The sequence below is a fragment of the Neophocaena asiaeorientalis genome, unplaced genomic scaffold, assembly GCF_003031525.2.
Source record: "Neophocaena asiaeorientalis asiaeorientalis breed wild unplaced genomic scaffold, Neophocaena_asiaeorientalis_V1.1 scaffold67, whole genome shotgun sequence".
Classification (NCBI taxonomy): domain Eukaryota; kingdom Metazoa; phylum Chordata; class Mammalia; order Artiodactyla; family Phocoenidae; genus Neophocaena; species Neophocaena asiaeorientalis.
The window spans coordinates 12,038,540-12,110,628 of NW_020173731.1; the positions used below are offsets into that span (position 1 = coordinate 12,038,540).

Sequence of the window (72,089 nt, forward strand, 5' to 3'; positions counted from 1 at the left end):
CTAGGCATATGATTTTAGGCTCAGCAAATGTGTATGTATTTGAATGAATGGGTAAATAATGTATATGAAATCACTCTTGACAGTCTTAAGAATGATTATTTTTAATAGTTCATTCCACACATACTCATCGATCACCTGCTATTCTTTGCAAGACCTCTCCTAGGTGCCTTAGGCAATGCACATGAGTCCCTGCCCTCAAGGAGTTTGCAGGGGAATGGGAGAAGCCCTAGTGTAACTTTATTCCCTACAAACTTCAATAGCATATATATATATTAGCATAAAGATGTGCTATGAAACAGGCCCCGGTGACATGTGGAAGTACAGTGAGCAACAGCTCTGCGGTGGTGGGGGAGGAGCGGCTTCGGGAAGGCTTTCTGAAGGAGGAGGTGGCTTGAGCGCTGCCTGTCAAGGAGCCTCGGCAAAGCCTGTGGCAGGACCCAACCCTCCCCCAGCCCTGGCCCATTCAGTCTCACAGCCTGGCCCTGCCTCCCGGAGGGTGGCCAGCCCACCTCAGCTCCCTGAGGCAGCCACCCCAGGACCAAAGGGAGCCCTTGCCTGAGACCTCTGAAAGCGCCCCCTCTGGCCAGGGCCTCAAGGCCAGCAGAGGCAGAAGTTGGTGGAATAAGGCTTTGGAGATACCAAACCCTGGCCCTGCCACTCACCACTGTGTGGCCTGACATGTTGACTTTATCCAAGGCTCAGTTTCCTCATGCATAAAATGAGGGCAACAATTGTAACTGGTGAGATGGTGACACAAATGAAACAATACATATAAAGAACCTGAAACATTAAAAAAAAAAACTCTAGGGCTTCTCTGGTGGCACAGTGGTTGAGAGTCTGCCTGCTGATGCAGGGGACACGGGTTCGTGCCCCGGTCCGGGAAGATCCCACATGCCGCAGAGCAGCTGGGCCCATGAGCCATGGCCGCTGAGCCTGCGTGTCCGGAGCCTGTGCTCCGCAACGGGAGAGGCCGCAGCAGTGAGAGGCCCGCATACCGCAAACAAACGAACAAAAAAACCTCTATAGGGCTTCCATGGTGGCGCAGTGGTTGAGAGTCCGCCTGCCGATGCACGGTACGTGGGTTCATGCCCCGGTCCAGGAAGATCCCACACGCCGCAGAGCGGCTGGGCCCGTGAGCCATGGCCGCTGAGCTTGCGCGTCCGGAGACTGTGTTCCGCAACGGGAGAGGCCGCAACGGTGAGAGGCCCACGTAACGCAAAAAAAAAAAAAACCTCTATAAATGTAAGCTCTTTTTACCTCTAGGATCCATCAAACTGCAGTACATCTCAGGCAGGGTGGGTCTCTGAGCCTGATGGGTGTGTCACTCAGACATCTTACAGGTCCTGCCCCTCCCTCTGGTCTTCAGGTTTTTCCTGGAATCCCAGGAAAATGATGCAGGTTAGTAAAGCCCAGACATCCTAAATTTTACAGGTACATTTAAAAATCTCTCCCATCAGCTGGTCAAGAATTAGCCTGTAATTAGACTGTAGGTGTCTGAAAAGAGAGAATGGTCCCATCTGAGCCTCTGACCCTGTGAAGCACAAGAGGGCAGGCGGAATTACCCCAGATGAGGAAACCAGGTCTGGAGAAGAGAAATGACTTGGCCAAGGTCACACAGGGAGCTAGCAGCAGAGTCCAAACCAAATCTACTCCTGCTTCTACCACGTAGAGTTACTATCTAACAGGCTTGATGCCAGGGCTGAAGGCCCCAGCAAACACAAGTCACACCTAGAGCCACGCAACCTAACTCAGGGATTGGTTAGGTTTTGGGGAGATACTTCTGGGAGCTAATCAGAAATGTCTAAAACCCTCAGCAAATAGATCTAGTTCTTAGCTCTGCAACTTAAAGCCCTGAGACCTTGAGCATGTCCCTTTCCCTCTCTTGGTCCCCCGCTTCCTCCTTGTGGAATAAGGCAATTTTCCTTGAAGTCCCCAAGATGCCTTGTCCCCTGACTCTCAGGGGCTCCCAGCATTCAGAGGAGGGGGTGTAAGGCCAAGTCTCCAGCCTTGATCTCATTGTCTTTCAAAGGACACAAGCCTTAGGAATATCCGGCCATTCATCCTACTCCCTGCCCCACCCCCTTCCCCTGCCTCCTGCTTCCCAGATGGATCTGTCCCTAGTCCTCTGGTTGTCAGTGCTGCAGCTGGCTGGCGGGGAGGGAAGGAAGAGGCCCCGGATTCATAACAGCCTTGCCTGTATCCACCAAGTAGATAGATACCCCCACCCACCCCATTCACTCTGCAACTGTATCATCTCCAGTCACCCCTCTCCTCCCTGCACCCCATGCCCCAACCACAGGAGCCTAACAGATTCCCAAGTCAACAGCTCCTTGCAGCTGGACCCTTTGCTGGGGGGGTGGGAGCCCTCTGAGCTGCATATCTCAGGGAGAAGACGACTTGGACCTCTGTTCCATTTGTCCCTGTGCACAAGGTTGGTAGGAACAGTCACAAGTCACCTTGCCTGACACATTAAGGATGACGCAGAAGCCCAGGAACGTTCAATGGCTTGCTCAAGTTCAGGGTAGGAGCAGGAGGGGGAAGTCGCTCACTCAGTGTCTGGGAGGCACTTGGCCGGGACACCAGGCCTCCCCTGTACCCACCCCACTCCCGCCATAGCCTCCCCCAGTATGGTGGTTGGGTAGATATGGGGAGGGAACTCTGTCTTCTAACTCAGTTTGTTGTGCCGATTCAGGGAGAACTCCAATTTCAAACCTGCCAGTGAGGCGTGGCAAAGGGGGAAAAGATAAATCAAAGACCACACACCCTAAAGAAAGGAGGCTTCAGACCCACTGATACACTCCCCCGGCCCCCTGCCAGCTCCCAGAGCCTGACACAACAGCCCCTCCTACTGAATCTTTAATTAAAAGAACCAGGCTTACATGAGGATGGGTGTCAAGCTACATAATTAATCTGCACCAGAGACTGCCCCTCCTGGAGGGCTGAAACAGATCAAAGCTCCATCTGTGGAGCACACACTCTCCAGGGGAGCCAGAAGTGAAAAACAGATTTGGAAAACCAAAAACATAGATGAGGAAAAAGAGGAGAGTTGGGAGTGAGGGAATGTTTGAGGAATGCTGGACAAGAAGGGCACAGGGCTCCAGGCCACGCTTGTTCCCTTGTATCTCTCTTCACCCCCGGCCTCAGTGACAAGACAGTTGGTGTCCTCAGCTCCAAGTCACTGCAGCGAGCCCCCTGTCTCTGTCCACCTGACCCAAATGAAGATCCCTCTTATGACTTTCATCTCTGTTCCCAGTAACTTACAACCCTCCCTGACCACCCACCTTCTCTTTCAGGCTTCCAAGCCTTTGCAACTGCTGCTTCATCTACCTGGAGTGTCCTTGGGTTGGGTTTTTGTCACTGGCGATCAAGAGCCTAACATAAGAGAATGCTCACCTGGGGGTGTGGAGCAGAATGGATAGTTGTTAAGTGTGTGGACTTTGGAGGGAAATTGCCAAATTCAAATCCCTATGCCACCATTTGCTAGCTGTGTGACCCTGGGCAAGTCATTTAACTTCTCTGTGCCTCAGTTTACTCATCTGTCAAATTGGGTTGTAACAGTAGCCAACTCACAGAGTTGTCATTAATGAGTTAATATCTGTAAATATCTGATTAGAAGGATACACCATGTAAGCACAGGCCGTTATTACTGCTATGACCACACCCCACTGGATTGACAGGCAAGGGCTCCTTTACAAAGTAGGTATGCGAGTTACTCATTCAGCCAGATGGGCCATGCCTGGTTCTGTAACCATGGAGCATCCCCTTGTGTGTTGTCCTCCAAGGCCACATCTAAGAGTGGGAGGACTGAACCACCAATGGGGGAGGAGTTAAGTGGGAGAGGACTGTGGCCAGAGAGAGAGGGGAAGGTTGGGGAACAAGGGAGTATGCACATGGGACATCTAGGAAGTCCTTGTCTTCCATGTAGTACCAGGAAAGGGACACCCGCAGGCTCTGCAGAGGACAGGGCTGAGCTCTGGTCTCAGCGATCCTTGCAGGGGGACTTCTAGCCCCCTGAATGCGGCCTCCTATCCCCACAGCAGCTGGTTTCCTCCTAAAAAGTCTTAAGTCAAATATACCTCGGCACCAGAAGATTAATTTATCTTCAGAGCTCCCCTTTGGTCTATTGGAGGTATTCACATTCCTCCGACTCTCATAACTTTACTCTGTCTCACAAGAACTCAGACTCCTGGCCTTATTTTGCAAATAGAGCATTTGTCCCCCATCCTTTACCTTACAAATTACTTACAAATTTGCTCCTCCAACTGAGCAAAAACATTTTAATCTGCCCTGTATAGGAAGGGAGGGAGGCAAGTGGGGAATGGGGTAGGAAGAGGGATAATTAAATACATTCTGCTACATGAAAGAAGGAACAGCATAAAGCTTTTTAAAATTAATTAATTAATTAATTTAGGCTGCATTGGGTCTTCGTTGCTGTGCGTGGGCTTTCTCTGGTTGCGGCCAGCGGGGGCTACTCTTCGTTGCGGTGCGCGGGCTTCTCATTGCAGTGGCTTTACTTGCTGTGGAGCACAGGCTCTAGGCACTCAGGCTTCAGTTGTTGTGGCACACGGGCTCTAAAGCGCAGGCTAAGTAGTTGTGGCGCGTGGGCTTAGTTGCTCCGCAGCATGTGGGATCTTCCCGGACCACAGCTCGAACCCGTGTCTCCTGCTTTGGCAGGCGGATTCTTAACCACTGCACCACCAGGGAAGTCCCATAAAGAATTTTTAATGTGCTGCTTTTCCCAGTGAATTAACACAAACAATACCTCTCTCCTATCTGGTACTCAGTAAATAAGACAGAATGACTGTCTTTCCTTGCTCTGATAAGTCATAAAGTCCATGCAGCCAAGTCAGCAGTAAACCTAGTTTATATGCAGTTTTTGTTTTGGGACCCCAGGCCAAGGTGAAGAAAATATTTGTTGAAAAGAAGTGAGAATGTTCATTCACTGTCTGTGTTTGGTAGGGGGAGGGTCTACCTGGCTTGGTGTTGGGAACTGAAGGGTGGTCTCCCTCTCCTCCAAATGCAGTTCTCTGGTTTCCAGACAAACCAGGGTTAGGCTACCCATCCTTATGTGGGACCCCACAGGCAGCTCCGGTGAATGACCGTGATGTGGGACCTCATTCCAGCTGAGCACAAAAGTGTGCAGGAAAGAAGGGGAGATTCGGGCAGGACAGGTTCTGGCCTCAGTTGGGCCCTGCTTTACTCATTACAGATATTTCAGGCTCTCCCTAGTGCTGTGACCGGTCTGTCTGTCCTTGGTTCCACAGGGGAATCGCACGCAGATCCTGGTTACTACTTGTACGTTGAGCATGCTGGGAGATTCTAGGGACAATAATTTCTGAGTAAATTACCTAAGTGCAGAGGGTCTAACATGGGAGCTAGGAGAGCACAGAGCAGGGACAGGAAGTGGGAATAAGTGATTTGTGCATTAATCACAAAGCAATCAGTGGATGACAAGGGGCCCTGGAGCCACTGGGTCTGTCCAGCTGGACTCGACAGAGGGAAAGGTCACACTTGCTCCATCCATCACCAAGACACCCACATACCTGGCTTCCATGTGCCCAGGCCTCCTGTTTCTGGCTCAGCAGAGATGCTGCTCTGACCTGGCTCATTGTCCTTGATCCTCTGGGCCATCCCAGCATCCACATGCCCTGCCACACCTGGCACAGGCCACGGGGTCCCCTTGGCCAGCACAGTGCAGAGGAGGGCATGGCTTTGGCCAGTTAACCTTTGTAAGGCCAACTGGTCCGAGGCAGGGGAACGCAATCAGACTCACAGGTTGCATCAGACCGCAACTTTCTGGACCACCCGGTTCCAGAAACTGACCTGGAGACTTTCCGGACCACCCAGTTCCAGGAACTGATCTGGTGACTTTCCACCCGGCCCAGGCTTCCCGCCTTTCGAGGGGTGGGACTAACGGTCCCAAGACTGATGCGACCGGCACCAGATATTGCCACGATACCCGAAAAGACCACCAAATAAGGAATACTTTGTGCCCTCCCGGATTCACCACACTCCTTTCCCTTCTTCCCCTATAAATTCTGCCCAAACCCTCGCCCGGGCGCGACTTCTCTGGCCCCTTTCTCTCGGACCAGTGAACCTCGCCCGGGAGCGTTCCCAAATAAAGCTTGTTTAAGCGCTCCTCCGTTTTTGGTGCCGTTCCTTACAACCTTTAGGAAGCCGTTTTGGGGGCTGGCCCTCCTCAGCTCCCGAAGTCTGCATCCTCCTCTTCCTACACGTTGTATCTTCCTGGTTGTCACGGGGCAGGGAGAGAGGGCACATTTCCCACTGCTCTCCCACCAACTCACTCTGCTGATCCTCCCCAGCTTCCTCCTTCTCCTGTCAGGTCCATCCCTACCCCTCAGACCCAGACAGCACAGAGGACCCTGCTGGAGGGAGCTCCTTGCCTACCTTCCCCGGCTCCTCTCTGGCTGGAGAGGAAACCAGGTCTGGAGAAGGGAAATGACTTGGCCAAGGTCACACAGGGAGCTAGCAGCAGAGTCCAAACCAAATCTACTCCTGCTTCTACCACGTAGAGTTACTATCTAACAGGCTTGATGCCAGGGCTGAAGGCCCCAGCAAATACAAGTCACACCTAGAGCCACCCTACCTAACTCAGGGATTGGTTAGGTTTTGGGGAGATACTTCTGGGAGCTAACCAGAAATGTCTAAAACCCTCAGCAAATAGATCTAGCTCTTAGCTCTGCAACTTAAAGCCCTGAGACCTTGAGCATGTCCCTTTCCCTCTCTTGGTCCCCCCCCCCTTCCTCCTTGTGGAATGAGGCAATTTTCCATGAAGTCCCCAAGATGCCTGTCCCCTGACTCTCAGGGGCTCCCAGAATTCAGCAATGCACATGAGTGCATTGCCCTAACGTCTTGGGTCCCAGGTTCAGATCAATTTGTTTCTGACATTGTTTTCATGGCAAGTGTGTTAAGCCTTAAAGGGCATTTCCATTTGAACGGGAGCACTGTCTTTGCCCAGATGTGACACTTGGCAGTGGATCTCAGCAGTGGTGACGGTCTGGGGGAGGAAAGAGTCTTGACTATAAGGGCTGATTCATGGCTCAAATCCACAGCTCTGGATTCAGACCCCGGATTTCAATCTGGCACAACAACTTCCTAGCTGTACAACCTTGGGCCAGTCATCTAACCTCTTCTAGTTCCTCATCAGTAACAGGTATAAACATACCCACCTCACAGATCAAGGAGAGGATTTAATAAGTGTATATTTTAAGAACCCGGTACAAGTTTGAAACTGTTCCCCTTTGCATGGTAAGGCTGGTGTTTCTGGCATTGAAGAGGGGGTGAGGGGAGGTGAATCAAATCGTCCTCTGAAGCTGAATGCCAGGAGGGCAGGTTATTTTAAAGGTACTTGGCCCCAAATATCTATAGCACAGCACCCCTCTGCATTTTCACCATTATAGTCATTTTTCAGGGTAAGCATCATTGTTCCCCTAGGGTCCTCTTTTGAAATGTGAAAATCCTTGGGAAGTCAAAGTCACTAATACTGTACCGTGAGAAGTTTAATCAGATGATTTTGTTTATTTCGTTGGAGAAAACACAGGGTGCCCTGCAGCTCAGAGTCCAGAAGAAGCAAGGATTGTCCCAGCTGTGGAAGGCACACTATGTGCCTGGACCTGAGCCAGGCACTCGCTTACCCATGACCTCATTCCACTCTCACGACAACTATCAGAGGTAGTTATTGTAAAACGGTAATTTTTTTAAAAGGTAACATCAAGATCTTTGTACAAATATAAAATTAACACACGTCAATGATATCATTTAACTCATCAATTAATGAGGGATCTAGCAAGATGTTACAATTGCTCAAAAGAGAATCCAAAGCGCAGATGTACATAAGCCATCAGGAATGCTTGCAATTAATTTACTCAACAGACACAACATTGGTCAATATCCACAGGGCAACAATCCACTGCATGTCCACTGGATACAATTTGTATTTTTATTGGCAAAATCATTTGCACTATGATCAGTTTTCTACAATTTACAGAGTGGTAAAAGAGCTCAAAGACAATGAAAGGCAAAGATAATCCAAAGAGAAACTAGACAGGACACCCAATAACCTTTTTTGCCCATTTCAAAGTCTTTCACAACTTTTCCTAACATGATGACTATCCTCCTTTCATGACAAAGCAGAAACGACAGAGACGGGCACAGAAAGTGGGAAGGGAAAAGCCATCTAGTGCCAGCCCCATCGGAGTGCTGAGGAAGTCCATGACAAAGATGTCACATCTGGGATGAAATTAGGAAAATAAGAATGAGATAACTTTCTCATAAAGCTATAAGATTTTATTCAAAGGACCGTCCTTTATTAGAGATTATCTCCTTCACACATTTGTGGCATTAAAATGTACTTTCCTTTATGAAAGGATGGCAGTAATATATGGTAGCAGTAGTTGTTCTTTTTTTTTTTTTTTAATTTATTTATTTGGCTGCGCTGGGTCTTAGTTACGGCACACCGGATCTTCGTTGCGGCATGCAGGATCTTTTAGTTGCGGCATGCAGGCTCTTAGTTGTAGCATGCATGTGGGATCTAGTTCCCTGACCAAGGATCGAACCCTGGTCCCCTGCATTGGGAGTGCGGAGTCTTAACCACTGGACCACCAGGGAAGTCCCGAGTAGTTGTCCTTTTTTTAATGTACGTGTTTGATGAAATAAAGGCTGGCAACCCTACGTAAGTCCCCATCTTTAAAAAAAGTCAATTTTTATTGCTGTGCTTTATTTTTAATTCCATTCATCTGTGATAGCCAAAATTCTGGAAATGCTGATCCTGTTCACAATTCTGAAATTTTGTGCTGTAGGTAAATTCCTTAAAGGATGATTCCTGAGCGATACTACCGAGGTCCCCTAACCTATCAGAGTTCTCCTTGTAGTGGAGGATGGGAAGCTGATTTGGACAGGGCATCCAGATATGAGGCTGAATAGAGAAGGAAGAAGAAAATGATGACCCATGGTCTGACTCCCAGGGATGCCAGAGGGGGGTTAAGACGGAGGAGAGCTAGGAAGTCACCCTCCCCGGCACTGGCCTCAGAATTTATTCTGTGCGTTGTGCTGCAGGCCTGTCAACAGCCCTTACCTACACCATCCTCCCTGCCCGTAGCAGAGAAATTTCTGAGGCTCAATAAAACCTGGCCTATGCTGGATGTGGTCCAGGAAGGATAGGCAACAGGGCTTGGGACCACCTCCCTTCTGAGAGCCCACCCTAAGGCCTAGGGTATGGGGATGTAAGCAAAGTAAGGAAGCAGAGGCATTACAGACTTCTGAAGCCAACGACTGACTAGACCTGGAGGACTGGAACAGAGATTTCCTGGCATGTTAGATATTGACATTTGCAGCCTGGTTTTCAACTCCTCCATATCAGGAGTTTCCTTGGCAAAGCCCTGCTGCCTCCCCCACATTTGCCTGCCCCACTGCTACAAGTCAGAAACAGCAGAGGGACTGCTTTTTAAAGGCACGGTGCTGCCCTCCAGAGAGCAAGACGCCCCGGTGGCCCCTCCCCAAAGATCAGGGAGGGCAGGCGCCGGAGTTTGGGGTTTCATTCCCATCACCGTCCAGAGGGGAAGGTGGGTTGAGTCCGAAAGAGGATCCACAGGCACAAGCATTCTGTGTCAAGTGCCTGCTTTCTGCTGGACTCACAGCAGAGAAAGAGAGCAGAGGGAAGGAGATAGTTCCCGAAGGTTTTCTTAAAAAGTGTGTTTAAACTTAAGACTATAGTGCAGCTGAACAGCTGGATTGGAAAATTGGTTGTTTAGCTCTGCAGTCGGTGTCAGGGCCCACTGGCTGAGAGAGAATAAAAGCTGTTTGAGTTTGTGAACTGCCAGTGTTGTGAACCAAGGCAAAGGGCCTCTAGGGAGCGGGGACTCAGTGACCTCTTTTCCCCATTTCCACACATCAGGGGGAATGACAGCACTGAGCTAAGGAACCATTGCCAGGGGCCTGGGCTGGTAGCACGACAGGCAGTGGCCCTGCTCTAGAGTTTTCCTGTTCCCAGCTCTGCCTTTAAGGAATCACAGCCCCAGAATTCCAGAATCTTAGATCCAGAGGGGACCAGAGATTGCACAGAATGCCCGCTTCAGCTCCCTGGACAGATGGTCCCCTAGCACAGATGCCCAGTGCCCCAGGGAATGCTCACAACTCTTCTGCCCCGATGTTTGCCAGCTCAGATGGGTAGTACATTTCCTTCTTGTGTGTGCTGAAACCCACATCCCTTCCACCAACCAGCATGGTGGGTATATCCCTTAAATGGGAATGGCCCCTCAGATGACCTGACCCACAGGTCACAGACTACCCAAACTCACCTGCAGGCATTTTTTTCTTGGCCTAACTAGTGCTTAAAACTCTTTTGTTAAATCCAGTATTTACTCCAGCCCCAGCACTCCCTGTTGTCCCCTGGCCCAGCCACTTTCCTTGTCTGTGAGACCCGGCTGGTCTCCAGAGTTACACTATGGGTTTTTGCAGTGACCATATACGAAGAGCCTCCTTGGTCTAGTGTTCATTCCCTTCCTTTATAAATTAGCCTCTTCCCTTCCAGAGCTACACTCACCCCAGGGATTTCCTTCCTCTTGTTCTGCTCTTATCTCCATCTTGTGACCTTTATTAATATAAAACCAACCAAACCAGCAGAGCAATTTTACTGTTCCTTTTCCTGTGCGCGTGCATTTAAGTCAGTGGCTCCAATCAGCAGCAGTATCACCTCTACCTTACCTTCTGGGATCTGGGGAAACCGGGGGTGTTATCATAATGACTGGGGCAATTAATGCTTGGGGGCCAGAGACGCTAAGCATCCTGCAGTGCAAGGGACAGTCCCATTAAAAAAAAAAAAAGCCACTAACCCTCACGGAGAAGCACTGATTTAAATGGAACGGGCTTAATTTTTTCCCTGTATCTTTTATTTAACTTCTTTCTCTATACTTCTTTAAAATGGGGATAACATTTCATTCACAGAACACTACATTTCCTTCATAGGGTTGTTGTGAAGATCACACAAGATAAAACAAAACAGATGCCTGACACATCTGAGAACATAATAAATGTTAGTGATGATGGCCGATTTAAAAAACTGAATGGTGAGACAAGAACAGGTGTGTCTACCCATGGATCTGGAGTCTAGTCCTACTAGAATAGCTAGTCTGCCATTAAACAACCATGTAGTTCTGACCATGGCATTTCTCGTCTCCAAACAATGAGAGGTTGTACTAGATTTCTGGAGACCTGTTCTTCCCAAATATTCTGTGGTTCTGTGTTACTAATAAGATGCATGACATACCCTTTTGATTTTCTTTCAGGCTTTCCTAGTCTGGGCCAGCACTAGGAACAGGAACAATGTTGAGAGCTGACCTGAGGCTATATTTCCTCCTACATCAGATTAAAGGACAAAGAAGACAGGTAAAGAAGAAACAGTGTGTACAGGACAGATGCACACAGGATATCATTTCTTCCCTGAAGTCTGTGATATTTTGCGGGAGGCTGTGTTGGCTGGTGGCTTCAATTTTTTCCAGTTGTCTCCCTTCCTCAAATGGAGAAAGAGCTTTCTCCCCAGAAAACATCGTTTTGTGCTGATCACTAGACTCTCACCACAAAGGGATTCAGGGAAGCAGCTTCTGAGGCTCAGCAGTGAGGCAGAGGCTCAGAAATAGATCCCCCCACCCTCCCTTCCCGCCTGCTAGAAGGCTGACCGTGATTGGAGGCAAGAGGACATCAAAGGGAAAAAACAGCGGTTCAGTTCATTTGAATAAACCAGGAAGAAAGGAACTGCAATAGCTTATTATTGAGAGAATAATTCATACCTAGGTTACATATAGTAAGAGGAGATGGAGCATGGATGGTAGAAATTAACAAAATAAAAATCAGAAATATAATCTTCTTTGTGCCTGGTGTGGAGTTAGAGTACCATTTACTCCAAATTTCTTACTTCAGATTTCCCTCCTGGATATTTGAGGAATCTTACAAATGATTCCTCTAAGCACCAGGAAGAAGAATATTCAAATAAGACTTGAACCTAGGAAGTTATCCTCAGGCAGATTCAAGTATGCTGTTTTAGTGGCAAAGGGACCTTCCTCTTAGATTTTACAGATTGCTGGGGCCCTCTGGTGGAAGATAAAGGTTACATCTGCTGGTTAAAGGCCACACTCACGTTTGAGGAAGCTGCAGCCCCCAATTCTGAGGTAAGCAAGAGAAAGAGGAAATATCAGGTGCTAAGTATCTCACAGGCATTACTTCATTTGTTAATTAACGCTCTGTTTTCTAGATCAGAGAGCTGAGGCTCAAAGACCCTAAGTGAACTGCCTGAGGTCACCTGCTAAATAGCTAACTGGCAATCCTAATTCAATGCCAAGGATTCCAGAAATCCCGATGGTCACAAATGTTTTAAATACAGACAACACACACAAACACACACACACACACACACACACACACAAGAAAAAGAACACAGATGCAGTTATCCCCAGAATGTGTCCCATATTTAGGTAACAGCTTTATCCAGTTTTAAGCAGTGTACTTTGCTGGAGTTTGAATTAAGGTTTTTCAACACAGTGCACCAGAAGTTTCATGTTTCTTTAAATTTTTTTGAATACATGGCTTATTTCCCACTTTTTCTTTTAAAGGTTAATGATGAAGGGGAAAGAGCCGCAGAGGGAGAGGAAGCAAGATGGGGCTACCTAGACCAAATGTGTTAATTAGCCAAGCAATGCTTCATATCACTTCCCCTCTTTGGGTGTTGAAGAAAATGATCTTTAAGGACACGTTAACCTAAAAGATTTTTTTTGCACACCTTGCCCTAAACCTGAAATGACTGCTTACTCCTCTCTCCCTTCTTTTCTCCACCCCTGAAAGTTTTCTCTGTGTGTGTATGTGTGTGGCAGAAACATCTGAGTATCTAACTGAAATCTAGGAGTCTAGTAGGACAAAGCAAAAATCCATTCTTATACTCATGACCTTGCCCCCAGCAATTGCCCACTGTTCCTCTCCCTCCCAAAACTTTCTATTATAGACTACAGCAGCGATTCTCAGAATGTGCTTCCTAGACCAGCAAAACCAGCATCACTTGGGAACCTGACAGAAGTGCAGGGGCTTGGGCCCACCCACACATACTGGTCGGAACCTCTGGAACGAGACCTAGCAATCTGCTGGCCAAGCCCTCCAGGTGATTATGATGCTTGCTAAGGATTGAGAGCTACTGCTCGAGAACAGGGTTCTTAACCCAGGGTCCACAGAGAGTGTTAGGGGGTCTAAAAGTTCCTTGGGTTTGCATATAAAATTTTACATATGTATTTACCCTTCCTGTGGAGACAGGATCCACAGCAGCCACCTCCTGACCCCAAACAAGCTATGGACTACTTACGACCCTACAACTCTGTTTCATGGTAAACATCCTCCTGCTTGCGCCCACAAACTCTTCTCTTTCCTCTACTTCTTTACCTTAAAAGATACCTGGCTTTCCCCCAAAGAATCTTAGTGGTCATTTTCCCACACCTCATCTACCTTCAGTACAGGAGATGGGCCTCCCCTGTACTGCACCCCGACCATCATCCCTCTGCACATAAGTCTCTGCTCTTTTAAGACTTAAACGTATTCTTCTCTCCTCTCCTCCTTTATTATGTCATCTGCTGACCTTCCAGATACCTTCCCTCGTTCATTATAGACTTTGGGTTCCTACAATCCTGCCATCATCCTGGGTGATATCAACATCATATGAATGAATGATTCATCCGACACCCTAGCCTCACAGGACTGTCACTGACACATCAACATCAAAGAATTTCACCCCCATAACACTTCAACCACTCACTCTGTACCACGCCTGGGACTTGCCCTTACCTGGGGTTGCACCAGACGGCTAAGGCTGAGTTACAGAGTGGTAACAAATCCCCAAATCTTGGTGGTTTCCAATAAAACGTTTGTTTCTCTGCCCACTGCAGGACAGCTGCAGCTCTACTCCCTGTTCTCGCCGATCTTGGAGCCAGGCTGAAGAAGCAGCCCCCATTCTGGGGTGCACTAGCCTTGTGCTGAGAGAAAGGAGCAGACTGGCCCCCTCAATGGTCCCCAAACCTCTCCTCAGAAGTAGCCTGCTTCATTTCCAATCACATTTCGTTGACAAGCCTGCTGCGAGAGAGGCAGGAAGCACAGTCCTCTCCAAGGCCTGGTGGAGAGAAGAGGCAGGCGTCTTTGAAGTCTCACTAGGACATCAATCTCTCTCAGAATGTGGCAACCTGTCTCTTCTGCTCTCGGCCCACTCCTACCATGCCGTTCTTCCAATTTCATTAATGCTTGCCATTTCCTATCAGCCCCCTCCTGGAGATAGTGAGAGTAGATACCCTGAACACTCAGTCAGTGCTGACCTGACATCCGTTATCCCGTGAGGTATCCGGGGCTTAGAGAAGTTACATAACCTGTCTTCACTTTCTTCTCATGATTGTCTTCTAGATTAGAACCATCACTTCAACCATTAGGGAAACCGAAGGACCAGGCAGAATTGCAAGCCCAGGTGGGGCACATGAATGTGTAGTAACAGCAGACCGCAAGTTGTGTGATTTTCCTCCTCAAGCACTCAGCAGCTGGACCTACTGGTTCTCAACCAGGGGCGATTCCCTCCTTAAGTGACATTTACCAATGTCTGGAGACATTTTTGATGATCATAATTGGCTGGGCAGGGAGTGCTACTGGCTGCTGGCATCTAGTGAGTAGAGGCCAAGGATGCTGTTCAACATCCTACAGTGCACAGGACACCCCTCCCCACAACAAAGAATTTTCCAAACCAAAATGTCAATAGTGCTGAGGTTGAGAGACCCAGGTCTAGAGATGGGGTAGTCTCAGGCACTTGTCTTGCAAAAGTTTCCTACTCTGTTCTCTCTCCTGTTCTCCAGAGTATCGGTTTCAGACCTTCTCCATTCTCTTCAAACTCTTATCCCAACTACATCCTCTATCATACTCGACTCTCTCCTTCCATGCTTTCAGCTACAGTCTTCTCAGATGCCACTGTTTCCTCACCTAAAGGCCCTTGCATGTCTCCTCTTATCTGTGGTATTCCTCCCCACCTCTTCAAACTCCTATCCTGCCTTTAGATCTGTTTCTCATTTCTTCAAGGAGGTTGCTCCTAAGCCCTTGATTAAATGAGGCCCCTCTTCTATATTTCTCATAGCAGCATGTATTTTTCCAACATAATTCTTCACATAATAGTATGTGCTTAACTAGTTAGTTTCCCTAAGCCATGAGAGCAGGGCCCACATTCATCATCTTCACCACTGTATTCCCAGTACCTAGAAAGTATAAGATACGTAATAGATACTTAATATTTACAGCCCAGGGCTTTCCTGAGCTCCTTTTCCATTTGAATCTCCTCAATGCGCAAAATCAACACATCCAACTCCTGACTTTTTTCCTACCTCATCACTACCACCAAAAACCTACACTTTTACCCATATTCTTTATCTCAATGAATGGCACCACCATCCACCAACTGTCCAAACCATCCTTGACACCTCCCTTTCCCTCACATCCACATTCATTCATGAAGTCTGTCACTTCCACCTTGATTTCTCTCAAATCCATGCACTTCTTTTGGGTTTTTGTCTCAGACACAATGGTTTTAACTGCTGACTCTTCACTTCTTAGTTGCCTTGGACATATTAATTTTGCTAAGCCTTAAATACCTCCTGGGATAATAGATGCCAAGTCAGCACATACTAAGTGTTCAGTAAATGTTACCTATTATTCTTTCCAGTTCCACTGCCATTGGCTTCGGAGTATCATCATTTCCAGCCCAGACTGCTGCCACAGCCTAATGGTTCTCCCTGTCTCTGATCTAGCCAGCACTCCAGTCTCTTATCAACAATGCAGCCAGAATGATCTTTCAGAAATGTAAATGAGATCATGTCACACTCCTGCTCAAAATCCTTTGATGGCTATCCACTGCCTTCAGGATAAGGTTCAAACTTGTTAGCTTGGCTTATCACATCTTCATTACCCAGCCCCTCCAACACTCCAGTCCCATCTCTTGTCACTTCTCCAGTCACATCGTTTGCTCCAGTTATGCGGAACAACTTTATGTTCCCAAACAAGCCATTCTCTTACCTGCAGTACTTTCACTACTGCTTCCTCAGCCCATGTGGAAACTGTCTTCTGTCCCTAACTTGACTGGTAGACTGTTAGGCAACTTGAGGGAGCTTCCCTATTCACTGTGGTATTCTCAGTACCAAGCAGGCTCTGGCTCCTATTAACCCTTAATAACTTTATTGAACGAGTTTAACTCTTATCCTTTATTTTGAAAAGAAAGCAAAAGGAAAACATTAATCAAATGAATTTAGGGTTGGAGATATACATAGCAAGATTATCCCTGTATCCCCACACCTGTAATGACCTGAAATCTTTCTAATAGCACTAATGCTTTTTATACTTTTAGAGGTTGGATTTGAGCAAATTCTAGCAAACAATCACTGGCTAGGCATTCGTCTGCTAATAACAGATTAGCTCAGTTACTAGTTTCAGCTTGCCTTCTTCTAGCCTCAAGACTACATTCAATAAGGATAAACCTGCAGTACCAGGAATTAAGGTGAGTAGGATACAAACCCCAGGAAACAAAACGTGGTATGCAGTTGTTATTATTAAAAAGTAACTTTTGGGACTTCCCTGGTGGCGCAGTGGTTCAGAATCCGCCTGCCAATGCAGGGGACATGGGTTCAATCCCCGGTCCAGGAAGATCCCACATGCTGCAGAGCACCTAAGCCAATGTGCCACAACTACTGAGCCTGCGCTCTAGAGCCGTCAGCCGCAACTACTGAGCCCACATGCCTAAAGCCTGTGCTCGGCAACTATAGAAGACACCGCAATGAGAAGCCTGCGCACTGCAACGAACAGTAGCTGCTGCTCGCCACAACTAGAGGAAGCCCGTGTGCAGCAACAAAGACCCAATGCAGCCAAAAAATAAGTTAAAAAAAAAATAACTTTAAGAAGTCACAAAACATGGGAATGGTTGTGTGGACACAGAAGCTGGCCTCATCCTTGCCTCTAATGCTCCTCTTGCTTTTTTTGTTTTCATTTTTAAAACGCCATCCCTACTATTCCCACTCTCTCTTCCACCCCACCCCCAGGCCTCCTCATACAGGTGTATACTACCTAACTCTAGGGGGATATCATTTGTATGGCAGCGTATGAAAGGTGCTCCCAAAAGTTGTGCAGTGAGCACCAATCTGTGCCTACTATGTGACAGCCGTAAGCTCAGGACAACTGACCAGATGCTTTACCCACCTTAATGGCCTCAGCTACCAGGGAATGATCTTTTGAAAAGCATGTGTGTACTCTGTGACAAGCCCTCAGTACCTTTCACACTAGCCCCAATTCAAAAACACAACAAAATAGAACCCTGCACTTGGCACCTCTTCATAAACTCAATAGAGGCAAATCCATTGTCATCATTTGAAATCTCTTCAGTAGCAAAGAGGGTGGTGGACAGGTTGATATATTCATGGGTTCAGAAGAGTTTGGCAGTCTTGGGCCAAGAAGAGGGCTTGCCTTAAATCATTCTAGACATGCAGTTGCTACTGTATCTGCTCTAATTCTCAAGGCCTCTAGTGGGGGTAACTCCACAACTCACTGCCTTAGCTCAATGCTAAAAATACGCTGCAAAATTTTGAGGTTTCCTTCAAGATTGGGAGCCTAAAAATGAAATACAGCAATTACTCTAATAGTTAACTGTGTGTATGTTGATTGGAGGTGGGGGGGGATTAAAAGTTGTTGTTTTTGAGTACAATAACTTCTATTTATTCTCTTCATTCCTGTCAGACCAAAGACTACATAAATACAGAAGACAAGATTTTGCTATATACAAAACCAATTACATATTTCCCCAATAATGACACCATGAAATGGCAAAATGAAAAATATTTAATACACAAAAAAAGCACAACAGAATCAACAGATATTAAAAGCATTACATAGTGCAAACACCGAAAAGATACAGAGCTATTAACTTAGTGGTGCTTACAAAGATTAGGCAAGAACTCATGAAAATATCTCCTTTTCTCATTTGGTGGGCTGGTCACTATTCAGTTATTTTAAATTGCCTTTTTCTTCCCATTTTATGAAACCACATTTGCTACTCCTATTAATTATGACTACCTGATCAGATATGTTATTTGGAAAATTGCATGCTTTCTGTATACCGACTGCATTTTATGCCATCTACTCAAGTGCATGTAAGACAGAATTTTTTATACCAAGACCATAGCAAGGCAGTTGTAGCTACTAGCCAAATCTACACACACACTTCTCTCAGAACCTAGAGGCAGAACTCTTCTAGACAAGAGCTCATGTCAAGCAAAGGATATCTGAGCTAGAGGCATGGGTAAAAGGAAGCAATATAGGCTCTGCTAGGCAGGCACAAAGGGGAGTTTGTGCTCAGCTTCCAGGACATGAGGTATTCTGAATATATACCCCAGAGCTTGGTCTACCAAAAGCGTAACAACTTCTAATATCTTATTCAAGGCAATTAGAGGTTCTATTGCGCTCCCACACTTAATCCCCACAACAAACTATGAGGTAGAAAGAGTAGTATGTGGACTCATTTTACAGATGAGAAAAATTGAGGCTTAAGAAGGTCAAGACTGGGACTCACCATGGTGAAATAATCTTACTCCTTATCTCTATCCAAGAGGCACTTAAGAGCTCCTAGCTATAGACTAGGAGAGAATTCTATTCAAGAGGCTGCTTTGCCAAGTGCTGAGGAAACCAGAAACATTTCATTCCTCCTTTAAAACATGTTCTATAACTTTCTAAAGGGGGAAAGAAAAAATCAAAGGAGACATTTTGAATTCTTTATGAAAAAGGAAGTGGAAAAAATGAGGCAAACTGTAGGGAACAAAATGTATACATTGCTATATTTAAAATGGATAACCAACATGGACCTACTGTACAGCACAGGGAACTCTGCTCAATGTTCTGTGGCAGCCTGGATGGGAGGGGACTTTGAGGGAGAATGGGTACATGTATATGTATGACTGAGTCACTTTGCTGTGCACCTGAAACTATTACAACTTTGTTAATTGGCTATACTCCAATATAAAATAAAAAGTTTAAAAATAAATAAATAAAACAGATAACCAACAAAGACCTATTGTATAGCACAGGGAACTCTGCTCAATATTATATAACAACCTAAATGGGAGAAGACTTTGAAAAAGAACAGATACATGTATAACTGAATCACTTTGCTGTACACCTGAAACACATTGTTAATCACTTATACTCCAAAATAAAATAGAGTTAAAAATTAATAATCTTCCTGTAGGACGAGGACAGGCTGACCTCAATTTCTAAATGCTGAGACAACAGGGGAACTAAATCCCCTGTTGCCCCATCATACACACAAATCCTCAACTACCGTTGTTTTGTACTAGATGGTAGTTCTGATGTCATATCTTTCCTTCCTATTGCTAGAATCTACCACCTAACTCTGCAAGAGAAACAATCCCCAGGACTGGCTGGAAAAGAGGAACCTTATCTAAAGACACTGTAGTTACAACCACCCAAGGGGTAATACAGAAGGCCTTTGGTATAAAAGCAATATTCAGAAGTAGATAATAACTTTGAACTCCAAGAAAAAAGAGCAACAGGATGGAAGGAAGGAAGGGGAAATGTCTGACATCAAAGTACTTACTGTTTAAAAAAAAAAAAGCCTTAGGATAAGAAATTAGATGCTCTAATAAACTGTTGTAATAATGTCAATTTGCCAAATTACAGCAACTATTCGAGAAAGGAGTTGCTCTGACAGCACTATTTGGCCCTTTTTAGGATCCTTGACCCATCCTGCCCCAAGAAATGAGGAGTTCTATTTGCTGTGCCATGTTCCCAGAAGACATTTAATAAAGATCCTGAATGAAGGAAAACAATGTGAAGAAGCAGCATCTTGGATTTCAGATAAGCTACCAAGATATACTAACTACCTCTTTCTGCAGATACACTTCTTTCTCTAACATTTCAGTCATTCAAAAGGCTCTTGAAAGAAGTACAGTAAACCCAAGTGTAGGTTTATTATAATATGCTCTTTAACAATGCCACATTCACCAACAGTAGAATTATTTGGGATTGCACGTTCATTGCATTAAAAGATCTCAAAATGCTAACAGGACATTCTCCCATAGGAGAGAAGAGATCTGTGGCTCTTAAAGAAAGAATATAGCAATGGCAAACAAGGAAAGCTCTGTCAACGAAAAGGATATCTCAAGGCCATCTGGAAAACTGTCTTCAGATTAGGTCTGGGGAGCTACCTGAACCACTACCTCAGATAATCCTCATTTCCAGTTTAGCTTTAGGGTCCTCTATATTCCTCCTCAGCTAATCACAAATCTGGGAAATTCCAGCAAAGTAATCTCAGCATAGCGTATGGCAGTGCAAAATTTCAGACATTTGTAAACACTGTACATGTTACTTTTGGCACAGGGGAGGGCCTGCAGGTTCCTTTATCTTTGAAGTACAGATTGTAAACACAGCCAGTCCACAGACATTTTTAGGAAAAGCTTTAACAGTCTTGATAGTGTGTGTGCACACATGTACACCCATGAATGGGAGATCTGTCAAAATGAATTCTTTAGGACCTGAATTCTTTAGGGCCTGAATAATTTAAGCAGCTATCTGGCTAAATGGAAAACAACAGATTCACAGTATCTAAAATCATATACTTTCAGAAGTTCATATAACTCTCTGTAGGAAAAAAATCAAAGAGCTGGTTAACAGGTTTCCTCCTTTCTAAAGAAAACCAAGAGGTAACACTACAATAGCTTTGTAGAATGCGAGATCTTAACATTTACTAATTTCTCAGCGACTGTCAAAGGAGCCAACATTGCATCGAACTGACATTAAAAAAGTTTACAAATGATCCTGACCTTTAAAAATAAATTCTTACAAACAAAATAACGTCCCACAAAGCATTACATACATCTAAATATACATAAATTATTATTAAAACACAACTGAATATTTCAAATGCTTGGCAGTGATTCAATCTTATATTATACAACTTCATGGCAGTTTGGAAGCTGGCCTGGCTGGACACTGACCACTGTTCAAGCCTAGGATTGGGAACCTACGATATTCCATAGATGGACTGTGAAGAAATGCTTATAAGTTTAAAGCCTTGACCTACGATTTTTATAAAGTCTGATTTAAGTATTAAATACAGAAGCATACCAAATATTGTAATTATGGTGCAAGTAAAATGAGCTAACAATAAGAGACGGAAGACATTTTTAGCTATAATCTAGAAATTCACTGCTTTTCTAAGGATTTGTCATTTCTGCTCTGAACATTTTGTCTGGGATAACATGGTCATGAATATTAATTTATATAACTAAAATAAGAAATTTGATGCTAATGTGGGATGATTTCATTAATCACAAGTCCATGGCGTGATGCAGCGGAAACTATGAACTCCACTGACACCTACTTTAACGGATCCTTTCCTCACAATTAAGATTTCAATCCAAGCATGGCTTACCCATAACTAGGAAGACCATAATAATTTAATGTCCAAAAGAAGACATTTGAGAGTGAAAGGGGAGCAACAGAGATGAACTGGATAGGATGCTGAAAAATAGGGGCAAACTGGCACTGTCTCCAGAAAACCAGAGTACATAGTCACCCTAACTACAAAATAAACGACAGTGCTTGGAAGTCAAGAGTTTCATCATCACATAGCAGTAAACTATGATGTCTTCAAATACAAACCTTGCTTATCTGTACCGCAGTGACATTGAAAAAAAGAATGAAATCAAAAACAGACCAAGAAGATGGCTTAACGATTCTTGCGGGTAAAGAATTGCTCTGATAGTTCTATTTGGCCCTTTTTAGGATCCCTGACCCATCCTACCCCAAGAAACAAGGAGTTCTACTCGCTGTGCTAAGCCCCCAGATGACATGTAATAAAGATCCTGGGTGACAGAAACCAGTCTGCAGATGCAGCATCTTGGATTTCAGATAAGCTACCAAGAAACACTGCCTACCTCTTTCTACAGATACACTTCTTTCTCTTTAATATTTCAGTCATTCAAAAGGCTCTTGATAGAAGTACAGTAAACCCAAGTGTACACTTATTGTAATACTTTCAGCTCAAATGCGCAGCTTAAGATCTTCTAAGTAAAGTACTTACTGCTAATGAGGACAGTAAAAACCCAGGTGACCCAAGGGGAAAAGAAAGTAAGTAGAGTAACATAAGAGGGTTCTGTGCTAGGCAAGGATGCACCAAATTAGCATCAAACATCTACACACAAATAAAAATTCTAAATTTTTTCTTATTTTTCTAAAAAACTGCAGCTTTATAAGGAATCAGAGGGTACAAGTGCAGATTCCAGCTCTCCCTGCTCCTTCTTTGAGTTATCACTTGCAAAAGCAATTAACTGGCAAAAATAAAACAAAATCGAGGGCTATCAAACTATTATGAAGAGAGTAATGGTGGGGGGGGAATTAGGGTAGAAAATTATTTAACTTTCTAAATATTTAGAGCATTTACCATAGTCTAACAAAACACTGAACAGTCTAACAAAACACTGAACTTGAAGAACTGGTTCTACTTATTGGGGGAAAAAAACCCTTGTCCCTAATGCCCGGAGGGAGCCAGAGACCTGAGTTTCATTCCCCAAGAAGGAAAAATACTGGAGAAAAGAGTTCAGGTTCCTCTGCCACCTTTACTTGTCTTCCCAATGGCAGGAGCAACTTATCTGATTATATAAGAGAGCTTGATATTTACTGTGCCTTTTCTCTTTGGGGAGAAAGGGTTAAAAGTCTCTGTTCTCTCTGAAGCCCTATTTTGGCTGCAACTCATGTTCTCCAACAATATTTTAAGGTTATTAGTTGTTCCAAATTCAATAAGCACCACCATTTAACAAATAATAGAAGGAAGCAAGTATGGTTTAAAGGTTTACTACAAGAGACTTAGATTCTAGTAATAGCTCTATCACTAGCTGTGACTTTCAGAAGTCATTTATCCTTTCAGCCTCATGTGCAAAATAAAAGGGGTTGAGTAGATGAGTGCATTCTAATTTTAAAGTTCTATGAGTTTAACAAAACTTCTCTAGAAATTAAATATAATGCTAAACAAAGGGATCTTGTTCTACTTCCTGCACCTTAAAACACCCTTCCTTCTAAGGCACGGCAGGGCTTCCAAAAGTGTGGTTTGTGAACTTGCGTCAGCTTCCAGAAACACTTGTTCAAATGGAAATCCCTGGCCCAGACCTCAGGCATCAAAGAGTCTGCGTGTGCACGCACTCCTGTGAGTGTATGCGCGTGTGTGTGTTTGGGGCCGGGGGTTGAGATGGGCGTATAACAAGCAACACTGGTGATTCTTATGAGCCTTAAAACTGATAATTCTAGGGCCTTGGTTTTCAAAATGACTACATTCATACTGGTACCCAGGCATACACCAAGATTTTTTCCACAGGGAAAGCAGACAAGAATATCTGTAAAGAAAACAACTTAAAGATCTTCAATTTCCATATGTATTATCCTGAGATTTACGTGATCAGATAAGGCCTCTTCAGAGCTATCATTTCTCTTTAACTACTTTCCTTTTCACAACTGCTATACTATTTTCAGAAGAAAGGCTGCCTCTCACCCATCTAAAATCTTACTATGGGGCATTGCCTCAGAATGTAAAAAACCTCAGAGGCATCAAACAAAGACAAAAAAACCCCTAGCAGACTCCCAAGAGACAGGAGGAAAGAGTAAAGCAAAGAGAGCTTTGGTTAAAAACTGTGTGCCTTATCTTTTTTAGAACTGTCGTTGAGAAGAGGTTGTGCCATAGATGTATATAATACATTTAACTGAATTAAATAAAGTCAAACACTTTGACTGAAAATGAAATCTGATTTGGCTGATTAGTTTTATAATGAGAATAGGCTTTGCCAGTTTATATGACCCGACTTTTTCTATAAATTCAATCAGCTAAATCTACAGATCCAAGGTTTGGGCAAAAATATCTTTAAAGGACATCTACAATATACTGGATGATACATCCTCTGTAAGTACTTAAATTTTAAAAATTTAGAAGTCGAATTAAACATGTGCAAAAGGAAAACTAATCGAAGGTGAGAGCCATGAAATGGTGGAGGAACTGCTTGGAAAGTGGCCCAAGAGAACATTCTGAGGTGACAGAAACATCCTATTAGAAGGGAACACTTTGTTTGCTAATTATACCTCAATTTTTAAAGTACACAAAATATCATATATACTTTTTCAAAATTCCTTTTGAGGTACATTAGCAAAAAATGTTTGCTACCACTGTTCTAGGCACTTTACAAAAATACTGGTTCCTCTGAACAATGCAACATAAAGTGATCTACTTTATACATAAATTATTTATGTTTTTTTCATTGTTAGCTTTAATATTTTTCTAATAGCCATCTTGGATTTTGAGGCCTAAGAACATTCCCTAACAGAAAAGAAGAGTAAGGAATAAAATTAACTAAAGAAATGATTAATCTTCAAGTAATCTGATAAATGAAAGAATGAATGTATTTCTATTTGTACTGGTAGTTGCTCCCTCCCAGAGCTTCATCTTCTTTTTTTTTTTTTAATAACTTTCTTTTTTTTTCCTTTTTTTAAATATTTACTTATTTATTTGGCTGTACCAGGTGGGAATCTTCGCTGTGGCATGCAGGATCTAGTTCTCCCACCAGGGATCAAACCAGGCCCCCTGCATTGGGAGCTCAGAGTCTTAACCACTGGACCACCAGGGAAGTGCCAGATCCTCATCTTTGAAGACAGAATGAAGTGATTAGCTTCTCTTTTAATGTTAATGGTATCTCCAAATTGATAATCTAGTTCGAAAGAACTTATTATCAAATTCCATATAAGTTTAGAAGCAAAAATATGTCCTACAGCACAAATGTTTCCATGAATAAATGAAAGTATGAAATGGGTCACACTGAGTAGAGATGCTCAATACTGACATTTTGATATATGACCAGGCCCTGTTAATATCTGTCTGCAACTCATTGATTCAGCTATGCTATAAAAACCTTAATAACCAACTGAATCTCCTTCTTGCAAATAGGACATGAAGCCCCAGCCTTCTTTAATCTTCTGGCACAATGAAAACAAGTGACAAGATGGCCTGTCCTCCCATGAATTATGTTCCCGTCTCGTGGTCTTTTCTCACACAGACTACATGGCTTCAGGAGATTCTGGCAATCCTCCATGTTTTCTGTACCTGTTCTCTGTTCATAAAGGTTATCTGATTTTTCTCCCATGCTTGATATGGTCTCTTGGCTTTCAGAACTGTGAGCCAAATCCAAGAATTCCACTGAGTTGCAGGGACCAAAAAGTTTGGAGTTTTCTTCCTTTACATATATATCTTTAGGTCTAACAACTGGAGCTGATATGGTTCTTCTGCAGTCAGGAACATCAATTCCTTCACTTTCTTGCTTTTCAGGTATGGCAGTGATATCAGACGTGGAGAGAGAATGGGTTAACTTAGAACAATCTGAATACCAATCCTTCCTCAAGGCCCAGCAACGAAAACAGTACCTCTTGCTTGGAGAGTTAAATTTCTTGCACTCAGTACACTGCCACTCATCCTACAAAGACAAGTGCAGCCAATTAATACTCACTCAGTGGAGAACATGATGCTGAGGAACAGGGAAAGCAGGCCAAATTCTCATCACCTCACACTAAGCTAGTAAGAATCCAGACACTCCACACCAGTGGTCTAGCTAAGAACTTGAACAAAGTCTATGGCTACGTGTAAATAAGTCTTGAGAAGTTTTACAATGATAGTGACATAATTGCCATTTCAAGCCAATATTTGATGTAGCTAATCTTTTAAAAAAAGTTAAATCATTTTAGCTTTCTATTTAGTCTGGGTAGAATTTACATCGTTTGCTTTTCCCCACTGCCTTCTTTTTAGGTCATTTTTCTTTGTATAACTTACTCTTTTATTGAGCAAGAGGCTAAAGAATGAAGAAAAGATAATACTCTTTCTTTCCTACTAATTAAGAAATGTTATAAAATTTGTCAAAAAGGAAATTAAAATGAAATTTGAAAACTACTACATTTACTCATGCTCTCTCACTGCTCTCAGGATCATAGGTAGCTAATTGTGTGCCTAAATCACATTCTCTGAAAAATGAATGTTCTTGTCCTTGAATGCCAAGTAATTCTTTTCCTACTTCTCCATGTTCAAATTAGGAGATACCAGAGCTCAATGAATTTCAAAGCCTTTCTTAATTCACAGGTAGCTACCTAGAACAAGTCAAGAGTATTTAATGTGGATAATTGCCTGGCTTTGACAGGATCCATGACTTGACACATGCTGACTCGATTACTTTCAGAACGAAGGCCAAGCACTTCAAGTTTAGAAGTCATAACTCAACTGCCTATACTGAGAGGCAGGGACACAACCATTTGTTAAACTGGGATGTTCTCCAGAGAGCCTCAGAACATTCTTGCCAGTTTAAGATCCTCAGATTTCATCTGAAATGCTATACAAATACCCAAAGGGACTTCAAAGATCGGGAATTCATAATTGATAGTTTGTCACAGTCTAATTGGCATCACTTTTCTTTTTTAGTAGTACATAAAATAATAGGGCTTATTAAATTCCATGGCATATCTGAATTGATGAAATATAGTCTATTTGCTTAATAGGTTTTCTGGGCCCAAGTAGCCTCAAAAGTCTGATGAAGATGGAAACACTTATCTCTGCTACTTGTATTATGGTCAAGAACACTTAATGGACCAATATATCTCACCTTATTACTTAGCTATGCACAAACAATTTGCAGTGAATTACCATAATGGTCAGCAGTGGTGGGGCGTGAGCTAGGGGGAAGGATCAACACTAGAGACAACCTAAAATTTTTATATCCTTACACAGCAAAATGTAAAATCCCCTCCTTATCCTTCCCCCACCACCCTTCTTCCCACAGTGAGTTAGCTGAGGAAGTACTAAAAGGGAAATGGGGAACTAGCATGAAAAGAGAAAAGCAAGGTATACATTTGAATCTCAACCTGAGTTGCCAATTGGTGACAAATCCACACCTGTTATCTAACAGCTTAATACTCAATATTCATTTATCAGCCCCCCATTAATATAAACCTGTGTAGAAGTTAAGCCATTTTCCATTTGTTTCTATTTAAGAAAGCACTGAAAGTATTATACTTGACCAAGAATTTTAGATAGCTTATAGGCCTATCTTTGGGATTACAGAGAGGTGTTTAGTGGGAAAAGCAGTACAGGACTATTTTGAATAACTGTGTATCCACTGCATAACGTCCCAAGAGTTTTGAAAGCAGGGAGAAAGGCACACAGAGAGGCATTTAAGTCATCCCTTTTCAAGGCAGGGAGAGGATTAGATCAACTCATCCCCTTCTCTTCTCAAATTCCAATAAAAAATCTAACAAGATGTAAAGAAACCAATACCTCTACCTAGGAAAGGTAGATAGAAATGGGGGATATGGCATTCTTCAACACAAGTGAACTGCTGGAACATTAACATCTGAAGACGTGGGTGGTGTAAAACAGCTCTTTTACTAGAAACTCATACCTCAGAGGTAACTTCTATATCAGTATCGTCACTTATGGACTTAGAGTCCTCAAGGTCATCATTTTTTCCCACTTCAATCACCTGAGAAAGCAAAGACATCTTATTAGCAAGGTTTACCTATTTTAGATGCCATTACCTGAGAGCAAAAAAGACAGAAGAGCTTCAGTTTAAAACTCACATTCTTCTCCCAACACTAGCACTTAAAAAGGAAACTGCTTATATATGAGACATGATTCTGTACATACCTAGTTGACATTTCAGTAGAATAAAGCACCCAGAGGGGTTACCAAATATCTTTGGCATTCAGAAGAGAGAGGGCTCCCAAATTTATGCATTTAAATAAACAATATCAGAGTATAAATTATTAAATGGGGAAATTTTTTATCTTGAGAATCTATGTAGGCATTCACAAGAATAAAACAGGATTACATGAGAAAATGGAAGTAAAAAGCACCATATAAAATGAGAAAATTAGATGTGAAGAATGAAAACAAAGTACATTTTACTTTTCATATTCAAAAGTAAAACTAGTTATGTGATACTCTTGACTGTCCTATAAAAACATGCCCATGGACCAGGAAAAAAAGTCAAGAAATGTGGGAAGCGTCTTTTAAATTCTGAAATTTAAAATTCTAAAAATTAAAATCCCAGTTTTGTGATCCAATGAATGGAATGAAACCAATTATGATACAATTATGAACCACTGTATAGCAACCTTCTCACAGAAGTTCAAGTATTTTAAGTCCCATCTCTCTCTATACAAGTTTCCAATGTCACCTCTGTCTTCATTCTAATAACTTGTACTCCCTCCTAATGCTACCAAAAAATAACTAGCTCAACAAAGACCAAGCATCTACCTGCCTCCCACAAACGTATCAGAATACCCTCCAGGGACCCAAATTACTATGAAAAGCCTTTAAATTAAAAGAATGACCCAATTTAGGTCTGGTTTTTGCAGGATTTATTCAATGGGTATTTACTGTGACTCTCATCCAAGTCAGCACTGGACCTGCTGCCCAATGCTTTTTGAGACTTGAGCATGTGCCTATATGACTCTTCATCTTGGTGTGCTTACACCATGTGTACTATGAATTCTAACTCTCTTCCCTCCTCCTATTTAAACTCTAAAATATGTAGGAAGAGCTCATCTGTTTAGTTCCATTTAGGTATAAAGCAGGTATGGAAACTACTGAGAAGTCTAAGAAATAAAGATTTTTTTTTGCCCTACAGGATTTTGTGGCCATTTAGAACTTTGCCTTGTTAGCAAAGCAAGGTCTCCAGAAGAAAAAACTCCACAATGGGAGATTAGACAAGCAGGAAAAGGGTACCTTATTGCTTCTAACAAACTAGGTGCTTTACCCATGAAGGCCTATCCTATTTTTAAGACAGGCTTGGTTAACTTAATGTAAACCTTGAAACTGGATATAGGAAAAGTATTTTTTTAAAAAGGGGGAGGATTAGAGCTTCCCTGGTGGCGCAGTGGTTGAGAGTCTGCTTGCCGATGCAAGGGACACGGGTTCGTGCCCCAGTCCTGGAAGATCCCACATGCTGCGGAGCGGCTGGGCCCGTGAGCCACGGCCGCTGGTCCTGAGCGTCTGGAGCCTGTGCTCCGCAATGGGAGAGGCCACAACAGTGAGAGGCCCGCATACCGCAAAAAAAAAAAAAAGGGGGGAGGGAGGATTACATGAGTCATTTGTTCTACAAAGCAGCACAGGGTCAGGTCACCAGATCTGAAAAGATTATACTATATGCATGTAAATCCAATCAATGTGAAATTTTTCCACAACATACCTTTTTGTCTCTCACCTTCCCTACTTCTTCACTTGTTTGTTCAGGATCAGTAGCTTCAACTTTTATTCCAACACCAAACTGCTCTGATACTGACTCATTCAAAAACCACAGGTCATCTGTGGTGTCTGAAACAATGGCAGTACCTATATCCTAATATAAAGAAAACAAACGTGAGTTTTTGTAGTCAGAGGTTTATTAGAGATGTTGAACCCAAGTAAATGAAGCCAAAACTCAATGTCCTCACACATCTCTAAAGAACGCCTAGCCTTTCTTCTACAGATATGTATTCATTCAACAAATATCTACTTGGCAGCTACTACGTATAAACTAATGGGTGGACATAAGAGCACCTGGCAAGGAATTTTCTATTTTAACAGTAATCAGGCATTAACACCAGAGAAACAGCACTAAAGTGCTTAAAAGCTAAAAACTCGTAGTTGCTCAACTAAATAGAATCTATCCACTACAATCCGTTCTGAGGACCTAGAAAACTTCTATTAACTGTGACATATTCTTTCCTGTAATAGTCAATGATGTTTACCAAAGAAATATGAGAAATACTGATGATAATTCAAACCTTCTGTCTTCTTTCTGAACTTTTTTTTTTTTTGAGGTAAAGTTGGTACATAACACTTCTTTCTTAATTCTTAACTTTAAATATAACTTTCTACATTCATCAATGGACATTTTATGACGTGTTTTTTCTACAATATTCATAAGAGACAACTTATTATTTTGCCATTATTATACGTCCACTCACTTACTGAACAAATACTCACTAATTGCCTATTATGTGTCAGATACTGCCTATTGCTTCTATCTAGGCAACAGAATAGAGTGGTCAATAATACAAAAGCTCTGGACCTGTATTTCAATGGGGTCAAACAGACAACAAACACATAAACAAAATAAAATAATAGTTTTACAAAGTGAGAAGTACAATGGAGAATATAAAAGAGCAGAATGGTGATAGCCTGAATTAGGCTGTAACAGTGAAAGTAATAAAAAGCGTATAGCTAGAAAAAGCGTTGATAGCCTGAATGTGGTATATGAGAAAGAATGAAATCAATGATATCCCTTGATACTTGGCTGGAATAACTGGGTGGAAGGCAGACTTATGAAAAAGGAAACGCTGAATAGGAGTGTTAGTTTAAAAAAAAAATCAAGAGTCCTGTTTTGAACATGTTAAATGTCAGATCATCTAAGTGTTGAGTAGGCAGCTGGATATGGAAGCTGGGCACTGAGGAGAGAGGTCAGCACTGAAGATACAGATTTGGGCAACACGTGCATAGAGATGGTACTTAAAAGTCATAGCACTGAATGGGAATTCTTAGAGGATGTAATGTATGGTTCAAGAGTAACCAAGAATGTTACTCTTTCAAAAGAAAAAAAAAGTTCCTCTTCAGATGTGAAATTCACCTGATTTGTCTGTAAATCAGTTGAGCCATTACTTCTAGGTGTATAGTTATTTCTCAAGTTTCCTAAAAACCACCAAGGCAAGCCAGCTACATCCCACTCCTCAAACCCGAGGTCCAGTCTTGACGTCTCATCTTGGGTTAGATTTGCTACCAAGTCTTCATCTACAAAAGTCAAATGAAAAGGATGGTAACTATGTACACAACACTTAAGAATCAAGACTCTCTTTATAATACTTACAATCTCTTGTGTAAGAGAGGTAAAAAGAAATTGCTCTTCCCAGTAAGAAAGAATCAGAAGTCAAATACCTGTCTCAGTGGCAGAGCCCAAATCTCCTTCCCCCGGTTTTAGGCTTCATTAGCAAGTAATGACACTAGAGATCATTCATCAAGGAATATAAACTCTGAAAGCGTCCAAACAATGACATTGTTCTATCAATAAAAGGATATCTAAATGGTCATTTATTGGCAATTTAAACATCTCTACCACTGTAATAACTGAAGAATGACTTGCTCCAGTACATGATACCTGAATAGCTTGATTCAGTGGACTGCAAATGATGACGGCATAGTGGCCCAAGCCTTGAGATAGAAACAAGGTGGTACAGACCATAATGGGCAATCACAAGGTTGCCAAGGCAGTCTCACTGGTACCACATATTTTCGGACATTTCTCAACAATTCATATGTTTTAATAGGTAACAACCACTATGAAACTCTATGAAACACTATGAAACACTATGAAACACTGAACTCTAGGCTGTCCAAATAAATATATACATGTGTCCTTTCTGGATCAATAGGCTCTTTTGGAGTTAAGACATCTAAAATCTAGAAATATTGCAAATCCAAAACATATTAAGGGCCCACATGTTCTCAATAAAAGATCTCGTGTTATACATCTAGATGATATTCAAGGGAGTTACAAACATAAGTTTGTTGCTACCACATGAAATTCTTTTCCTTCTTTCCCATGTCCAATCTTTTTTGTTGTGCTTTCCTCTTTTCCTACCTTCTTACTCTCCTCTACCTCTTCCCAATGCCCTAGGCATGCCAATGGCAACCGAGGTATTTAAATGTGCTAAGACACATACGGTTGAAAAAATGTCTGCAATAAATGGATCCCTGACAAAACAAAAGGTACCCTCTCTACTTACAAATTATGTTGTTCTTGCCTATTAAAAGGCATACTTGTGCTCACAGAAACTTCAACTATCTTTTACTTACTCATTGCTGAAATTATGAGAAACCTAATTCCTGAGAGGGTGCCACATTAAAGTTATCTTCAACTATTCAAGCTCTATAACTTCTTGGGAAGGGAATGAAAAGAGGCCATTCTTTCCACATATAAAAATTCTGTCCTTTCTACATGTACACCTCCCTGAAAATACTAAGCTATTTCTTCTCAAAATTTACATCACAAACTTCATTGAGTCTCTTGAATTGGCTGTTCTTATACTCTAAACAGCCTTTTGAGTAGAAAATAAGCCAGCACCTGTATTTAAAGAAACAAAATTACACATTTAATACCATGCAGACTGGAATAAGCTCCAACATAACTAGATAGTCCAAAATTCAGTTTATATTCAAATGCAATTTGAAGAAGACAATCCAGCATGATAAACAGATTAAATTTTAATTTAATCATTTAAAATAATTTCAGCAGCATAATTTTCTGGGATGTTACTAGAGGTCTAACCTGCCAATTTTGCAAGTGTGAGTCAGGTACCTATATTAGAAACCATCGTGCCATAAAATATCTTTGAGGAATTTATGATTTTACATTATCTTTGCAGGAAAATTTTTAGGAAATGCTTTATGAAGTAAGGTGTGGGGAAAACTTCCAAAATGTTGATCAACTCACTTAACCTGACCATACTATATCTAATATGAATGGCAAAGATCTAATGACTACCATCCAAGGGCAAAGGAGGTACTAGGCTTCTTATGTCTCATTCTTGGCTGTGAGATATTAAGTATATTTTACCATCTTTGCAAACTTCAAAAAAATCTATGAAAATTAGCCTTTGCCTCAAGCAGACAAATAAAAATAAAAATTCTAACCAGATCAAATGTATAACAGGGATGCCAAGATTTAAAAGGCCAAGGCAGCTGAGTTACCAGGTGGCAAACTGATAAATGTGCGGCTATCTTCTGTTAGCATGCTAGCTAAAGGAAGGGTCTTGCTCCATCCAGTCATCACATGTTGCTAAAGAAGAACTACCACCTTCTTCAAAGTTAACAGTGGTGACTAGGGTAAAAAAAAAAAAAGGTTTTCGGAAAAGAATGAAAAATAAGTATGACATATGCCCCCACTACTTGACATACAAAGAGACAGCACTACTATTTTTTGAGTTCTCTATAACGGCCTTAATTACTGCTAGTGCTTAATATGGATAGATACTATTTCTAAGTCACCACTGGGACTTCCCTGGTGGTCCAGTGGTTAAGAATCTGCCTTGCAGGGGTTCCCTGGTGGCGCAGTGGTTGAGAGTCCGCCTGCCGATGCAGGGGACACGGGTTCGTGCCCCGGTCCGGGAAGATCCCACGTGCCGCGGAGTGGCTGGGCCCGTGAGCCATGGCCGCTGAGCCTGCGCGTCCGGAGCCTGTGCTCCGCAGCGGGAGAGGCCGCAGCAGTGAGAGGCCCGTGTACCACAAAAAAAAAAAAAGAAAAAAAAAGCATCTGCCTTGCAATGCAGGGAATGCCGGTTCGACCCCTGGTGGGGGAACTAAGATCCCAAATGCCGCAGGGCAACTAAGCCCGTGCACCGCAACTACTGAGCCCACGTGCCACAACTACAGAGCCCACGTGCTCTGGAGCCTGCGCGCCACAACTACTGAACCTGCGCACTCTGGAGCTCGTGCACCACAACTAGAGCCTGCGTGTCACAACTAATAAGCCTGTGCACCACAACTAGAGAGAAGCCTGCGCACTGCAACAAAGAGCCCACATGCCGCAATGAAAGATCCCGCGTGCTGCAACTAAGACCCAATAAATAAATAAATAAACATTAATAAAAAATGAAAGTCACCACCAAAAAATAAGAAAGAGAGAGAGAAACAGAGAGAAAAAAAGAAAGGTCTACATAGCCTTAATCCAAAACTTACCTTCTCTAGAATTTCTGCATTTACGCTGTGAGGTAGGCAGTGCGGGAATATTGCCTTCTTCAGTTCTTTTCCTGGAATTGGAACTTTCCTCTACACTTTGCTGAAAAGAAGGGAAAGGTGTCTCTCAGTGCAGTAGAAATGACTGTGACCAGGGGATGTAGCAGTTCCATTCTGGCTCACCAGTTAGTGTGCGACACAATGGGTTACGCACAAGAAAGGAAAACTCTGGAGTTCACAACAGTCATCAAATAAAGGCAACCTCTCCTCAACCCACTGTGGGGAAAAAAATCTGCACAAAAGGCCAAAGTCTACTGTTAAAAACAGGTTATCAATATAAAGCCTCTAGCCTACACAAAATTAGGCATAATTCAGAAAAAAAGAACGTATACCAAGATGATCATAAAGTTTTCCCAGGTTTGGGGAAGCTTTAAGAAATGGCCTGACCTGAACTTAATTGCAACAAGCCTGTTAAAATTTAATAAAGCAATTTCCTCAGACACCTAAATACCTACATCATCACACACACAGGCACATACAAACCCTAAGAAAATGCAACTGGAAGAACTGTAGATCAGAAGTGCTACATCCCAAGGAAAGATTCAGAGACTGGAACTCTGTTATGGGCAGAACAGAGAAGGTTCACTCTGTCCCTAGTCTGTGAACTCCCAAGAACCTTTCTTGTTAAATTCTTACCGCATTCAGGGAAAGGTCTTGGGAGTCCAAGATCATAGGTACAGAGAAGGGGCCACTCTGTACAACAAAAGAAGTCACCGTGTGGTGATTTTACCTTCAGTTGGTCTTGACTTGGAATATCCATACTGTGATCCTGTGCGAGAGCGAGAGTCTGAGCAGCATCTGGATAGCAAGTAAAACAAAAGGAAAACCTTCCCTGGTAATAACCATTCTTTCCACACCAAAAGGACCTCAGCAAACAACCCTGGAGCCAGGTTTGGTCCCTAAAGATGATTCTGACCGGCCAAGGCTTTCATCCAAAAGGAAAGGAAAAATGAAAACTAATAAAAATGGCATAGATCAAGAGAGGCTATTTTCAAAATATATTACCAAAATATAATCTGAAGAAAAATCAAAAATGACTAAAAAATGTTCTTCCATAGCACACTTTCAAATTCAATACAGAAAGTGATTCCAAGCACGGAATAATGGAGAGTATTTTATCATCTATTCCTATAGGTGTGTTTCCAAATTTGCCTAACTTGTTAACAATAAGAAAAAAAATTTGGCTTTTTAATTTAATTTTTATTTTCAAGTGTTAAAGCTATACAGTATTATGAAATCTAAAAATCTGGGATTTTTCCCACTTGCTTTATGACACAATAGCATCCTCATGCATTCTAAGTGTCAACGATGATTTCACAGTTTAAATTCCCATCCCCTGAATATAGATTAGTTTTTTTAATCAACCAGTCTTGTTTTTCCCAGTTTCTATAAACATTTCCTAAGAAGGAAGAAGTAAAGTTTTTCTCAAGGCCAATAAAAAGAAGCAAAGGAAGGAATAACCTGAGAGAATTTCTTAGATAGAGAAAAATGTATTTCAAGGCCTTGAAAATTTTTCAAGCAGAAAAGAAGAGGAAAACTTAGCTACAGGAAAAAAAAGATGCAGAAAATTTAATAACCTGGATCACTCATTATATGAGGCTATTTGTAACTATATGCACCCAAGTTAAGTCTATCATGGATTGGGTTCATCAGCTACTATCAGGTCCAGAAATAAGACACTTATGGAAAATGCCATCCTCATCCAATAAAGACTGCCAGAGAAAGAATACAGATCCTACAACTGGTCTGACAATTGAGCTGTTTGGCACAAAGCAAACACTTTCAAAACTGTAATTATAAACAGCATTATTTCTAGAAGTATTTTTATAGATAAAATGGAGATACTGAGAGTTTCTTTCAAGAGCCAGCATTTTCTGACCACAGCAATCTTTCAAGATCAATTAATATACAATGCAGTGAAGCATTTCGTTAATAAAGTAATTTGATTACTGTCATTTCTAGTTCTATATACTACCTTAGGTTAAAACTATTTGAAGCAAAAAGAAATTATCGGAGAAAACTATAATGTTCAAGGAAATTTTAAAATAGATACAAAATTTGTCATATATATTTCATTCTATTAAAATACATGCGGAAATCTGGAGAAATGATTTATAAAGAACCACCTTCATTTCTTCAATCGTCAAAATAAAAGGTTTATCTCATTTGCAAAGGTATAAGATAGTTGATATGGAAGGTGCTTTTCTCATTTGCCTTTCAAATAAAACACATGCAACCCAATCTATGAAGATCAGGAGATGGCCAACCACAAGTACTAATGCAAATTCAAGTCCAGAACAGACAACCACTCAAAATTACTTTGGGACAATTTCCTGGTTTTGATCACTGCACTACGGTTATGTAACATGTTACCATTTGGGGAATCTGGGTAAAGAGTATATGCAAATCTTTTTAATATCTTCATAACATTTTTGTAAGTGAAATTATTTCAAAGTGATAAAGAACAAAGAAAATGTTTCAAAGATTTAATGTTCAGATTTTTTAAATGTGTTAAAAAAATTAATTGAGGCAAATTCTGTTACTAGCAAGGGTTAAAGAGACATCAATGTGTGGCACAAAGGAAAGAGCAAGGACTGGACAGTCACAAATATCTGCTCTATCCCTTATCAGTGGCATCTCATCTTGGACAAGTTACTCATTCTATTAAAAAAAAAGCCCTCAGTTTCTTCATCTCCAGACCTTCCTCACAGGGTTGTTATGAGGATAAATTGAAATGTTTGCTACAGAAATGTTCACTTTAATATATGGCATGTTAAATTCTGCTGAGGAAGTGCAAGAAAGAAAATGAGAGAGAAAAAAAGTGAAAATTATACCCACTCTAGATATTCAGAGAACACATCAATCAGAGAGCAAATTTTAGTGAAAGAATAGATAAGCAAATATAAAATTATCTGTGTATTTCGAGCCTGTAGTGACTATCCCTGGAAAACCATACTATTTCACAAGTGACTGAATTTCAAAAAAATGCTGTATCATTTGCAAGGCCCTTCCCTCTCAAACAGAAATTTACAGCTGAGTGAAGTGGGCAAATGGCTCAGTGAAACCAAGAGGCTTCAAAATTCACTGTAAGTTCAAACTCACATTTCAATATGAGAGCAAAGTCTCTTTGCTCTCACTTTAAAGAGTAAATCTTTATTAGGAATGGATTTTTTTCAAACTATTTGTTTCACTAAACTATTGAAAAATAACCTATCTAAAGGGATTACAAACTTGGGCTTTCTTCAAAGGACAACCTTACCTAAAATCTAATTTGAAACTCACAAAATGGCTTCATGTAGGAATGGAGAAAGAAGAAAGTTTCACTATTTGGAAATGAGTGAGAGTGTTACATTTTAGTTGTATCCAGTTTATTCACTTATCTCTAACACACCATACTTCAGACCCCAAAGCAGCCAGTTTCCTGCACATAACTAATAAACTAAACTCAAAGGGCAGTATTTGAAAGATATAAAATCAAGCAAAAGGTTAGACAAATTGGCATTCAAATAACAGAAAGTTAAAACCTTTAGGTGAAAAGTTCTTGGGGGGATCTTTATAAGATGGATCAGGGTGACACCACATAAGCCCACAGAATCTTAACATCACTGAAAGAGGGACAGGTAGACCTTACAGGGCTCTGATGTGATGCAACAGATATATAAAGCACCACCTATGAAACAATTCTCAACAAAACATTTAACCTTGAATCTATCCAAGCACTATTTGTTTACCAAAAATAGAAGAGACAGAGAAACATGTTAAACAACATCACAAGGATACAATCTGCAAACTAGAATGTGGGAAATTCTACAAGACAAATCATCTATTTCTTCAACAAACAAATGACATAACAAAAAGAGGGTTAAGTTTTATAGATTAAAAATACTTAACAGACATATCAGCCAAAGGCAAAGTGTGGACTTTGTGTGGATCCTGATTTGAATAAGCCAAATGTAAAAAGACATTGCTGAAATAATGGGTTAACCATGCATGAACTGGCTATTGGATAGTATTATGGAGTTACTGTTTATTTTGTTTATTATGATTAATTTTGTTGGGTGTAATAATGGCATTGTAGTTGTGTTTGAAGGAAAAATGTCCTTATCTGTTAGAGATTTTTTAAAAGCCTGTGTAGATGAAGCAAATATGGCAAAACATTAACAATTACTACATCTAAGAGGTGGGCATTAATTATACTAATCTCTATTTTCACTATAGTTGAAAATTTTCACAATGAAAAGTCAAATAACACAGTAGTAACATTCTGTGTGACAGGTATCCCTCCCAGTCATGCCAAGACAGCATTCAATTTCCATCTTGATCCTCCTTGTTCTCCCATGATTTGCCCCCCTGAACTCAAAATTGTGATAAAGACTGAAGAAATATAATGAGACATACCTGTAGTAGCAGTAGATAAAGTGACAAGATTCTTTCTTAGCATATCATAGAGAGGGCTGTCAAAGAGATAAAATTAAAAATCAATCCCCTGGTTTTCCATTAACATGGCATCTCCCAACATTCTCTATAACATATGAAGAGGCAGAATTTTTTCCCCAGAATAGATTTTATTAAATTATTTAAGCATCAACATGTTAATACCCAAGCCCTTGTGTTACTCTGCAACCATTTAAAAAAACTAATTTACGTTTTATTTCATAAGCTAACAGTAACCCAAGTGGGGAGATTTCCTTCAAGACTACTTCCTTCTAAGAACTAAGTTTTACATTTTATTGGGAAATGGATGTGGGAGTCTTAGAAGAAACAGTCATCACAAAACTATAGAGAGAATGAGAACAATGACTTCTCAACTACTAATTAGCTTTTGACTGTGTAAGTTAATAACCATATACCCTGTGCAGCTGGAGAATGCCATGCAACAGGTAAGAATAGCTCTAATATGATTCTTATGAAGCCCATCGTTAACCTCAAACTGCCCAGCAATTCTACATTTCTCTCATCAGCTCACTCTTCCTCTCTATAACAACTGTTTCACAAAATTCTAATCTCGCCACATCAACCTCCCTCCTACCTAGGCCTTTACACATGATGTTCAATCTGCCAGAAGCTCTCCTTCAACCAGCTCCCTCTAACTAATTATCCTTCAGCTCTCAACTCAAATATCACCTCCTCAAGGAACCTTTCTTCCACCCCTAAGACCCTAAATCCCATCCTCCAACACAGCCTCATGTACCTCTTTTATGTAACACTTATCATAATATAATTTTACCATGTATTGATGTGATAATTCGATTAAGATGGGAAAGAGTGTCTACTCTTTAAGCTCCATAAAATTAGACACTGTGCTGCTCACTACTACGTTCTCAGTGCCTCGCAATCACCTGATATATGTAGGCCCAACAAATATTTTGTGGACTAAAAGATTAAATAACCATTAATAACCTATGGAGATTAGGTGGTTAGGTATAAGCACCCCGAAAAGATAAACAAACCCTCACTCTTTTTACCTTGGATCTTTCACAGAGAAGCTCTGACGACCTAGTAGCTCTCCCAAAAGATCTCCACCACAATATACCATATGCTGCTCCTGCTGATCATAAAGCTGCTTCACCATTATATACTGGCCTAGATAGTGCATGACCTACATGGGAATAACATACTATGAAGAGATCTGTCCAGCTGCTGCCCAAAACACAAATTAAATGAGGAGATAAGGTAAGTTAGTTCGCTAGAGAAAGAGGTAACATATAATGAACATGACTGTCAGTGCTTGTGTAAGGGGTCCTACAAAAGGGCAGTTGCCCCCAATTACTCGGTTCATCTATCAGACCCTTACTTTTTAGAATAAAAATGTACCAGTCTGATAATGAGAAAAAGTGGTGAATTTACTTAGTATCCCCTTATTGTTCTCACCCGTCCAAGTAAAGGGGTCTGTTCTATTACCAGAAGTAATAAACTTTAAATTTGCCTGGATCATAAAAATATTTTCCAAGTCCAGGGGCACATAACTACTATAGGCTTTGATGTATGTTCACTTAAGTCTTTTTGGCAAATGAAGTACAATGGTAATAAGCCATTAGCACTATAAGTACATAAAACAGAATTTAAGTGTTTATCAAATAAAAATTTAGTCTACCTGACCTTTTTCACAGAGTTCACAAAATGGGAGGGAACACACACAAGTTCTTGATTCAAAATTTTTAAGTTATCCAATTTTCCTCATGTGATAGATTTTCCTCCAGGTGATAGATTTTTTTTTAATTGCTTAATAGTTAAGTTCATTTAATGATAGTAATAATTTTATCACAGATCACAAACGGACCAAAGTAGCTATCTTTATCTTTAGGCTCTGACTTCCCAAGAATTATAAGATATTTGCACAAAAATTTTCCTAATACTGTTTCCATTATATTGAAGCAATGATGCTCTTAGGCTCCCATCCATCCCAGGCAACATGTCCCAATATTAACGGAGCTCTCATATCTAATCAAATATCTAGAGAAAAATAAGATGAGAAAGAACACCTACTATAAGAAACAGGAGGAAGTTTTGTTTGTTTGTTTGTTTTTGGCCATGCCATGCGGCATGCGGGATCTTAGTTCCTCAACCGGGGTTGAACCTGTGCCCCCTGCATTGAGAGCATGGAGTCTTAAGCACTGGACCACCGGGGATGTCCTGGAAGTTTTATATTTATGTCTGTCCAACTTCCAGAAAAAAATAAATCCACTACAAGTATACAAAACAAGATCTTGGGGCTTCCCTGGTGGCGCAGTGGTTGAGAGTCCACCTGCCAATGCAGGGGACACGGGTTCGTGCCCCGGTCCGGGAAGATCCCACATGCCGCGGAGCAGCTGGGCCCGTGAGCCATGGCCGCTGAGCCTGCACGTCCAGAGCCTGTGCTTCGCAACGGGAGAGGCCACAACAGTGAGAGGCCCGCGTACCGCAAAAAAAAAACAAGATCTTCCAAAACACTACTCTGAATTTCTATATGCTACTATTCTCATTATACCATATTGCCTCAATGCACATACTGATAACCAATATTTAGAAATAAAAAACTAGGAAATTCCTCTTTATGCACCAAGTAGTGTCAAGATTCATAATAAAGAGCTTACTGTGTAAACTGACTCCGTCCAACATTTCCCCCATAAAACATATGTAATTAACTCTGTCTTAACTCAGGCAAACTCTGCCATGCTACTGAAGGAGACAGCATAATGCATTATAACAACTTTATTGATATAAAAATCCACACTTTAATAACAGTTTGGAAAAAAGTCTTACCAGAATTTTAGATACAAAGTCCAAAATGACAAACTTAATTTAAAATGATAAAAGAAATATGAGTATTCAAGAAAATCTGAAATGCCTCCAGATTTGTTTCCTTGAGAGGTAGAATGACTCGGGAGCATAGCATTGCTAACAGCTTTTATGAAAAGTCAAAAAGAAGCTTGAGAATTTTGTTTCCTCTGTTTAAGAAGGGTTCGATCTTCACCCTACTAAATCCAAGCAGTTCAAAGAGATTAACATTTTAATACTGAGTCTTTTCCACTTAAAGAATTCAATTTGTTTCTGTGTTAAAAGAAAACTTTAGAAACTAAATAAGTTATTTAAATGCATGTTTAAAATAACTCACAGTGCTCAAAAGAGTATCTGACAGATTTATAATGAAAAACTACTGCATTTAATTCCTGCCTCACAGCATATCTTGTAAATCATAGACAGTGTCTTTTTTTTTTTTTTTTTTTTTTTTTTGCCCACACCATGCGGCTTGCTGGATCTTAGCTCCCCAACCAGGAATCGAACCCATGCCCCCTGCAGTGGAAGCACGGAGTCCTAACTACTGGACCGCCAGGGAAGTCCCTCAATGGTCTTTAAAATACAACAAAAGATGCCTCTCCAGTACCACAGGAATAGAACTTCCTTTCTTAGGCCTGATTTCAGAACTATACATTCATAGGCTTCTATTATACTTCTCAGCTTTCCTTTAAGCTGAGAATTTTCTTTGATGGCTTACCTCTTTAACAGTGAACATTTCACCTTGTGCACCTGCTGCCTGCAAAATCTTCAGAAGTGGCAGTTTTGGTCGTACCTGATATAAACATAAAATAAATTTGCTATTTACATTTCAATTAGACTGGTTTCTGAGCCCCAAGGGAAAAACAAATCTCCTTAAACTTTTTTTTTTAACAAACCCTGGTTCATACTTAGCATCTAATAACTACAGAAGATCAGTCTATTACTTGTTAACTTCCTAAAAAATCACGTTTTCAAAAGGCAGCACATTCACACCCACTAGGATGGCTATAATAACAGGAAAAAAGAAAAGAAAAAAAATAACGAGTGTTGGCGAGGATGTAAAGGAACTGGAACCCTTGAGCACTGCTAGGGGGAATGTAAAATGGTGCAGCTACTGTGAAAAACGGTTTGGCAGTTACTCAAAGAGTTAAGCATAGAATTACCATATGACCCAGCAGTTCCACTCCTAGGTATATATCCAAAAGAACCAAAACCAGGGACTCAAACAAATATTTGTACACCGCTGTTCATGGCAGCATTATTCATAATAGCCAAAAGATGGAAACAACCTAAATACCATTGACAGATGAATGGATAAACGAGATGTGGTATATACATACAAGGAATAGTGACTCTGTTTGCCATCTCTTGACTCTGATTATACAGTCTGTCTTTAGTCACAGAATTTAATTTTTTTCATTTTATATGATCAAATTTGTCTCTCTCATCCTCTTACAGCCTCCTTGGTTTTGTCTTTTTTTTTTTTTTAATATTTATTTATTTGGTTGCACTGGTTGTGGTAGGCGGGCTACTTAGTTGTGGCACGCGGACTCTTAGTTGCGGCATGCATGTGGGATCTAGTTCCCTGACCAGGGATCAAACCTGGGCCCCCTGCATTGGGAGCATGGAGCCTTAGCCACTGCACCAGCAGGGAAGTCCCTCCTTGGTTTTGTCTTATTTAAGGTCTCTCTTATTCTAAAGTTTCAAAATACTTCCTAAATTTTCTTCTAATATTTTTTATCATTTCACTTTTTACATTTAAATCTTTATCTCTCTGGAATTTGTTTTTGTACAAGGTTTGAGGTCTTCATTTGCTTCCTTTCAGAGATGGCCAATTAAGTCAAAACCATTTATTACATAAGCCACATTTTCCCCCATCAAATCAAATTCCATCTTTATCATAAATTAAGGTACATAATATACATATGGTGCAATGTCTATGAAACCACAAAACAAAATTATGTATTTTATGTTAGAGGAAAAGATCTGGAACAAGACACACCAAATTGATAATAGTGTTATCTCAGGGGGAAGGGACTTAGGCAGAAGAAGGGAGGAGATGATCAAAGTAGTCTCTACAGATAAATACTTTATAAATACATGATAAAGATTGAATTTTTTATAAGAATACACTTACTATATTTACAATTTAAAACTGATTTTTAAAGAAAACAAACTATATACAATGAAGTGAGAAGGAAGACAAATATATAACTTGGCCCCAAATCCTCCACTAGCCATCCATATCCTAAAACAGGATAGGTGTTTAAAATGTGCCATTTCGAGCAATCTGTAACCTCCAAGTATTTATTTAATCAATGATCAATTCAAATTTATAAGCATTGATACTGTTTACTAGTTTCCCTAATATGACATTTAAAAAAGGAATCTTTTCTGCTCTGAATGAAATCCTACAGTCAGTGAAGTCAGTTACATGACCCAATTTAATTTTTAAAAACTTAAAGAAAAATAGGAATGCCTAAAAATAAGTTACCTGATTGGTTTGTTCTGGAGAGATCCTGCAAGCACTGTCAGATGTTGAACAATGGGCAGAGGTGGAAAATGTTGTCATTTTGGCAGTGGTGAAATGAAGTCTGCTGATAAATCTAAAAGGAAAAAAATTGTAAAAATCTCTTCTAAAGGAGAAAATTCTCTTTAGGATTTACAAAAAAAGCAACCAGCAGAAGTAAAAGAAACACATATATCACAGCACCCTACACAAGTGCAATGTACCCATGCTGAGGTTCTTGTTACCCTTCTGATCACTTTCTAGTTCAGATCCTGCAAAAAACTGGAGCTTCACTAGGAGTAAGAACCATCTATACTTCCCTCAAGTGAAGCCTGAAAGACAAACAGGTTCAGGCATGCTCCAACCTCTACACTGATGATAATGAGTAAACTGTTTTAGCTGAAAGTGAAATCTGCAATCATTACCTCCCCAGTTCTCTGGTATCTCCTCCTCTCTTGGACAGTGCTCAAGAGCACCCCCTAGGAGACAGATGCAGGGCTGGGGGAACTACCAAGATTAAGTAATAAAGACTCCAAGAGCACCAAGGAAAACCTCTGCAACATGTTGCAACATGTCTTGGCAAGAGACCACAGGAAAGTCAGAGTCAAAATATTCAGTATCAGTTAAAGCAGCTTTTAAAATGTGCCAAGCCCAAAGAGTAAATACCTAAAAAGAGTAAATACCTATAAAATGGGTTGAACCAAGGTGGACATACATCATCAAAGGAAAGATATAGCATGAACTGAAATAAAGGGTAAGGTTTAATTAAAGTTTTTCACCTTTTAACTTTTGTCCTTAAAAAAAAAAGCTATAGAGAAGGAAAATAAAATTTTAAATAAACTTGAGTTTACCTTCAGAACTTTTTCTAGTAAAAAGGTGACAAAAGTCAGTGAAATTTATAAATAAAAAAATCAACAGAGCCTGGGGACTTCTCTGGCAGTCCAGTGATTAAGACTTCGCCTTCCAATGAGGGGGGTGTGGGTTCGATCCCTGGTCGGGGAGCTAAGATCCCACATGCCTCCCCATCAAAAATCCAAAACATAAAACAGAAGCAATATTGTAACAAATTCAATAAAGACTTAAAAACTGGTCCACATTGTAAAAAAAAAAAAATCAGTAGAGTCTGGTTTACAGCTAACAAGGTTCCTCACTCTTCTGAGAAGACTTATTAACGACAACAAAGTATAAATTCAACCCCCCTTCTGAGACAGGAAGGGGGCAGGGCACAACTGTTAGGTAAAACACTGACTGAAACCGCCCACCCTGGCCAAGCAAAGCAGTAACAATTTGCATGAGTTATTTTAGGACAGGAGATCCTTGGTAAGGAACTACCAAGCCACCACCAACTGGAATAATATGGGAAAGGTCAAGAGGAGAGAGGAGACGCCAGTCCACATGTCCTACTAACCTCCTAGAATCCTCCTCGCTGGAATCCATCTTGGCTGAGCAGTTGCGCGCCACCAGAAAGGACCCTGAGTCAAAATGACTGGCCAACCCGGAAACTAATCCCATCACCATAAAACCCAAGACTGAAAGCCACTTGTGGCAGAGCAGTCCTCCTGGGTTCCCTTACCCTCCTACTCTGCCCGGGAGTCCCTTCCCAATGAAGTCTCTTGCTTTGTCAGCAGGTGTGTCTACTCAGACAATTCATTTCTGAGTGTTAGACAAGAGCCCACTCTCAGGCCCTGGAAGGGGTCCCCCTTCCTGCAATACAACCTTTGAAAGAATGGCACAGCCTAAGAACCTGACATAAACTGGTTAGAACCAACTAGGTCCAAGATGGAGGACAAGTCGACTTCCACTAGACCTTGAGCCTCAGTATACACTCATTGTAACACATCAGCAAGCTAAATGACACACCCACAGGTACCATGACAGTTCTAAGGCCAACCATAAAGGTCAAAAATTGGTGGCCCAATTCCTGAAAATCCCCACCCTTTCCCCAAAATAGCTGGAATACTCCTCCCACTCATTAGCCTATGATATTACCCACCCCTATAAAAACTGAGAACCCCATACCCTGGTGCCTCTCTCACCTTCCGAGATGGCCCACACTCTCTCTACGGAATGTGTTTCTCCCTGAATAAATCATCCTTCATTTTACTACGGCTTGCTCTTGAATTCTTTCCTGCGCAAAGCCAAGAACCCATACTTGGACTTGCCTGAGATCTGGGACATGACCATCCTCTCATGCCCCACTCTCTTTCTGCAACACTTCTATCAGCTTCCCTTGCTACAAAATGGGAAATCAAACAGGATACAAGCATAACTTGTAGGGTTTTTTTGTAAATTTATTTATTTGTTTGTTTATTTTTTGGCTGCGCTGGGTCTTCGTTGCTACTCGTGGGCTTTCTCTAGTTGTGGCGAGCAGGGGCTACTCTTCGTTGCGGTGCGTGGGTTTCTCATACTCTTGTTGTGGAGCACAGGCTCTAGGTGCTTGGGCTTCAGTAGCTGTGGCACACAGGCTCAGTAGTTGTGGCGCACGGGCTTAGTTGCTCCGTGGCATGTGGGATCTTCCTGGACCAGGGCTCAAACCTGTGTCCCCTGCACTGGCAGGCGGATTCTTAACCACTGTGCCACAAGGGAAGTCCCATAACTTGTCATTTTAAAGCAGCTGGCTTTTAACTGGCATTTCAAACCTTATTTTAAAAAAAACTCATCTTGAGAACAAACGTATGGACACCAAGGGGGGAAAGCGGTGGTGGTGGGGGGGGTGATGTGATGAAGTGGGCAATTGGGATTGACATGTATACACTGATGTGTATAAAATTGATGACTAATAAGAACCTGCTGTATAAAAACATAAATAAAATAAAATTCAAAAATTAAACAAAAACAAAAAACACCTCATCTCCCTAAACCTGCTAGTGCTATAGTCTCCCCCATCTCATTAAATGGCAGCTCCATCCTTCCAGTTGCTCAGGTCAATGACCGTGAAGTTATCCTCAATTCCTTTTTTTTCTCACACTTCACACCCAGTCTATGAATAAATTCTGAAGCTCTATCTTCAATATATATCCAAAATCAAACCATTTCTCACTACCTCCGTTATTACTACACTAACCAAACTGCCCATCTCTGAACTGCCTTAGCTCCTAAAGGTTTTCTTGCTTCCACCCTTGCCCCCTCTGGCTCCTAACCTCCTCCTTTTGTCTTTGCTCAAAATGTCATTTTATCAATGAGGCCACACATTTTAAATGTGACCACACATTTTAAAAACTGCAACTCCCAACCCCCAGTATTCCCTATCTCCTTCCCTGCTTTATTCTTCTTTTCTTCACTGTCCTTGTTACCAACCAACACAGCATATACATTTTAATTTTTATCATGTAAAACATAAGCTGTAAGTGGGAAGAGATTTCTATTTATTTGTTCATTAATATATCCCCAGTGCCTAAACTGTCAATTATGTACATAGTAGAACAACATGATGGATACAAATATTAATAATAGTTTGGACAGTTTCCAAAAATGGCCCCCAATAAACCACATCTCCCAAGTGGCTACTCTACTGGTGACCACACAAAAAGGCCACGTGGAGAGGCTCAGTCATCCAGCTGAGCTCAGCTTTCCAACCATACCCTCCAAAGTATCACACATCTTGGGACAGTCCAGCCTCAGGTGACACCTAACTCCAGCTGCATGACAGACTCCAAGCGAGACCACCAGAACCAACGCATAGAATGAGATGTTCATCCCACAGAACTCAGCACATAGCATTATAAGAAATAAATGGCAAAGACTTATATAGAGCTTAATCTGTACCAGCACATATATTAATCCGTTTAATACTTAAATAATCCTATGAGGTAGGCACTATTATTATCCTTACTTTATAAATGAAGCAAGAGAAGCACAGGGACATTATTTGCCCAAGATCACACAATTAGGAAACTGCTGAAGTCAAGATTTTAAACTCAGAACAGCTCTGAAGTCCCCACTTAGCAATATTTTTTTCCCATTAGACTTCAAGTACACAGAATTAATCACAATTCTTTCCTTCAATACATACTCTCATTGTTCATCCACACATGGCCCACTTTTACTTGAGTTTTCTTAATAATGCAATAAACATCCACAAACTAGGACTCTGGCAACAGTCTATATTTACCCATAAGATTTCCCCTCCCATTCCCCTGCCTCCTCCCAACAATCATCCTGAATTGTTTTGATTTTCTTCCCTTCCTTTTTATGCACTTTACTGCATCAAAATGGAATCCTAAAAAGTACATATTTTCAGTTTAGCTGCTTTTAACTCACAAAAAAGGAAGTATGTTGTATGTAATTTTAGGAATTTTTGTTTCACTAAAATAAATTCCTACTTCCGTGTCACTTGAGTTCCTTCATATAACATAAAATTTACCATTTTTTAAAATTTTATTGAAGAATAGTTGATTTACAATGTTGTGTTTAATTTCTGCTGTACAGCAAAGTGACTCGGTTATACATATATACATTCTTTTTCATATTCTTTTCCATCATGGTTTATCACAGGATACTGAATACAGTTCCCTGTGCTATACAGTAGGACCTTGTTGTTTATCCATCCTATATATAATAATTTGCATCTGCTAATCCCAAACTCCCAGTCCTTCCCTTCCCTACCCCACTACCATTTTTAAATTTACAATTCAGTGACATGAAGTACATTCACAATGTTGTACACCATCACCACTATCCATCACCAGAACTTTTTCATCACCACAAACTGAAACTCTGTACTCATAAAACAGTAACTCCTCACTATCCCCTCTCCTCAGAGACCCTGGTAACCACTACCCTACTTTCTGTCTCTATGAATATGCCCATTCTAGGTACCTCATATAAATGAAATCATACAATATTTGTCCTTGTGTCTGGCTTATTTCCTTTAGCATAATGTTTTCAATGTTCATCCATGTCATAGCATATTTTATTCTTTATTTACTTTGCTGTATATTTCCAGTGTGTGATGGACACTTGAGTTGTTTCTAGGCTTTCACTATCATGAATAGTGCTATTAACGTTCTTCTATATGTGCCAAAAAGTATCTCATGGGCATATCTACAAGACAGATTGCTGGGTTATAGCATATATGAATATTCAACTTTAGGATCTGACACCAAAGTGTCCTCAAAGTGTTTGTACCAATTTATAATCCTATCAGCAATGTATAAGATACCCTGTGAATCTACCTCCTTTCCAACATCTAATGTCCTAAGACTTTTTCATTTTTCCCAAATAGGTATGCGCTTGGTCTACAGTTCCCTGATCACTAATGATGCTATCTCTTTACATGCTTATCAGCCATATGTTTCCTCTTCTGTGAAATGTGTTGTCTTTTACACACTTTTCTAATTGATTTTGTTATACTTACTGATTTGTAATAGTTCTTTATATATTTTTAATATTAACCCTTTGTCAACTGGATGTCCTGCAAATATCTTCTCCCAATTTTTAATCTCCTTTCCATTTTCTAGAAGGTGGAAAAATCTTTTTGAGCAAAAACTTAATTTTAATTAAGTCAAATTTATATTTATCAATCTTCTATTTTTTAGTCAATGATCTCTGCCTGGGTTAAACAATCTTTTACTCTCCAAGGTCTCATTTTCACCTTGAGTGTCTACTAAGATTTGTGTGTGTGTGGGAGGGGGATGTCTAGTAAAACTTTAAAATTTTTGTTTATAACATTTAAACCCTTAATCCGTCTAGAGTTGACTTTTTTCTTTTTAGAGGTCAGTTTTATTCTTTTTCTCTATGGATGGCCATTTTTTTCCCAGCTCAATTTATTGAACATGACCTTCTTGACTGACAGCCACCTTTGTTGTGTATCAACATGCATGAGTGTTTATGAGTTTTCTATTCTAGTCCATTGGTCTGATCTTCCTGTCTATACAATTTGACACTTTTTTTTTTAATTTATTTTTTAAAGTTTTTTTGGCTGCGTTGGGTCTTCGTTGCTGCATGCGGGCTTTTCTCTAGTTGCAGCAAGCGGGGGCTACTCTTTGTTGCGGTGCACGGGCTTCTCATTGCTGTGGCTTCTCTTGTTGCAGAGCACAGGCTCTAGGTGTGTGGGCTTCAGTAGTTGTGGCTCGCCAGCTCTAAAGCACAGGCTCAGTAGTTGTGACTCACAGGCTTAGTTGCTCGGCAGCATGTGGGATCTTCCCGGACCAGGGCTTGAACCTGTGTCCCCTGCATTGGCAGGCAGATTCTTAACCACTGCTCCACCACGGAAGCCCCTGACACTATCTTAATTCTTATATCTTATCAGGAGTCTTGCCATCCCACAGGGCAAGTCTTCCCCTCCCATTCCTTTTTAGAAGTGACCAGCCATTCTTGGGTCCTTAACTCTTCTACATAAAATTTAGCATCATCAAGTTTCATGAAAATCCCTGTTGGGATTATGAATGAAATTAATTTAATATATAGATCAAACTGTTTGTCAATTCATTAACATGACATATTCCTCTATTAAGATCTTATTTAATATCTCTTAGAAAAGTTGTACAATTTTCCCTTTAGAGGTCTAGCACATTTGTGTTAGACTGATTTCTAAAGTTGATATTGATACTACTGTGATGCCTTCTCTTTCACTGCTTTTTAGTGGTTTTTGCATACGTACAGAAATACAAGTGACTTTCAATAATCTTATATCCAGTCACCTGCTAAACTTACATAATTATTTTTAATAACTTGTCTGTGGATCCTTCTGTTTTCTATGTAAATGACCATATCACCTGCAGATAAAATTTTATTCCTTCCTTTCCAATTCTTGTGCCTCTAATTTCTTCTACTCCTCTTACATTACTGCTTAGGACTGTCAATACAATGTTGAGTACACACGGTATCAGGCATTTTTGTCTCTGATTTTAAAGGGAGGGCTTCTAGTGTTTCCCTACATAAGATGTTTTCTCTATTTTTTTCTTATGGTTATTCTTTATCATCTTGAAAGGGTTCCTTTTGCTCCTCATTAAGAATATATCATGGGGACCTCCCTAGTGGCACAGTGGATAAGATTCCGAGTTCCCAATGCAGGGGGGGTCAGGGTTTGATCCCTGATCAGGGAACCAGATCCCATATACATGCTGCAACTAAGAGTTCGAATGACACAACTAAGGAGCCCACCTGCCACAACTAAGACCCAGTGCAACCAAATAAATAAATAAATTTTTTAATGTGGTTTAAAAAAAATTTTAAAAAGAAGAATATATCATGGACATACACACTACTACATACAAAACAGATAACAAGGCCCCACTGTATAGCACAGGGAACTATACTCAGCATTTTGTAATAACCAGTAAGGGAAAAGAATCTGAAAAAGAATATATATATAACTGAATCACTGTGTTGTACACCTGAAACTAACACAACATTGTAAATCAACTATACTTCAACGAAATAAATTTTTTTTAAAAAAGGATTATATCATGGAAGAGTGATTTAGAAAATGCTTTTTCTGCACCTATTAAAACGATCATGAAAAAAAAAAAAACGATCATGATTTTTTTGGTTTTTTAATCTATTAATGTGGCAAATTTTGAATTTCATTTATGGATTTTCTAATATAGATATCCTTGCACACCTGAGATAAATCCAAATTGGTTTTGGATATTATCCTTTTTTGCATACTGTTGGTTTTGATTTGCTAATATTTTGTTTAGGTTGTAAAGTCTCTACTGGTGAAAGAAATAAGTCTGTTATTTTCCACTGTCAAGTTTTTGTCTCATTTGGATGTCAGGGTTAGCTGGCAAATAGTCCCTACTTGTCTATTGCCTGAAAAAAAATTCTATAACAAAATTGAGATGTTCTAGTCTTTGAAAGATTTCTGACCTATAAAACTTATAAAACTTATAAAACCCAGTGCTTTCTTTGTGGCAAGATTTATGTATGTATGTATTTATGGCTGTGTTAGGCCTTCGCTGCTGTGCGCAGTCTTTCTCTAGCTGCAGCGAGCAAGGGCTACTCTTTGTTGTGGTGCACAGGCTTCTCATTGTGGTGGCTTCTCTTTGGTGCAGAGCACAGGCTCTAGGTGCGCGGGCTTCAGTAGTTGTGGCACACGGGCTCAGCAGTTGTGGCTTATGGGCTCTAGAGCACAGGCTCAGTAGTTGTGGCACAAGTGCTTAGTTGCCCCGTAGCATGTGGGATCTTCCTGAAGCAGGGCTCAAACCCGTGTCCCCTGCATTGGCAGGCAGATTCTTAACCACTGCGCCACCAGGGAAGTCCTGTGGGAAGATTTTTAATTGCTGCTTTAGCTTAATAAATATTAGATTATTCAAGCTTTTTTCTTCTTCCATTTTGTCTAAGTCTTCAAAATTGCTGGCATATAGTTGATAGCATTCTTTTCATCTTTATTTAGTGGACAGTTGCATCCTTCTTTCCATTCGTGATATTAACATATCTTATTACTTCTTCTACTTTAAAAAATTTATTCTGTTCATTTCCTGATTATTATAAATTAGACACTTAGTTTACTCCTTTTATAATTGAATATTTAAGGCTAAAAATTCCTTCCCCCTCCTACCCCAGCACTACTTTTTTATTCAGCTCATAGGTTTTGATATATAAAGTCTTCATTCTCATTCAGCTGTATTTTTAAATTTCCATAATCTATTTAATCCATGAATTATATAGCTATGCCTATGTGTACTGTATTTCTCAAATGTATGTTTTTGTGATTAACCACTAATTTAGCAACACAGTGGGAGAGATCACCCTCTGCATAAAACTTGATCTTTGAAATTGTTACAGCTTTCACCATGGTCTAGTTGATGATCAATTCCATACTAAATGCGTGCAAAACTCTATGTTCATTAGGTTAAGCTTGCTGGTTTTTTACTCTTCTATTTCTGCCAATCTGTCAGCTTGACATACAATTAATTAAGAGATGTAATGAAATCTCCCACCATGATGGTGGATTTCTCCATTGATCCCAGTGTAGTTCTACCAATTTCACTTCATCTGTTGTAAGGATTTTTAATCAGAGGCATTCATGCTTTAAACTGCTATATCTTCTTGGTGAGTGATTAATATATAGTGATTATAATTATGTAGTGTTTCTTTCCATCCCAATTAAGACATTCTGTCTTAAAGTATATTTTATCTTGTATTAGTATGGTCATGCCAACTTTCTTTTAGTTAGTAGTTCCAGGTATGTATTTCCCCAATCTTTTAATTTCAATTTTTGCATGCCCTTAAACTTTTGGCGTGCCCTTGTAAAAAGCATATATCTGGATTTTGAGTTTTTTAATCCAATTTGTCAAGTTTTATCTTTGGTGAATTTAGTCCATTTAATGTAATTGATATCTATAAATCTTCTCTTTCATTTTTTCTTTTTTTTTTTTAAGAACAAGTTTTGGAATTTCCAAAGAGTTTCTTTCTTTTTTTTTTTTTTTAATATTTACTTATTATTTGGTTGCACCAGGTGGGCTCCTTAGTTGTGGCTCACCAGCTCCGTAGTTGCAGCACGTGGGCTCCTTTGTTGCGGCATGCAAACTCTTAGTTGCGGCATGCATGTGGGACCTAGTTCCCTGACCAGGGATGGGACCTGGGCCCCCTGCATTGGGAGCATGGAGTCTTAACCACTGTGCCATCAGGGAAGTCTCCCCCACTTTTTTTTTTTTTTTAATATTTATTTATTTGGCTGCACCGGGTCTTAGTTGTGGAACTTGGGATCTTTCAGTTGTGGCATGCAGGATCTAGTTCCCTGACCAGGGATCGAACCCCGGCCCCTGCACTGGGAGCTCCAAGTCTTAACCATTGGACCACCAGGGAACTCCCTGTCTCTACCATCTGAATTTAGCATTCCAGTTTGTCCTACTCTTCCTTTTACCTTTCTTAAAATTGTATCTCTGTCTCCCTGCTAATAAGATATGAACTTCAGCATGACATCATTTGGACTTTAAATTCTGGGGCAGATATCTTTTCCCCTCTCTTGAATTTTCCTTTTCTCTCTTTTTTTTTCCCCCTTTGGCCTTAGCCTTTACAACAATAAATGATAACAAGGTATCTGATTACCTTTATTTCATATATCTCTTGTAACATTTTCTGGATTTGAATCTCTCAGTACTTCATCTAGAACTGTCTTCAATGTGGGCCTTTAGGTGGCAAGGCTTCCAATACTTCATATGCCTGAAAATATCTGTATCATCCCCTCCTATTTAAATAAATGTGGTTAGGTATAAAACTCTAAGTTTCCCTACAAAACCCTAAAAACACTCTTGTCTTCTTGCATTTAGCGATGTTGTTCAAAACTCTGATGTCAATTCAATTTTTGCTCCTTTGTGTGTGATCTGTTCTTTCTCTCTGAGGCTCCTACAATTTTCTTTTGCTGTGATACACTTAAATTTCACTATAATATGTCTAGAAGTGAGTTTTTCCCGACCTCTTATTTTTAGCACTCTAAGAAACCCTTCCATCTGGGGACTTTCTTTTTCCCTTTTAATTCTAAAAGAGAACAATTTTTCCATTATTTCTTCAATACTTCCTCCTTTCCATTTTTATTTCTCTAAGATTCCTATTATTCAGATGTGAGTACCTCTACATCTATCCTCCTTATCTTTTAACTTTTCATTTATATGTTTTTTTCTTTGTCCTTTTCTCCTTTGTTCTGGGAGATTTCCTCAATCTAGAATTCTAATTCACTCAATTGTATCCATTCTGTTACACCCATCTGATGTGATGTTCTTTATTTCAACCATTATATTTTTCAAGGCTACTATTTCTGCTTGGTTCTATCAGCCTCTGCTTATTCTTGTTTCAAGTTGTTAATATCATCCCTACTTCCTCTAGAATGATTATCAGTCTAACTTTAAACTTTTTTTTTAATTTAATTTTATTTATTTATTTATTCTTGGCTGCATTGGGTCTTCATTGCTGTGCACAGGCTTTCTCTAGTTGCAGCGAGAGAGGGCTACTCATCGCAGTGGCTTCTCTTGTTGCGAAGCACGGGCTCTAGGTGCACGGGCTTCAGTAGCTGTAGCACACAGGCTCAGTAGTTGTGGCACACAGGCTCAGTAGTCATGGCGCATGGGCTTAGTTGCTCCACGGCATGTGGGATCTTCCCAGACCAGGGCTCACACCTGTGTCCCCTGCATTGGCAGGCAGATTCTTAACCACTAAGCTACCAGGGAAGCCCTAACTTTAAACTCTTGATCCATCTGTTCTATTACTTATGTTCCAATGAAGCCTATATATTGTTCTCCTATTGAAATACCTGTGCTCTTCAACACTGTTATTTTTCCCTAGAGGACAGCAGCTATTCTGATTGGCAAAGCATAAGGGAGAAGACCAAATTCCAGCCAAAATCAGCCACAGTAAGCTGGAGTAAGGTAGGAAATGAACACTAAAGTAGAAAATCCCAAGCACCAGATAACCACAATCACTATCCATCCCATACAATCACAGCTCAGACCAAGGATTCACCTTTTGTTCCCCAGGGAGATACAGCATTATGATAGGGATTTGGGGAGACCTAAGAATTAAGAAGGTAACGGACAGAGAAGTGACTGCCTAAAGTCAGTCATCACTTGTTTTTTTTCTCAACTCCTCCTCACAAGTATATGCTTCTGTAATGCCCTGATTTACTCTTAAGGAAAGCTGGACTAGGGTTGAGTCACAGCAAGTGTAGAGAAAGGTAATTCCAAAGTAATGAGGCAGGAGAGCAACTAGAGCAGTATTCCAATAGTTCCCTTCTTCCACAGTTTTATTCTCCTACAGCTATGCCTGCCTAAAAAATTTTATTTATTTATTTATTCTTGGCTGCATTGGGTCTTCATTGCTGTGCACAGGCTTTCTCTAGTTGCAGCGAGAGAGGGCTACTCATCGCAGTGGCTTCTCTTGTTGCGAAGCACGGGCTCTAGGTGCACGGGCTTCAGTAGCTGTAGCACACAGGCTCAGTAGTTGTGGCACACAGGCTCAGTAGTCATGGCGCATGGGCTTAGTTGCTCCACGGCATGTGGGATCTTCCCAGACCAACTCACAGTATTTTCCTTTTATAGTCCCTCTAGGGATGATTTGAGAGAAAGGAGTCAGCAGTCATGCCAGTTCAGCATCTTAGTAGGAACAAGACTTGACCGCTTGGCAGCTCTGAAGAATTTAAACCTCAATAAGGGTTTAACATCTGGTAGAAAGTGTTGTGCCATTAAAAAGATACTGATTTGAGGGCCATAGAAGTTCAGAGAAAGACAAATTACTTTTGATTGCAAGGCAGAGGAGGAATGAGAGGGAATGGCAATAGCAGTGGGAGGACTTTAAAATGGGAGAATACTGGAAAGAATAGGAGAGAAAAATATCATGAGGAAAGGAATTGTTCTCGGATGTATGTGAGAAATGAAGTCAGCTGATGGGCTCTGAACCCAAAGCAAGATCTTGTCCCTTTTTCACCTGGAATCTGTTTTGAGTGCAACAGGGTTAGGTACTGTTAGCCTCTCCTTAATACAGAAAAACTGAGGCTTAAAGAAGTCAAATAGGGCTTCCCTGGTGGCGCAATGGTTGAGAGTCCACCTGCCGATGCAGGGGACACGGGTTCGTGCCCCGGTCCGGGAAGATCCCACATGCCGCGGAGCGGCTGGGCCCATGAGCCATGGCCGCTGAGCCTGCGCGTCCGCAACGGGAGAGGCCACAACAGTGAGAGGCCCGCGTACCGCAAAAAAAAAGAAGTCAAATAACTTGCCCAAGACTAAAGCTTATCCTTTTACATTCAGTTTCTCAAACCAGAAAGTTAGAGTCATCTTGACCTCTCCCTCTTCCCCCATTATCACATCATCAAACTTTATGGATTTTAACTCCTAAATCTTTCAAAACCACGCCCTCTCTTCATCTTCACCATCAATTCCCCAAATCAAAAAATGTTATTTCTTGCCTGTGTCACTGCAATAGACTCTTAACTGTCTCTCTAACCCCACTTCAATCCAAACTCCACACTACAGCCAGAAGGATTAAAAAACCAAAATAAAATAAACAATCCTACCCTGCCAGGCCCTGCTCCACTGCTTGCTACTGTTCGAAAAATAAAGAGCCTAGGCCTTCAGCACCTTGCCAGTCTTTCCAACTTACACTGCTCTTCCCTGCACTCCCTGCACCTCATCCACACTGATCTTTTAGTTTCTCAAACCGGGCCTTTGCACACATTGTTCCTTCATTTTGAACACAGTTCTCTGTAAAAGACTGACTCATCCTAAACCTTCCAGTCTCCAGTTAAATGTCATCTCCTCAACAATCATTAATGAGTGTTAAAACCATATAAGTGAAAGGTTGGGGGAAGGGGGGACTTAAAAAACACACTGAGCAGGCTTACAGCATTTGACCCACTGACCAAATTTATCTCTAGAAAGAGCAGCATTCACACATCGTGTACAGGAAGCACCCAGTACCTCCTATGAAGTATTCTTGGCCCCCCACCCCCAATCCAAATCTAATCAAGCTTCTAGATCTAACTAATATGTGTTTGTAGGGGGAAAAAATGGAGGATGGAGGAATAACTAAACAATACTAAAAGCAGGCAATTAGCCAAATCCAGAATGTAGGAAATTCTACAGGGTCTTGGGTGCAGCATTATTGTTGAAGTGGACAGAGTGTTATAGAGACTTAAAAAACACTACCCTAATACAATGTGTGGACCTTGTTCAAGTCCTAATTCTAAATGTCATTTTTTGCTAAACAATCAGGAAATTTTGAATTATGTACTAGGTATTAGATACTATTAAGAAGCTGTAAATGGTAGTAGAAAGGCACTGTGGTAAATTTTTTAAAACTCCTAACCTGATAAGAGCTACATCCTGACATATTTAAAGGTAAATAAAATGACACATCTGTGAAACTTTAAAATATTTCCTTAAAAAGGTGGGAAAATAGAAAAAACAATATTCAATTAAAACAATAGGTTTTAATTACCTTATTGAATGGTACACAGAAAATGTGTAAGAAATGACAATTCCATGTGTTTATCTATTGTATCTTGAAAAAACAAGTAATCTTGGAAATACTATTCCAGTTACCTCCTTGGTCAAGGCTTTTCTGACTCCCCAAAGGAAGCTGATGACACCACAGCACCTCTATTAAAACACTCACAACATTATATTTATGTCTTTATGTGTGTCCCCTACTGGATTGAAATCATAGAGAGAAGGAACAGTCTTATACATCTCTCAATGATAACAGAAGAGTGGTTTTTACCCTACACTTAGTCCAAAAGACTCCTACACCTCATCTTCAAATCTCTACCTTTGAAGATAACTGTGATTTAAAGACTAATTAAAATAAAAGCTTCTTGTCAGAAGTCAGCAGAACTAATCATTCTTATCAATTCTTTAAAGCCCTAAGGACCTCTACTAAACACCAGTCTGATTGTCTTTCAACTAAATATGTAAAAGTAATAAAACCAACTGTTTTCTTTTAAAAAATAAACTACCATTCAGATGTTGTTTTAGTTCTTACCAGGTCTGTTACACATCTAAAAAGGTGAAGTGTGTAGCAAGAGTGCTCCAGCAGTTTGCAAAACAAACAATATGCTAGGAAACAACCTAAAAATCCATCAATGGGGAGCTGGTTAAAGAAATTCTTGTACAACCCTATAATTCAATACTACGCAAGCCCTTAAAAGAAAATATTATATGTAGACTTTATGGAAAGCTGTCCCTGATGTTATTTGAAAAACTTAAGGTACAGAACAGTAGACACAAAATGACCCCACTGTTGTTTAAAAATGCAAATATGTGTGGAAAAAGCCAGGAAGGACATAATACCAAACAGTTAAGGGTAGCTAGCTTGAGGAGGGGACAGGTTAGGGACACGTTAATGGACAATTAACTTTACACACTTCTGTACTGTGTGCTTTTTTTTTTCTTTTTAACAACAGGCAAGTAGCATTTTAGTTTTTAAAAAAACTTTAAAATAAAAAAGTGTGATCCTGACTGTACTGTGAAACAAAATATTCCGAAATAAATACTTCTAAATTAAATTAATTTTTCATAGCAGGAATGTATGAGGAGGGAGGGGACTAAACCCAAACTGAGATGTAGTAAAATTTAATACCAAAAGGTACCAAGTTATCTTTGATACCTGTTCCCCGCGCCAACATCCCAAAGCACGGAGCAGCTTCGTAACTAATAGATCTTTCCGGATGAAGGAAAACAGATGCAGCATTTTCTCCGGGTGTCGCTTTAAAACACTGGTTTTCAAACTTGAGGCTGTACAAGAATCAACTGGGAAACGTGCTGATTAAAATACATATTCCCGAGCCCCAGCTCCTGGTATTCTGTTAGAGGAAGTCTGGGTGTGGCCCCCAAGTGAGCATTCTTCAAAAAAGCACTCAAGTGCCTCTGAGACAGATGGTCCACAGCCCTGAAAATTACTGCCTTAAAATCTTGAAGACACCTCAATGTCACTCTCTCCGCCTCCCTCTTTCCCACCTTTCCTCCGAAGTGCCTCAGTCATCCTCATATTTTGCTCCCAATTAAGCATCGTCAATCTATTTCGATTTGGTTTGTAACCTGTTGGCCGACCTGCATCACGTCACTCCACCTCCATTTTTGTCCTCTGCTGATTCTCATCTTATAACCCTTCCTCCACCAGCCCTTCTTCCGCCCTGTGCGACCGTCCCCACGCCGCCACCCACGCCTCTAGCTCCTCCCGCCGGCTACCCCGGCTCCGGGGCCTGCAAAACTGGCCGCGCCGCGCCCGCTCCCCACTCTCCACTTCCCACCCCCGGCCTCCCGGCACCCCGCCGACTAAACCCCAAAGCCACACCTTACGGCCGCTCCATGAGTCGCTCCCCCGCAGAGCCCGGGGGGGAGGGGGCGTCAGTCACAGGCCCTAAGGCCTCAGCAGCATTTTGAAACGGCGAGTAGTGAGGGCGCAACTTCCGGCCTCGCCAACCCATCTCCCATAAGAGCTTCCGGTGAGGCCTCCAGAAACCATAGATGGGCCAACTGGATGGCTAGAGAGCCAGGAGGCTGAGCCGTCCCTACCATAGAGTAGAGCCAGTCCGGGGAAAGAGAGTCGCAGGACCTGGACCGCTAAGAGTTGTGAGGTTTCAAGAGAGAACGTTTGAGGAAATTGCAGGGTCTTGTGATATTCATAAACGTGTCCTGGGAGTTCAAAAAACAGGGAGGGGAGAAAGCTAAAAGCATAATCAGAGGCCGCCTTTTCAGCTCTTCAGAAAGCTGAAAAGCCACTCCCTCTGTTTCTCAGTGTTAACTTATTCATTCTTACTCCCCAGAGGTGGCTGGAGCGGAGAAACAGCGTCCTAGTGTTGTCGCTAATTGGGTGAGAATAAGCCTAGTATATACACGAATCACTACAAGAAATGCTAAAAGAGAGATGCAAAGGACAATGAGGTGGAGCTTGTTTGGATCACACAACCAGGTCATCTAGCCTGCTTTCTCCCAATACAAAAGTACCTTCAAACCTCTCAGGCAGGTTGTCTTCAACCTCTGCCAGTGCCAACTGGCATGACCTCCCCCCAATACCTCATTTCGTTTATTTTAGGGTGATTCTAGGTGTCAGAGGAATTTCTGGGCTGAAATATGTTATTTTGCCATTTCTCTTGGTTTCAGTTCTGCAGTTTGGAGAAGAGTAAGGCTTTATTCTTTCCAATATAAGCACTATTGGTTTGGGGGGTTTTTGGTTTTTTTGCGGTACGCGGGCCTCTCACCGCCGTGGCCTCTCCCGTTGCGGAGCGCAGGCTCCGGACGCGTAGGCTCAGCGGCCATGGCTCACGGGCCCAGCCGCTCCGCGGCATGTGGGATCCTCCCGGACCGGGGCACGAACCTATGTCCCCTAGCATCGGCAGGCCGACTCTCAACCACTGCACCACTAGGGAAGCCCCTATTGGATTTTTTTGCAGACAGTTATCCTGTCCCATCTCTAACCCTCTCTTTTGTTTTTCTGCAGGCTGAAAATCCCCTCAGAACCTTCAACTATTTATTTGCCATGGCTTCAAGCCCCCTTGCCACCCTTCTGAACAAGTACCTCTTTGTCCTATTTAAAATGTGGCTCCCAGAACCAGATACACACGCATGCAAAATAAAATGGGGCAATGACCTCTCTTAATTTGCACATTGCACCTTGCTCTATTTCTGGCATCACCTCCGACTCCGACTTAGGTGGAGATCCAGAGTTTTGTAAATAACCTGAAGAATTAATTCTTTTTTCACAGTTGCTTCCAGAGAGCTTTTTTAGGTGAACCACTGTCAACTATTTCTCCTCTTTTTCTGCAATTAATTTTAATTTTTGAAAAAATCCCAAACAGGAGTTTGTTTTGTATCTTTTAAATAGTACCTTGTTACTTTAGGTCCTTTCCTACTGTCTCCTGGACTGTTGGAATTGTGATCCTGTCATGCAATTCAGTTTGTCGACAAGTATTTGTTGAATATCTGCTGTGTGCCAAGCACCAGTGTAGAGGATTCTAAAACAAGTGACACCTGGAATCTGCCTAGAGGAGGCCTCAGACTGTCCAAGTAAAGAGAATGTGATAAGTGCAATGATGAGCTGCAGTTAGCCTTGTCTGGAGAGTCAGGAGAGATTAGCTCTTTCACTTTTGCATTTTGCAAATTGTTGATTAACATATCTAACTTATTTTCATTTAAAGCCTTGGTAAATATGTTGAATAGGACATGATTAAGAGTAGAGCTTTTCCCCTCATGGTTGACTCTGATTCATGATTAATTGTTCCTCTTCCAGGGTTGTTCTTAAACCAATTAACCCACCTACTAGAGGTCAACATCTGGAAACATTTCTCTGACCTTTCCCAAGGAGTTCATAAAACCTCATTAAATGACTTGCTATCATGAAAACAAATCATAACTATAGTATTTCTTCTACCAGTCAAGTAATCTTGCCAAAAAAGAAAATGAAATTGGCTAAACAAGCTCATAACTGACTCAGTGATCACCGCTTCCTTCTCTAAGAACTGTGCTCACAAACCATTTATTCAATAAAGAAACAGGAAATCTGGGTTTAGTCTAGCTATTCTAGAAATGAGAAAGTTACATAGGTCTTCAGTTTCCCAATCTGTAACATAAAATGGCTGAATCAGATGACTTTTCTAAGGCCCATTGCAGCTTTGAAGGAATTAGAAGCCAATGTTATTGGTCTAGAGCCTTTCTTAAAAGTTATAAAGAGTGGGCTTCCCTGGTGGTACAGTGGCTGGGAATCTTCCTGCCAATGAAGGGGAGACGGGTTCAAGCCCTGGTCCGGGAAGATCCCACATGCCATGGGGCAACTGGGCCCGTGCACCCCAACTACTGAAGCCTGCGCACCTAGAGCCCATTCTCCGAAAAGAGAGAGGCCACCACAGTGAGAAGCCCGCGCACCGCAAAGAAGAGTAGCCCCCTCTCACCGCAGCTAGAGAAGGCCCGTGTGCAGCAACAAAGACCCAATGCAGCCAAAAATAAATAAATTTTTAAAAAATGTTATAAGGAGTTACTTCAGACATACAAAAAGGTATAATGAAGACTATGATTTCCTTTTCCCCACCATTCTTCCTATAGAACAATACTTTACCTATACAAAAAAGTTCCCCACAGTCTCTTCTCCGATGGCATCTCCCTCCTTCAACTGCAGAGGGAACCATTATCCTGAGTTTGGTACTTACCCCTGCCATGCATTTCTTTAGACTTTTAGGTTATATACCTGTATATATTCCTTTCAAATATTTTATGCTTTAAAATTTTTTTAAATTTGTCTTCATGTTTGTCCCTCTGCACATTGTCTGTGTCCTAATCTCCTTTTCTCATAAGGACATCAGCCATATTGGATTAGGGCCCACGTGTATGACCTCATTTTCCCTTAGTCATCTCTATAAAGGGCCTATTTGCAAATAGAGTCACATTCTGAGGTACTGGGGCTTAGAACTTCAACATATGAATTTTGAGAGGACACAGTTCAGCTCATAACAGTAAATGAATGCACCACCATTTTTTTTATCCCATCTCTTCCTTTGACAAATATTTAGGTGTTTCCTATTGTTTGCTCTACAAACAATGCTGCTATCAACATTCTTGTATGTGTCTCTGTGTGTACTTTAGGGAGTAGAATTATTGGGTAATATACACATTATCAACTCAATTAGATGGTGATAAAGTGTTTCCAAGTGATTGTAGAAGTATACACTCCTGAAAGGAGTGTATAAGGATTCTGTTGCTTCGCATTTTCACCAATACTTGTATAATAACAAGGTTTTTAAAAAATAGATGTGAAATGATTTCTCATGGTGGTTTGATTTATGTGTCCATGATTATTAGTAAGTTTGAGTATTTTTTCATATTTATTGACTACCCATCTATAAATTGTCCATATCTTTTGCCCATTTTTCTATTGGTTTGTCTTTTTCTTATTGATTTATGAGTTCCCTATATAATCTGGATATTAATCCTTCTTAATTATATGTATTACAAATAACATCTTCAAATCTATAGCTTGTTTTCACTTTTTGAATGTTGTCCTTTGAGCAGAAGTTTTTTAATGAAGTCAAATTTATTAATTATTTTCTTTATGATAGCTTATTTATTGTATATTATTTAAGAGGTTCTTTCCTGTCTATGAATCATAAAGACACTTTGTATATTTTCTTCTAAAAGTTCTAAATCTTTGCTTTTCACATTTAAGCCTTTAACTCATTTGTGGTGAATTTTTGTGCATGTTGTAATGCAGAGATCCGATTTTACTTTTTCAATTACAAATTGAACAACAAATGTATGGCTCTATTATTGAATCTATAAACTGTGAGTCTATAGGTTCTTGAGTTACTCTTTCCTTCCCATTTAACATAATCATTGAAGGTTTTGTAGAAGAATGGAGCCTTTAAGAATGAATAGGATCTCAAGAGGCAGAGGTGGGAGAAGTCGTTTGAAGAAATATGGCATAAATGATGAGGAGAGGGAGGAAGAATTAGAAGACTGTCTAAAAACCAGAGAAAGAAAGAGTCTCCTTTGATTGAAATGTTGATTACTGTATAGAAGATTGGCACTGTATTGAATTACACTGTCCAATATAATAGCCACCAGGCACATGTGGTTTGAAATGTGGCTAGTCCTAATGGAGATGTGCTGTAAGTGTAAAATACACATCAGATTTCAAAGACTTAGTAGGAAAAAAATAATGTAAAATATCTTAATAATATTTTGTATTGATTACATGTCAAAATAATATTTTGATATATTGAGTTGAATAAAGTATACAATTAACTTTATCTGTTTCTTTTTACTTTTTTAATGTGGCTACTAGAAAATTTTTAATTGCATATGTGGTTTGCATTATATTTCTATTAAATGGTACTGGCATGGGATGGATTTGCAGGCTGCTATAAAAAGTTCCATGTGTTATTCAATAAGTAGCAGAATCAAAGGGTTTTGAGCAAAGAAAGGTCAATCTAATATTCCTAATTTGATGACTCAACATCTCATCTACACACAGCCACTTTTAGAAACCATTCTACCATTAGCCCTATGTGGATGATTAGCTCTGGTCATTTGATTCTTACAGAGAATACTTAATATGGTAGTCCTTGTTATTGTTTTTACTGTAACATGAATGGAACAAATCTAATGTGTGTTCCTTTGAGTGAGAAACTGGGACATTAATAAGTCAAAATTTTTGTCTGTTTGTTTTTTTTTTTTTTGTAGTACGCTGGCCTCTCACTGCTGCGGCCTCTCCCGTTGCGGAGCACAGGCTCCAGACGCGCAGGCCGACGCGCAGGCCCAGCGGCCGTGGCTCACGGGCCCAGCCGCTCCGCGGCATTGTGGGATCCTCGCGGACCGGGGCACGAACCCGCGTCCCCTGCATGGGCAGGCGGACTCTCAACCACTGCGCCACCAGGTAAGCCCGAGTCAAAAATTTTAATAGCTCCCCATTGCTTAGGGGATAAAGTTATTCTTTTGCCCAAATTATTAATAACTCAATATTGTCAGCTTTCTAAATTCTCTACATCTCCCTCCACTCCAGTCAAACATATGTTAAGCCTTAAATTGTAGCAACGTTTTCTTAGGTCAGTCTCCCAAGGCGATAGAAATAAAAGCAAAAATTTACAAATGGGACCTTACAAGCTTTTGCACAGCAAAGGAAACCATGAACAAACCAAGAAGACAGCCTACGGACTAGGAGAAAATATTTGCAAATGATGAGGCTGACAAGGGATTAAATTCCAAAGTATACAAACAGCCCACACAACTCAATAACAAAAAAACCCAACCCAATCAAATAATAGGCAGAAGGGGCTTCCCTGGTGGGACAGTGGTTAAGAATCCCCCTGCCAATGTAGGGGACACAGGTTCGATCCCTGGGCTGGGAAGATCCCACATGCCACGGAGCAACTAACCAGTGCGCCATGACTAACGAGCCTGCGCTCTAGAGCCCACGAGCCACAACTACTGAGCCTGTTTGCCACAACTACTGAAGCCCGCGTGCCTAGAGCCCGTGGTCTGCAACAAGAAAAGCCCACACACAAAGCCCACACACCACAACAAAGACCCAGTGTGGCCATAAATAAATAAATTAAATAAATAAATTTATTTTTTAAAAAATGGGCCGAAGAACTAAATAGACATTTCTCCAAAGAAGACATACAGATGGCCAATAGGCACATGAAAAGATGCTCAGCTTCACTAATTATTAGAGAAATGCAAATCAAAACTACAATGAGGTATCACCTCACACCATTCAGGATGGCCATCATAAAAAGTCAACAAGGGCTTCCCTGGTGGCGCAGTGGTTGGGAGTCTGCCTGCCGATGCAGGGGACGCAGGTTCGTGCCCCGGTCCGGGAAGAGTTGCCATATGACCCAGCAATCCCACTCCTGGGCACATATCCAGAGAAAACTATAATTCGAAAAGATACATTGCACCCCAATGTTCATAGCAGCACTATTTATGGTAGCCAAGACATGGAAGCAACCTAAATGTCGATCGAGAGGTCAATGGATAGAAAAGATGTGGTAAATATATACAATGGAATACGACTCGGCCATAAAAAGAATGAAATAATGCCATTTGCATCAACATGGATGGACCTAGAGATTATCATACTAAGTGAAGTAAATCAGAAAGAGAAAGACAAATATATGATATCATTTATATGCAGAATCTAAAATATGATAGAATGAACTTATTTACAAAACAGAAACAGACTCACAGACATAGAAAACAAACTTATGGTTACCAAAGGGGAAGGAGATTGGAGGGATAAATTAAGAGTTTGGGATTAGCAGATACAAAGTACTATATGTAAAATAGACAAACAGCAAGATCCTAGTGTATAGCACTGGGATATTCAATATCCTGTAATAAACCATAATGGAAAAGAATATGAAAAAGTATGTGTGTGTGTATGTATATATATATCTGAATTACTTTGCTGTATACCAAAAACGAACACAACATTGTAAATCAAGTATACTTCAATAAAAGTACAAATATGTGTTAAGCCTTATAGACAGTATGACTGTAGTTAACAATTCTGTCCTACATATTTGTATTGCTAAGAGAGTAGATCTTGAAAGTTCTATTACAAGAAAAAAAATTTTTGTAACTGTGTGGTGACAGATGTTAACTAGACTTATTATGGTGATCATTTTGCAGTGTATACAAATATCAAATCTTTAGGTTGTGCCCCTGAAACATGATGTTAAATGTCGATTTTACCTCAATAAAAATTAATTAAAAAAATATGTTTAGCAATTGTTGAAGGTTAGGTAGTGTCAGAGAATGATAGAAAGAACAGAATCCATGAAGTCTGATCTTGTTATAGCTTTGCTATTAACTCTTTATGTAACTTCATGAATGCTTATTACATGTCAGACACTATTCTAAACAATTTATGTAAGCTATCTTATTTCATTCTTGCAATCATTTTATTGTCCTGAGACAGAGAAATCTCTTACTCAAGATCACAGAGTGGCAATAAGGATTCAAAAAGGGGCACCTAACTTCAGAACCCAGCCTTTACGTAGAGCATTTATCCTTTCAGTTTTTCAGTGTACATATAGGCACACTTTAAAAATTTTTAAATTGAAGTATAGTTGATATACAATATTATATTAGTTTCAGGTGAACGACATAGTGATTCAGTGTTTTTAGAGATTATACTCTGTTAAAAGTTATTACCAAAAAATGGCTATAATTTCCTGTGCTGTACAATATATCCTTGTTGCTTAAATTTTTTATTTGAAATATTTCCTAACAACAATATTTTACAATTATTGCCAAGTTGTGTTATTTTATATATGATTATTAATGGCTGCATATCATTCCTTATTAAGGCTGTACCATAATTTATATAGCCATTTATGTCATTTACAATTTTTTCCAATTAAAATGCTTTGACGTTCTCTCTTGTAATCAGGTCTTTTTGCACATCCCTGATTATTTCTTTAGGACAAATTTCTATGAGTGGAATTGCTGGACCAGAGCGATCACTTCTAAAGCAGTTGGAGTTAAGCAGATGGAATTAAGGCAAAGCAACATCAGCTAACGAAAACACTTTAATGTCTCACTCTAAGCCCCACCGAGGGTAATTCTCTGCGCCAACCCCATAGCAAAGGCCAGTGCTCAGATTACTGGTGGCTGTGGAACAGAAGAGCCTCCAATGCCAAGATCAATAAAATGTCTTTCTGCTGGCATGTTCAGCTTTCCGCTCTGGTTTAGTACGATTTCTGCCCTCAAGGCCTTGGGGGTGACCTACTCCAGGGTTTGCATCATGTAAAATTACTTGGACTCCATTAAGGGACCTACAGGACAATCCCGCTATCCCTCTGCAGGGTCCTTTCTCCCACTTTATACTACACAGTTCAATGCAATTGCTGCAGAACAGCACATCTCTATTCTCTCTTAGAGAGATTCATTTTTTGTTGTTATTGTCGGGTAGGTTTTAGAACTGATATCCACCCTATTATCAATAGCATAACAGATCTGGTGTCACTACAAGTCTTCAAAAGTGACGTACCTCGCCGTTCCGTTAATCCTGGACCTGTCAGAGGTTACAAATCAAAGAAGTCTACCTAATAATGGTTATTGGGCACATAAGTGTCTCGCAATTTTGAGTTAACTGGTAAGGCTGTTGAAAGGTGCATGATTTACGCCTTCTTGTTTTTCTTGGCGTATGAATACAGAGCTTTATTGGGTTTAAAACAGTTTCACAAAATGCCGGCGTAAGGAATCGATCACACAAGGTTCTTCCTTCTTAAGTAAGATACTGTAGCACGAATATTTTTTCACGAGAGCCCGGATAGCTCAGTCGGTAGAGCATCAGACTTTTAATCTGAGGGTCCAGGGTTCAAGTCCCTGTTCGGGCGTTTCGGTTTTATCGTTCTTTTCGTTTTTTGTTTTTTTGTTTTTCTCAAATACTAGAAACCTGAAGGAAAAAAATCCCTTTCCGCTGGGAAACTACCATGCAAAACCTTCATACTCGCCAAGAAATTGAGTGATTTTGGGTAGTCGCTTCTTTTTCTTCTCTGAGAATATGTTTATTTAGCATACTCTGAAATCAGTGAAAAATGAAATTAATTCTATTTAAGGTTGAAGTACGCTGTGGCATTGAGATTTTCGTATTTGTAGTAAGCTAAGAAAGGGACAAGAAAACGAAGAAACGCCCGAACAGGGACTTGAACCCTGGACCCTCAGATTAAAAGTCTGATGCTCTACCGACTGAGCTATCCGGGCGCCTTCTTCAAACTCTCTCTCTTCGTTTTACTTGATAGTATTCTAATAAATTTCTTCTCACATAGATTAAATTTAGGTTTTAATTAGTATTAAAGTATTTTTTTCAGCAAGATGAAGAAAAACATTCACTTTTCTATATTTTTCTCCATTTACTTAATACATGTTTTCTTCAAGTTCTTTCATAGTTCGTGTTTTGTAAATTTCCAATATTTACTAAGCTCTCTAAAACCAAGCGGTACTAAATTACAGAGATGGACAACCAAGACGAACGTTAAAAATTCAGACAGCTGCAACCTCTTTTTACTACAATTCTTCTGTCTGCCATATATTACTTCCCTGATAGGACTTCTCAATTTTAGTTATATTCTACTGAACCAGATTACAGTATTTTTCCCATATTGTTAATGAACAATATATTTCCCTTCACTAGATGATGTAGCTGTTAAACAAGCATTCCTTAGCACAAAAGAAGGAAAGATACATTCGATTCATGAATAGAGGAGCTAATATAGGAAAACAGAAGTGACTGTGGAAAGGTGGGTGTGAATTTAGATTGAGAGAAAGAGAGTTTAGACCTTTAATTTAGATTTTGATTCAATTTTTGCCTTTCTCCCTCTTCCCAACAAGTTGCAGTTTTCAGGTCAGACTCACAAGGTGAATCCTTCTAAAGAAGTATAAGAGTGTACCAGTGGAACATGTACATGTGTACCAGCAACATGGAGTATTAAGAATAAAAATCTCCAGATCAGCCTAGTTTTTCCTAAAATCAACTTCATCAACCCTGACGCATAGGGTGTGGAACACAGGACTATGAAATTTCAAGACTGATAAGGGAATTCATTTTTGTTTCTGGGAACTTGAGGCTTCTGAACACAATGAACAAAATTGCCCAGCCTCAGTTGTAGGAGTTTGTTTCCTACAATTGTCTGATTCTTTTAGAACAAAGACTAACAAACTGTGTGATCCTAAATAGGTCTGGGTTTCCACATCTATAAAATGAGGGAAATTGATTAGATGACCTGTAAGATACCTTCTAAATCTAAAATTTAACTACTCTGTTACTTTTCCCACTGTGAATAAGATTAGAAGGAATAGACTCAAAATGCAACAGGAAAGAACAATTTAATTGAACAAACATTTGTTGATCATCTATTATGGCTTAGGTTCTGTGCTGGCTCTAGAGTCAGAGATATATAGGACACAGATCCTGTTCACAGTCTAGGCAAGAAGGCAGACATTTAAGCAACTAATTTTAACAAAGTAATAAATGCAGTAATAAGAATTCAAGTGCAGGAAGTGGCAGGAGATGAGAATGGACAGGAAGGCAGTAGGTATAAAATGAGGACAGGGGTCCTTAAGTTTTCAGGATCGGAGTTGAGTTTCAACAAGTAACGGTCAGAGGTATGCAGAGGAAATTGTAATGAGCCAGACAGACATTTATTCAGCCATTTCTTGAGCCCTCATGTGTTAGATACAGAAAAACTTTTTGCTCCGTTTGTTTGAATGAGATATGGAAATGTATTATACCTAACTTTTTTTTAAGAAAGGGAAATGGTGTCTGTCCAGCGTCCTAAAGGGGCAGAAATAAAGTTGTTTTTTTTTCCTGCCCAATGGCTCTGTTACATCATATTCCCTTTCCTCCAGGATAATAAAGCATTTGTTTAAATACACTGAGATTAACTCATGAATTGCTTATTGAGTACCTATTTCCACAGCAGTGAGCTAGACACAGTGGGAAGGAAAACAATAAGTCTAGAAGGAAAATGAATGAAAATTGTGTTTAGGGAATGGTGAATAAATTAATCCGGCTGGAATGGAGGGAGGTAGAGAGGAAGTGAGGGGTTAGAGACAGCTGACGGGTTTATTTCAGGCGAAAGAGAATAATTTTATCATATAGGCAACGGCAAAGTTTGAAAGTCTAATTGAAATTTGACTTGTTAACATTGTAAAGTCCCACCTGAGGTAGCATGAACTGAATCTGCTTTTGCTATGTTGCGCTACAAAACGCCACCAAGTAGCGCTACCTTGTTCCTTTTTAGCATGAAATCTTCCTGGAGGGCTTCATCAAGCTTCTCATTCACATTGACTGTTGAACTTAATTCTCCCACCAGAGGGCAGTCTAAACTCACAGATTCTATATTTGCGGAACCACGCCCCCCACCCCGCACCCCCCGCAAGCTAAATTTCTCCCACTAATTTTTAAAGCGACGCTCTTTGCTCTCCTACTCATCAGACTCAACGGTCTTTGAAAATCGCCATCACCTCTGTATCAGAGCTGGGAAAGGGAGGAAGAAAGGGGTCCCCAAACCAATGCCTAATGTAACTGCCTATTCAGAGACCCAGTAGTTCACCATCACTGTATAGAGTCTTTGAAGTTTGAGACCATTACAAGGTACTGGGAGGATGCGTGGTACAGAGGAGTTGTTCTGAAAAGTCTCCTTTTGTGTTTTTGGCCTAATAACTCCAAACTGAGAGCAGCCTGGGTTTCTGGTGGGCTTTCCAAGCTCTCTTCCACTACCGTTCTCTCTGAGAACACAGCAAGGGTAGCAACTCAAGAATCTCGCACAGCACCGAGAGCTCAGACACTGACTTCCTTGTCATTCCAAAGGGCATTTTCAGCCCTGCCCTCCTGGACGTCTCTGCTGCACTTGTGTCCCCATCCCTCTTTCCCGACACTTTCTTCTATCCTCCTTTCTGACACTCTGAGGTCTCATTTCTTCCTGCTATCAACCTGGCTGTTTCTTCTTGATGATCTCTTTTGCAGGCCTCTTCCTTCTTCTGTATGCCCACCTGGGTGATCTCATATATGCCCATAACTTTATGGATCATCTATGAACTGAAGAGTCCAAAATTGATATCACTTGTCCACACCTTTACTTTCAATTTAGTTTCATAAATCCAAAGTCAGCTAGACATCCCCACCTAAATATTCTAGAGACACTGCAAATCCAACATGTCCAAAATTAAAGTCATGGTTGCTCGCCCCACACCTGGGCCCTGTCTTACTACAGTCCCTCACGTAGTAAATGGCACCACCTACCACCAACTCCTAAGGCATCAAGTGGGGAGTAATTCTACACTCCTCCCCCTCTCTGATGATCCCTACGTTCAATACATTATCAAATAGTATTGATTTTTGACTTCCTGACTCTCTCTTGTATCTGTCCTTTCCTTCTCCCCCCCCCCCCACCCCCCGCCCCAGCTTTGAGATTCTCTGATCTTGCACTCTGAATGTAGACAGGGCCTCCCTGTCGAGCTCCAAGCCAGTACTCCTAACCTAGCAGGATGCCAATGGCAGACTCCAATTTGAAGAAACAATTTACAAAGGGCTGGCAGGGTATAGCACAACCACAAGGAAAAGTGTGCAGTACCCAGGGACCAGCAGGAAAAGGAGTTTCCACTCCCTGGATTGAAAGTCAAAGGAAGGGAGTAAGTGATTATGTAAATTAAAGAGAGAAGAGGAAAAGGAAGAGGGAGGGAGAGGGGCTGAAAGGGAGGGGGAAGCACCTGGAGGGAAGCTGTGATCTTTGGTTGAGGGTGGCAGCCAGCCCACAGTGAACCCAAAGAGAAGGATCCTGAGGAAGAAATATCCAGACCTCTTTGACCTCCCTCCTCCCACTCGCCTGCGGTGGCTCCCCACTGGCCCACCCCTTCTAGGAAGCCAGAGGGCCAAGAGTGGATCTACAGGGGCAAAAGGAAGAAAGACGTGCAGTGTGTCTTCCAAGTCCTCCTGTGTAATATGCACGTCACTGATCACATCACTCCCAGTCTA

The 72,089-nt window shown here is 40.8% G+C and overlaps 1 protein-coding gene and 2 non-coding genes across 9 annotated transcripts; 1 reads left to right on the plus strand and 2 right to left on the minus strand.

The window, feature by feature from the left end:
- Nucleotides 1-1,176: 1,176 nt before the first annotated feature.
- Nucleotides 1,177-59,530, minus strand: MDM4 (MDM4 regulator of p53). Of its 7 annotated transcripts, XM_024751079.1 has the most exons (12): nucleotides 59,412-59,491; nucleotides 58,725-58,867; nucleotides 43,671-43,782; nucleotides 41,895-41,969; nucleotides 39,385-39,518; nucleotides 38,318-38,373; nucleotides 34,650-34,717; nucleotides 33,863-33,962; nucleotides 30,759-30,919; nucleotides 29,340-29,489; nucleotides 27,549-27,629; nucleotides 19,170-25,580 (listed from the first exon to the last, which is right to left on the minus strand). In XM_024751079.1, the coding sequence occupies exons 3-12, from the start codon at nucleotides 43,746-43,748 to the stop codon at nucleotides 25,008-25,010; spliced, it is 1,476 nt and encodes a 491-aa protein (XP_024606847.1). In that variant the 5' UTR covers nucleotides 43,749-43,782; nucleotides 58,725-58,867; nucleotides 59,412-59,491; the 3' UTR covers nucleotides 19,170-25,007. The 7 variants fall into 7 exon arrangements, 6 of the variants coding, with proteins under 6 accessions (XP_024606850.1, XP_024606847.1, XP_024606846.1 ...); XM_024751082.1 differs by lacking the exons at nucleotides 19,170-25,580; nucleotides 58,725-58,867 and adding an exon at nucleotides 1,177-1,373 and having other exon boundaries at nucleotides 59,412-59,530; XM_024751078.1 differs by lacking the exon at nucleotides 58,725-58,867 and having other exon boundaries at nucleotides 59,412-59,530.
- An 8,347-nt stretch (nucleotides 59,531-67,877) lies between these two features.
- Nucleotides 67,878-67,950, plus strand: TRNAK-UUU (transfer RNA lysine (anticodon UUU)). Its single transcript has one exon. It is a non-coding gene; the product is annotated as a tRNA-Lys (tRNA).
- A 294-nt stretch (nucleotides 67,951-68,244) lies between these two features.
- On the minus strand, nucleotides 68,245-68,317 carry TRNAK-UUU (transfer RNA lysine (anticodon UUU)). Its single transcript has one exon. It is a non-coding gene; the product is annotated as a tRNA-Lys (tRNA).
- Nucleotides 68,318-72,089: the final 3,772 nt, after the last annotated feature.

What these genes read in the sequence shown, in the direction of transcription:
- MDM4 (XM_024751078.1), bottom strand. Translation starts at nt 43,748, where the DNA reads ATGACAACATTTTCCACCTCTGCCCATTGTTCAACATCTGACAGTGCT. An exon ending in TTTATCTACTGCTACTACAG is followed by an intron (nt 34,718 to 38,317) that starts GTATGTCTCATT and finishes CTTGCTATCCAG; the next exon opens with ATGCTGCTCAGACTCTCGCT. An exon ending in CTGATTTACAGACAAATCAG is followed by an intron (nt 29,490 to 30,758) that starts GTGAATTTCACA and finishes TCTTTATATTAG; the next exon opens with GATATAGGTACTGCCATTGT.